Genomic DNA, 72,089 nt, shown 5'->3' on the forward strand with positions numbered 1-72,089 from the left:
TTGATTATTTGCCTGAGTTTGATTATTTGTCTGAGTTTCTGTGCATAGTTGAGTGTCTGAGCTTAATGATTAACATATGTCCAAGTTTATTGATTGTTATATGTCCGAGGTTATTGATCAACATATGACCGAGTTTAATGTATTATCTTTGGACCGAGTTTATTGATCATACTAACATGGACCGAACTTAATAAATGATAATCATGTCCGAGTTTCCTAAATGAAAATCAGGTCCGAGTTTAATGAATTTGATGTGGTCCGAGTTTAATGAATTTGATTTGGTCCGAGTTTAATGAATTTGATTTGGTCCGAGTGTAATGAATTTGATGTGGTCCGAGTTTAATGAATTTGATTGGTCCGAGTTTAATGAATTGGATTTGGTCCGAGTATCATGTGAATAATAATGGTCCGAGTTTGAGAAACTCATATGGTCCGAGCTTAACCCCCTCCCCTTGTCCGAGGTATGTAATCATGCCTTGTCCGAGTTTGTTCTATTGGACCAAAGAGAGTCCGAGTTTAAACAGGGGAAGCCCCCCACTTCCTTGTCCGACCTATGAGTGTTGATAACCTGAACCGAGTTTGCAAATGCTTGTTGTTGCCTAGTTGTTATGTGATTACCGTTATCAGTTTATTGTTTATGTGTAACCTGATAATAATACTGGGATGGATATTGTCTCTGTCGTGCATGTGATTGAGTTAACCTATAGGTGCAACCTTGTTGAAATGTAACTCAGTCACATGTGATGATCCAATTGAATTGATTAACTCGGTTAAGCATACTGGTGGATGAAAGTATTAGAATAAATTGTAAATGACACTTACATGAAACATGAACTGCACAACTTTGTTTGTCTGCTTACGTGATACATGGTAATGGTTTAAGTACTTGTCATGACTTAGATTGTATGCGTAGTAATTCGAACATGAACTAATTTATTACACGTGCACAATAGGACTTGATTGATTACTTGTGAGTGCAAAATCTAGCATACCGAGCAAACCAAGGTGAGTTCACACCCTTACTAAGGCATGGGATTCCCAGGGCACGGGAATTGGGATTGAAGGATCGAGATTGAATAGAACTGTACTTATACTGTTACTAGACTACCATACCCCTGTCCTCGGTTGTGCAGGACACATACCTATGCTATTCACTGTCCTCGATTGTGCAGGACACATACTTACCCTCTACGTAGACTTATACATATTACTATCCTCGGTTGTGAAGGATACCTACACCCATTACTATCCTCGGATGTGAAGGATACTTATACTTACTACTATCCTCGGATGTGAAGGATACTTATGCTTATTACTATCCTCGGATGTGAAGGATACTTATGTTTACGAGTAGTCTAGTGGTTATACAACGTGGGAAGCCCCCACCTTTAGAACGTACTAACGGCCCAGTAGTGCCACCTGTTACAAACGAACTTACCATTACGCATTTACTTTCTGTGAACTCGCTCAACTAGTTGTTGATCCTCTGTTACATGCCTTGCAGGTCGTTAGGTATATGGAGCTTGCACATGGAGGAGCGGGTCGTTGTGGGCTTGGATCGTGATTATCTTATTTAAACACTTATGACATTTCGTACTTAATTATGTTGGGTTTCGATTATACGCTTCCGCTAAACACTGATAACTTACTTATGTTTTGGAAACACCTTTCATATGGATTTGGTTTGGATTATATTGCATTTACTTTTGCTTATTACAATGTTCTATATGATTGGTGGCTTGATCCTGGTCAGTCACGCTCCCAAGCGGTGATACTCCGCAGGTGGATTTTGGGGGTGTGACAGATCGGTATCAGAGCCATTGGTTATAGAGAACTTGGTTTTAATATGGGAAAACGTTTTTATTAAAACCAGACTATAACCAGAACAGTGCTCTCAACGATCCACAACGACGCTTCGCTCCACGTGCAAGACTCGACATCCTAGGTAATAAGGTTTATGTTTATTACCCGCTTGCTAGAATTGCATAGAACTTTGCTCGTAGTATGCTTACATTACTTTGCTCACAACCTGTTATTGCTTAAGAACATCTATGTGCTTACACTCTTCTGTCATCGCACTATTCGCGAACTTTTCTCACTTATGATGCCTTTGATGTGAAGATCAATGGCCGGACGTATCAACATGACTCAAGCCCAGCTAGAGGCTCTTGTTCAGGCTCAAGTTGCTGCGGCAGTTGCAGCTGCTCAAGCAGGTAGCATACCCTGCAGTATAGACACTAGGATCTTTAGATCCTACATAAATTCTCGTATTTAACTTTGTCCTATTCGTACACAATAGGTCAACACGCGCAGCAGCATGTCTGCACTTTCAAGAATTTCATGGATTGTCGCCCTAACACGTTCAGTGGCACTGAAGGAGCGGTTGGACTCCTCCACTGGTTTGAAAAGCTCGAGTCTGTGTTCGAGATGTGTGAATGCCCTGAGGCACGCAGGGTTAAGTTTGCTACTGGTACTTTGGAAGGGATCGCGTTGACTTGGTGGAACGCGCAAGTGCAGATCCTAGGGTTGGCAGCTGCTAACGCCACCCCTTGGAATGACTTCAAGGAATTGATTAAGCGTGAATACTGCACTCGGGAAGACATCCATAAGCTGGAGGATGAGTTTTATCATTTGAAGATGACTGGGTCAGAAATCGAGGCTTACACTAAGAGGTCGAACGAGTTGGCTGTGCTCTGTCCAACCATGGTAGACCCTCCATACAAGCGAATTGAGTTGTATCTTAAGGGTTTGGCGCCAGAAATCCAGAGCCACGTAACATCGGCTAATCTCGACAACATTCAGGCTATTCAGCGCCTCGCTCACCGCATCACAGATCAGGCAGTGGATCAAAACAGACTGCCAAAGCGTATCAGCGCTACTGCTACCGCTACTGCTTCTACCACACTTGCTACTCCCAGTGAAAGTAAGAGAAAATGGGATGGGGATTCTAGCAAGGGATCAGCTTCAGTGCAGTCACAGGCTCAGCAACGAAAGACAGACAGTTACCAGAGTCCCAGTCAGCACTCCTCAGGCAGCCACAGACAGGGGGGATATCGAGGAAACCTCCCGAAGTGTAACACCTGCAACAAGCACCACAGTGGCCAGTGTAATAAGGGTCGCTGTCAAAGATGCCTCAAGATGGGTCACGAGGCCAAAGATTGTAGAAGCCCTCGACCTGCTAACCAGAATCAGCAGCAGCCTCAAGCACAGCAGAATCAGCAGCAAGGCAACAAAGGGTGTTTTCATTGCGGTGCCGAGGGTCACTTCAAACGGCACTGCCCTCAGCTGAACAGGAACCAGAACAACAACAACAACCATAACAACAATCAGGGAAACGGGAACAACAACAACAACAACGGGGGAAACAACAACAATGGCAATGATGCAAGGGGCCGTGTGTTTGTGTTGGGGCAGGGTGATGCCAGAAATGATCCCAACGTCGTTATGGGTAAGTTTCTTCTCGATGATATTTATGTTACTGTTTTGTTTGATTCGGGTGCGGATACGAGTTATATGTCCTTGAAAATGAGCAAATTGTTAAAACGTACACCAACACCCCTAAACACCAAGCATGTCGTAGAACTAGCAAACGGTAAAAGTGTAGAAGCCACACAGATAGTTAAGGGTTGTAACATTGTTTTAGCTGGTCAGACCTTCTCCATCGATCTTATTCCAATAGTTCTGGGTAGTTTCGACATCGTCATCGGCATGGATTGGTTATCCAAGCAGCAGGCAGAGATTTTATGTAAGGAGAAGATCATTCGTATTCCTCGTGCGGGTAAGGAACCTCTCGAAATTCAAGGCGACAAGAGTGGTGCAGTGGTTGGCATCATCTCTTTCCTGAAGGCTCAGAAATGTTTGCGAAAGGGTCATACTGCTATCTTGGCACTAGTTACTGATGCAGCGACGAAAGAGAAAAGAATAGAGGATATTCCAGTTGTACGAGAATTTCCTCAAGTGTTTCCAGAAGATTTACCTGGCCTACCGCCTCATCGTCAGGTCGAATTTCAAGTCGAGCTAGCTCCAGGAGCAGCACCTATAGCTCGCGCACCGTATCGATTAGCTCCGACGGAATTGGAAGAACTGTCAAAGCAACTGCAAGAGCTCTTGGATAAAGGCTTCATTCGTCCAAGCTCTTCACCTTGGGGAGCTCCAGTACTATTCGTGAAAAAGAAGGATGGCACTTTCAGAATGTGCATCGATTATCGCGAACTGAACAAGGTCACAGTGAAGAACCGCTATCCTCTTCCTCGTATTGACGACTTATTCGACCAGTTGCAAGGGTCGAGTTACTATTCCAAGATTGACCTAAGGTCCGGTTATCATCAGCTGAGAGTCCGGGATGAGGACGTCTCCAAAACAGCATTCAGAACTCGCTATGGCCATTACGAGTTTCTGGTCATGCCATTCGGGCTTACGAACGCGCCTGCAGTCTTCATGGATCTTATGAACAGGGTGTGCAAACCGTATCTTGACAAGTTCGTTATCGTTTTCATCGACGACATTTTGATTTACTCCAAGAGTCAGGAGGAGCATGAGCAGCACTTACGTCTTATCTTGGAACTTCTTCGAAAGGAGCAACTGTACGCAAAGTTTTCAAAATGCGACTTCTGGCTTCGTGAAGTCCACTTCTTAGGCCATGTGGTGAACAGGGATGGGATTCATGTCGATCCATCCAAGGTAGATTCGATCAGGAATTGGCCAGCACCGCGTACACCGACATAAATACGCCAATTTTTGGGTTTGGCGGGATACTACAGGCGGTTTATCAAAGACTTCTCCAAGATCGCGCAGCCGCTTACTATGCTAACACAGAAAGGTGTCGTTTACAGATGGGGTAATACGCAGGAAACTGCTTTTCAGTACCTGAAGGATAGACTATGCAGCGCACCTATCCTCTCACTGCCTGAGGGCACAGATGACTTCGTGGTTTACTGTGACGCATCGATACAGGGGCTTGGTTGTGTATTGATGCAGTGGGATAAAGTTATTGCCTACGCCTCTCGTCAACTCAAGGTTCATGAACGGAACTACACGACGCACGATTTAGAGCTGGGAGCTGTTGTTTTTGCGCTTAAGATATGGCGACACTACCTGTACGGTACCAAGTGCACAATTTACACCGATCACAGGAGTCTCGAGCATATCTTCAAGCAGAAGGAATTGAATATGCGTCAACGACGATGGGTCGAACTGCTTAATGATTACGAATGCGCTATCAAGTATCATCCAGGCAAGGCCAATGTTGTGGCTGACGCCCTCAGTCGGAAAGACACTCTACCTAAGCGCGTGCGAGCGCTACAGCTTACTATTCAGTCCAGTCTTCCTGCACAGATACGAGCTGCTCAGATAGAAGCTTTGAAACCCGAAAACGTCATGACTGAAGCCTTACGCGGTTCAAGGCATCGAATGGAACAAAAGGAAGACGGCGCCTACTATGTAACGGGGCGTATTTGGGTCCCACTATATGGCGGTCTACGAGAGCTTGTGATGGACGAAGCGCACAAGTCTCGCTACTCGGTACACCCAGGGGCAGATAAAATGTACCACGATATCAAAACAACATATTGGTGGCCCAGTATGAAAGCCCACATTGCCACCTATGTTGGCAAGTGCTTGACCTGTGCGAGGGTCAAGGTTGAATATCAGAAACCCGCAGGCCTACTTCAACAGCCTAAGATACCTCAGTGGAAATGGGAAGAAATTTCCATGGATTTCCTTACAGGCCTACCTAGATCTCAGCGTGGGAACGATACAATATGGGTAATCGTGGATCGACTCACAAAGTCTGCACACTTCCTAGCTATAAAGGAAACGGATAAGTTCTCCACTCTCGCAGACATCTATCTTAAAGAAGTTGTTTCAAGGCACGGGGTGCCCACCTCCATCATTTCGGATCGGGATGCACGATTCACGTCAGAACTATGGCAAGCGATGCACAAATCCTTCGGCTCACGATTAGACATGAGCACAGCATATCACCCTCAGACGGATGGGCAGTCGGAGTGCACGATTCAGACTCTAGAAGACATGCTTCGAGCGTGTGTTATCGATTTCGGCAACGGCTGGGAAAAGCACCTCCCTTTAGTGGAGTTTTCATACAATAACAGCTATCACACCAGCATTCAAGCCGCTCCATTCGAGGCATTGTACGGACGTAAATGCCGGTCACCTCTCTGTTGGGCAGAGGTGGGGGATAGTCAGATTACGGGTCCAGAGATTGTAGTGGACGCCACAGAAAAGATTGCGTAGATACGACAACGCATGGCGGCAGCTCGCGACCGTCAGAAAGCCTACGCGGATAAGCGTAAGAGGCCATTGGAATTTCAGGTCGGGGACCGGGTTTTACTCAAAGTTTCACCCTGGAAGGGTGTGGTTCGATTTGGTAAACGAGCCAAACTCAATCCGCGGTATGTTAGACCATTCGAAATCACTGAAAGAATAGGCAAAGTAGCCTACAGATTAAACCTACCAGCTGAACTCGGTGCAGTTCACAATATATTTCACGTGTCGAATCTGAAGAAATGCCTATCAGATGAGATCCTCATAGTTCCTTTTAAGGAACTCACTATCGACGAGCGGTTGCAGTTCGTCGAGGAGCCAGTTGAAATTACGGACCGGGATGTTAAGGTCCTCAAACACAAGAGAATCCCTCTTGTTCGAGTTCGTTGGAACTCCCGACGTGGCCCAGAGTACACCTGGGAACGCGAAGACCAAATGAAAGAAAAGTACCCCAAGTTATTCGAAACCAATGCAACCACTACTGAGGCTGAAGCTACTACTACTGAATTTCGGGACGAAATTCCAAATCAACGGGGGATGATGTGACACCCCAGGAAAACCAGTGAACAATACAACTTATCTAGCTTCCTCAGTGAGTGCGTACCAAATTTCGGGACGAAATTTCTTGTAAGTTGGGGATAATGTGACAACTCGAATTTCCAAGATTCTATTTCGTATTTATTGCACGTTCATGTATTTGCACAATTGATTTCCATGGGATTATATATGTTTTGATTATTGGATTGTGCATAGTTGTTTGTTATTTGTGAAATTGGTAAATATATGAATTTGGTGGTGAAATTAGGAAATGGTTATGAGATGGTGTGCATGTGTAAAATATAATACTTAGGGGTGTAGATGGTAATTAGTGAAATCCTAGATACTTAACCCTAATCTCAACTTCACTAATCACTTTCACAAAAACCAAAGCACGTACATTCATTTTCTCTAGCAATCATCATCACCAAATCATTGGCAAGTCATCACAAGATTTATTTCTCTTCTTCCCTAGGATCAAACCAAGGTAATTGTTAATGATTGTTTATTGATTGATGGATTGTTATCAATGTATGGTTCTTTTAATTCTTGAAAAACCCTAGTTTATAATATGAGGGTTCTGTGTTTTTAATTGATGTTGATAATTGTGATTATGATGATGATTAGTGCATACTCGGTAGATTATTCTTGTGACAATGGTTGTTGTTGATTAGCAATTGGTGATTTGTTATGCTTCTGCCGTCAACACATATGAATTAGGGTTTTGAGATAACTTGAACAATAGAAACGTAACTGATTCGATCCTTTTGACTCTGTGCAATAATTGAAATTCACGCATGATTGATTAGTCTGAGTTTGATTATTTGCCTGAGTTTGATTATTTGTCTGAGTTTCTGTGCATAGTTGAGTGTCTGAGCTTAATGATTAACATATGTCCAAGTTTATTGATTGTTATATGTCCGAGGTTATTGATCAACATATGACCGAGTTTAATGTATTATCTTTGGACCGAGTTTATTGATCATACTAACATGGACCGAACTTAATAAATGAAAATCATGTCCGAGTTTCCTAAATGAAAATCAGGTCCGAGTTTAATGAATTTGATGTGGTCCGAGTTTAATGAATTTGATTTGGTCCGAGTTTAATGAATTTGATTTTGTCCGAGTGTAATGAATTTGATGTGGTCCGAGTTTAATGAATTTGATTGGTCCGAGTTTAATGAATTGGATTTGGTCCGAGTATCATGTGAATAATAATGGTCCGAGTTTGAGAAACTCATATGGTCCGAGCTTAACCCCCTCTCCCTTGTCCGAGGTATGTAATCATGCCTTGTCCGAGTTTGTTCTATTGGACCAAAGAGAGTCCGAGTTTAAACAGGGGAAGCCCCCCACTTTCTTGTCCGACCTATGAGTGTTGATAACCTGAACCGAGTTTGCAAATGCTTGTTGTTGCCTAGTTGTTATGTGATTACCGTTATCAGTTTATTGTTTATGTGTAACCTGATAATAATACTGGGATGGATATTGTCTCTGTCGTGCATGTGATTGAGTTAACCTATAGGTGCAACCTTGTTGAAATGTAACTCAGTCACATGTGATGATCCAATTGAATTGATTAACTCGGTTAAGCATACTGGTGGATGAAAGTATTAGAATAAATTGTAATTGACACTTACATGAAACATGAACTGCACAACTTTGTTTGTCTGCTTACGTGATACATGGTAATGGTTTAAGTACTTGTCATGACTTAGATTGTATGCGTAGTAATTCGAACATGAACTAATTTATTACACGTGCACAATAGGACTTGATTGATTACTTGTGAGTGCAAAATTTAGCATACCGAGCAAACCAAGGTGAGTTCACACCCTTACTAAGGCATGGGATTCCCAGGGCACGGGAATTGGGATTGAAGGATCGAGATTGAATAGAACTGTACTTATACTGTTACTAGACTACCATACCCCTGTCCTCGGTTGTGCAGGACACATACCTATGCTATTCACTGTCCTCGGTTGTGCAGGACACATACTTACCCTCTACGTAGACTTATACATATTACTATCCTCGGTTGTGAAGGATACCTACACCCATTACTATCCTCGGATGTGAAGGATACTTATACTTACTACTATCCTCGGATGTGAAGGATACTTATGCTTATTACTATCCTCGGATGTGAAGGATACTTATGTTTACGAGTAGTCTAGTGGTTATACAACGTGGGAAGCCCCCACCTTTAGAACGTACTAACGGCCCAGTAGTGCCACCTGTTACAAACGAACTTACCATTACGCATTTACTTTCTGTGAACTCGCTCAACTAGTTGTTGATCCTCTGTTACATGCCTTGCAGGTCGTTAGGTATATGGAGCTTGCACATGGAGGAGCGGGTCGTTGTGGGCTTGGATCGTGATTATCTTATTTAAACACTTATGACATTTCGTACTTAATTATGTTGGGTTTCGATTATACGCTTCCGCTAAACACTGATAACTTACTTATGTTTTGGAAACACCTTTCATATGGATTTGGTTTGGATTATATTGCATTTACTTTTGCTTATTACAATGTTCTATATGATTGGTGGCTTGATCCTGGTCAGTCACGCTCCCAAGCGGTGATACTCCGCAGGTGGATTTTGGGGGTGTGACAAACGTACCTTAAATAACCTTTACATAACTTAGAAATAAGTTTTGAAGGCTTTTGTATAGCAAAAACAAGTTAATTCGCTTACAGGGACTAAACTTGACAAACTGCGAAAGTATGCCAATTTGAACTGTAACGAACATTCCAGAACATGTCCATAAGTTAAACATACCATAAATATCCTTTACGTAGCTTAGAAATAGGCTTTGAGGGGTTTGGTATGCTAAAACAAACTTTTGGATCATTCAGGGACTAAAAGTGTCAAAAAGTGCATAAGTTTGCACTTTCGCGCATAACTTACGTTCTGAATACATCCGGACATCCAAAACTTTATGTAAACATCCTTATATTATGCCTTAGTGTTTGGCATGAGAAAAATCCATTCGTCGCGTCATTTGGATCGTCTTTCGCGCTTATGCGCATTCCGTCGTAATTAAGCGAACATCGCGATCGTACGGCCAAACGAACCGACATCCGGAATATTTTTGAGCATATTTCAAGTCCCCTACACTTTAACTTCATCTTAGAGCCTTGAAATGATGTTAACGGGGCTTAAAAGTGCCAAAAAAGGGCCAAATTACGTGTTTCTGAAGTGCAGGGACCAAAATTGTAAATCCTGATATGTGAACCTTAGGCGGGGCGCGTAAGGATTGTCCAAATCCTTACGCGGGGCGCGTGAGACTGTCAGACCAGATTCAATGTTTCTAATCAATGCAGTTGGCCTTTCGTTTCGATCAAGGGGCAATGCCCTTTCACCCAATCAAAGGCCAAAGGCCATTTTCAGTAACCACCACATTTTTGACAAGTGTACGCTCCCGATCGTGGCACGATATTCGATAAACAATCCTAACGGTTATGCTTTTCCTATAAATACCCCCCCCTTTGTTCCAAAAACCCACACAATCTGATCTTAAGGCTCTAAGTTGGAACCATTGTTTCATACCTGAGCTATTTGATCTAGATTAGCACTCGGGGACCCTCCGTAAGTCTTCTTTCGCTCTTTTATTCGCTTTTCGAGTCCTAAAGTCAACGTTTTGTTGACTTTCTGCATTGACCAGCTTATGGTCGATGCGAAGTTCGTTGGAACTTCATAACGTGAGCGTGATCACGATGGTTATGGTCCATAGTGACCATACCTACTGATTTCCACGTTACCTAGGCTCAGTGACGAGTCGTAGTTTCGGCCAAAATGCGCATTCTTGCGTATTTTGTAACCAAACTACTCGTGAGCATCAAAGCCGTTTGTTTTGATGCCAAACCTGTTTTCTAAACTTAGTTAAGCATGTTCTAACATGCTTAGCTCGTCACTTTTAGTGTAGTGCTTATATAGGGTCGTAAGGTAAGCGATCTAAACCATCGCTTATACTTTCGAACCCAACCCATTTGGTCGATCGTTAGGATCCGACCAAACACATTAGGTGACCATAGCTATAACCTTCAGAGGTTATACCCTGTGGTCACGATGTTAAGCGTTCCACACGCGTTCTACGCGAACGACGCGTTAAGGTAGCATAAGCTATCTAAACGGGTCGTGATGGGTCGCAAGCACTTAGGTTAGGTTTCATTTTAGTATGTAGGCTTTGTTAAACCATATTACACGAGTCTCCATACTCGTTTGGTTTACGAACCCGCGTACTGTCCGATCCTTCGGATTTAGTCCGGTATATTAACATAGCTACCTATTAGGTGCCGTTTGATATCCCGTGATCTTTAGCATTATCTGATTATTATACAAGAACTCCAAAGCAACCTCAGGTGAGTACATAGACCCCTCTTTTACTGTTTTCCAAACTGTTTTGGGGTGAAACACATGTGCCTATCTGTTACATTCATGCTTTCCATGTTTTCACATCATATACCTGCTATGTTGTTAGTACATTATAGTACACGATTTCATTACATTTTATGCTATGTATGCCCATTGTGTGCGTACTTAGTACATTGATTTACATTACATTCCTGTTGCATATGTTTACTCAACATATGGACACAATTGATTTACATGAACATTCCTGTTGCATATGTTTACTCAGCATATGGACACAATTGATTTACATGAACATTTCTGTTGCATATGTTTACTCAGCATATGGACACATTGATTTACACGAACATTTCTGTTGCATATGTTTACTCAGCATATGGACACATTGATTTACATGAACATTTCTGTTGCATATGTTTACTCAGCATATGGACACATTGATTTACATGAACATTTCTGCTGCATATGTTTACTCAGCATATGGGCACATTGATCTACATAACATTTCTGCTTCGTATGTTTACTTAGCATACTTAGTACAATTGTTTACATCACATGCCTTCATTTTGTTATGACATTTGGTTTGTTTAACATGGGACAATACATTCATTAACATTAGCTACGCCGTTCGTTAGTAGGTAGTGGTACCATAGGAATTGACAACTCCCATTTCTGAAATCCTGGGTTTGATAGGATTGGAAGGAATGACCGAATTCGATATACATAACTTAGATAAACCTTTAATTTGTTTAAGGGTTTATCGCAGCAGTCTCAAGGCTTGGATGTATGCATAGTTTACAATACCGCATAAATGTTAATATCAATAGAGCATGCATTTTCCGCAGAACATAACGTTGATTTAAAGCACGTTTTACTTCAATGACTTGTTTTGTGCATATGGGTTAAGTTGATACATTTCGCTTACCATACATGATACATTTTGGGATACACATTACATGATTTACATTGAACATAAACAAGTTGACATTGACATACACATTTAGTGGTTTACATTGAACATAGACATTTGACATGGTTTACACAATAACACTTGACCTTTGGGTTATACATGAACAATTTGCATGGTGGATTGGTTTGGGTAAATGGTTTGAGTAACGTGGAGTATGTAATATGATGCAAACATGGTGGATACGCCGCTGGTACTTCCTATATATAAATGTTTGTATAATATTACGTATCTTAGCGTTATCTGAATCATTTCAGTTTAAACATATAACATTTTATACAAATAACATACTTTTCATAAAACATAATCTTACAAAACAACTTATCATATTCAACTCATTTTACTTGGTTACTCGTTTAACCTTGCACTTATCTATATATATATATCATCTGATGTTATCATTTTTCAAATGATTTACAAAGCAAGACAAAGTACAAGGTTCATGACTGACTGTTATTAAACATTCTTTAAACTCAAGTCATGAATCACATTTTCACAAAACCTATGTATCTCACAGGCATTTTTATGCTGACGTACCTACTTTCACATGTGTTTTCAGGAGTTGTTCCATAAGACGTTGATCACAATACTAGGGCGGACCTGTGCCTTAGAGCCTAACAAGGAAGATAGGCTAGTATAAATATGTTATGAACTTGGTATTTCTTTCTTTGAAACAATGTACTACCCTTGTTTATAAATAAAATACAACTTGTATGCCATGGTTATGAAACAATTAATTATGTTCACAACACTCCCCGACGTATTCCGCCGCGGTTGCATGTTATACGCGGTCGGGGTGTGACAGAAGAGTTGGTATCAGAGCCATTGGTTATAGGGAATTAGGTTATTAGTAATGCTTTGACCTAGACTATAACTTTAGGACCCTAACACAAGTAATCTTGTGTTTAGATTTTAAAACATGCACATCACCTATCCTTGGGTGATAACCACAACGAGAACTTCGGTTCCGAATCCGCTTTGAAAATTAATCATCTGTTCTAGGATGATTGATTACTAGGTTTTGAACCCTCTGTTGTAAGGTTTTGAACCCTCTGTTATAAGGTTTTGAACCCCTTTGGATTTTCAAAAATCCTGTCAAAGTTTTGGGTTAATAGTGTGAACTCGTGCGAACTGGAAGAGTGAATGCCTGTACCCTGGGTTTTCTGTCTAAGGCTAGAGTGTTCGTACAAATCGACATAATCGGACCAGTTACTCTTACCTGGGAACTCTTGGGGTGAGTGTTGACTTATAGGCGAGCATGTCTTCGCGATACACTAATTCTGACCCATTTACTTTGACTAGACATTTCATATCGCTTGTTTGCGTTGCGATGCATAACCACAATCTTTGCTTTTGTTGATTTTGTTTCATCTCATTCTCTACATCCAATCATCTCACTCATTTCCTTTCATGTTTTCCTCTTCCAGAATGCCTCCTCGACGTGAACACCAAATAGCGACTGCTGAACTGGCAGAAATCATTACGCAGCAGATGGCTGCTCAATTCCCAAATCTCTTTACTCAATGGAACCAGGCCAACAACAACAACAATGGTACATGCAAATACAAGGATTTTAACTCGGCTAAGCCACTCAAGTTTAGTGGTTCTGAGGGAGCAACTGGGCTTCTTCAGTGGTTCGAGAGCATCAAGAACACTTTCCGTCATGTTCAGTGTCCTGACAATCGCAAGGTCGAGTTTTCTTCGAGTGTGTTTCAGAAGAGGGCTCTTACGTGGTGGAAGGGGGTAATGAGAGACCGTGGTGCAGATGTCGCTCTAGCACAGACATGGGCTGAACTAAGAGCTCTTATGATGAGGGAGTTTTGTCCTCGTCATGAGCAACGAGCGTTAGAGAAAGAGTTTGATGATTTGAAGCAAGATAGTGGCGAGCACAGGGCTTATACTGACAGGTTTGAGGAGTTGAGTCTGCTCTGCCCGACTATGGTCGCCCCACTCGATAAGGCCATCGAAAGGTATATCGACGGCCTACATGACTCAGTACAAGACATCCTTACTGGTAGTAACCCTACCACACTCCGTCAGGCGATCGAGTTATCAGCGACGTTGACTGAGTCGCAGATTCGAAAGAATAAATTGCACAGGAAGGGTGACAAGGGCAAGAAGCAGTCGGCTGACAAGGAAGATAGCAAGAAAGGTCAAAGCAAGAATGGAAAGGATTCTGGTTCGTCAAAGAGGTCAAGGAAGCGTAAGGCTTCCCAAAACTATGTTGTCACTGCCCAAGCTAACCAGGCAGCTCCCAACCAGCCTCCAGCAAAGAAACCCTACTCAGGAAGTGCACCTTTGTGCAATCAATGCAACAGTCACCATCAGCCGCAATATCAGTGCCGTTTCTGTACAAATTGTGGGAAGTCAGGTCATCTTGCCAATGTTTGTCAGTTTGCTCAGAACCGCGCAGTTCAGAACCCTGCTCCAAAAGTTGCTCAGCAACAGGGTCAGGCTGCACGACCAAACTACCCACCAGGTGCTTGTTATAACTGTGGGGATCTGACCCACTACAGAAATCAGTGTCCAAGGCTAGCCAACCAGAACAAGAATGCAAACCAGAATCAGGCACAGGCTCGAGGTCGAGTCTTTAACATGAATGCACAAGAAGCACAAGCAGACAACGAGGTGGTGAACGGTACGTTCTTTATTAATAATCAACCAGCATCTGTTCTTTTTGATTCGGGTGCCGACAAGAGCTTTGTATCATTGTCTTTTGAGGCAACGCTTCGCGTGTATAGAACGAAACTAGGTAAACCTTTGACAGTGGAGGTTTCCAGTGGTGAACCCATTATTCTTAATTCTGTTCTACGCAACTGCCAGTTGAACCTTAACGACCATATTTTTCCTATTGACCTCACGCCAATGCAACTTGGAAGTTTCGACGTTATTGTGGGAATGGATTGGTTATCTAAGCATCGCGCAGAGATAGTTTGTTCTGAGAAGATTGGTCGTGTGCCGCTGTCGACAGGCGAGATCCTACTGGTTCGCGGTAAGAAGCCTGTCGGTGGTCTCAAACTTATTTCTTGTTTTAAAGCACGGAATTATCTACGAAAGCACTATGTGGCTTTCTTAGCACATGTTACAGCAGATAAAGGCAAGGGTAAGTCTATTTCAGATATTCCTGTCGTTCGGGATTATTATGAAGTTTTCCCTGAAGAGTTACCTGGACTACCTCCAGCACGCCAAGTCGAGTTCCGTATTGATCTCGTACCTGGTGCAAATCCCGTTTCCAGAGCTCCATATCGTCTTGCACCGTCCGAGATGCAAGAATTATCTAAACAGCTTCAGGAGCTCTCCGACCAAGGTTTTATCCGTCCTAGCTTTTCACCTTGGGGTGCTCCCGTTCTCTTTGTAAAGAAGAAGGATGGATCTTTTAGGATGTGTATCGATTATCGTGAGCTTAACAAGCTTACCATCAAGAATCGATATCCCCTACCTCGCATTGATGATCTCTTTGATCAATTGCAAGGTGCTTCATACTTTTCGAAGATTGATCTACGATCTGGATATCATCAGCTTCGTGTGCATGAAGAAGATATTCCAAAGACAGCGTTCCGTACTCGTTATGGGCATTATGAGTTCACAGTCATGCCATTCGGTTTGACTAATGCTCCTGCTGTTTTCATGGACTTAATGAATAGGGTCTGCAAACCTTACTTGGATAAGTTCATCATCGTTTTTATTGATGACATCTTGATATATTCTAAGACGCGAGCCCACCATGAGCAACATCTCCGTCTTACTTTGGAACTCCTAAAGAAAGAGCAACTTTTCGCCAAGTTCTCCAAGTGTGAATTCTGGCTTAAAGAAGTTCAATTTTTAGGACATATTGTCAACGAACAAGGTATTCATGTAGATCCCTCCAAGATCAGTGCGATTAAGGATTGGGATACACCTACTACTCCTACTGAAGTTCGTTCTTTTCTTGGTCTAGCGGGTTATTACCGCCGCTTCATCGAGAACTTCTCAAAGATTGCAGTTCCTCTAACTGCTCTAACTCAGAAGAACCCGCCATTTGATTGGGGAGTCAAACAAGAGGAAGCGTTTCAGACTTTGAAACAAAAGTTTTGCGACGCGCCTGTCCTAACTTTGCCTGAGGGCAATGATGATTTCGTCGTTTATTGCGACACATCTAAATTAGGTCTTGGCTGCGTCCTAATGCAAAGAAACAAAGTCATAGCATACGCATCGAGGCAGTTAAAGATACATGAGAAGAACTACACCACTCATGATCTTGAGTTGGGTGCGGTTGTCTTCGCTCTCAAAATCTGGAGACACTATTTGTACGGTACAAAATGTGTGGTTTTCACGGACCACAAAAGTCTTCAACATATTTTCAATCAAAAAGAACTCAACATGAGACAACGACGTTGGGTTGAACTACTAAACGACTACGACTGCGAGATTCGCTACCATCCTGGTAAGGCGAATGTCGTAGCCGATGCATTAAGTCGCAAGGAACGTACTAAGCTTCATTATGTTCGTGTCCAATCTGTTATTCAAGCCCAATCCGATATCCAAGCACGCATTTCTCAGGCTCAACAAGCTTGTGTTTCGCAAGGTTTGATGGATAAGGAGTTTCCTTATCACATAACACCTGCTCTTGAACTGAAGGACAATGGATCGTACTATTTCATGGACCGTTTGTGGGTCCCAAGCCAAGATAATCTCCGTACCTTGCTTATGGATGAAGCCCATAAGTCTCGTTATTCTATTCATCCTGGCTCAGATAAAATGTATAAGGATCTTCGTATTCAGTATTGGTGGCGTGGTATGAAGAAAGACATTGCCTTATACGTATCCAAATGCCTTACTTGTCTTAAGGTAAAGGCTGAACACCAACGTCCTTCTGGTTTATTGGAGCAACCAGAGATCCCAGTTTGGAAATGGGAAAACATTACTATGGATTTCATTACTAAACACCCGCGCACAAAGAAAGGTCACGATGCCATCTGGGTAGTCGTTGATCGTCTTACCAAGTCAGCGCATTTCTTGCCAATCCGTGAGGATTATTCGGCTGACAAACTTGCTCAAATCTACGTGGATGAAATTGTAGCTCGACATGGTGTTCCTTTGAACATCATTTCTGACAGAGATGCTCGTTTCACTTCTCATTTCTGGAGAACCATGCAATCTGCTATGGGGTCCCAACCTAATTTGAGCACAGCCTATCATCTGCAAACGGATGGTCAATCTGAAAGAACAATCAAGACACTGGAGGATATGCTTAGAGCTTGTGTGATCGACTTTGGTGGTAGTTGGGATTCACATCTTCTGTTGATTGAATTCTCCTACAACAACAGTTATCACTCCAGCATCAACATGGCTCCTTTCGAGGCTCTCTATGGTCGAAAATGTCGTTCACCAGTCTGCTGGAATGAGATCGGTGAGGCTCAGCTTACTGGACCAGCCCTCATTTTAGAGACAACAGAAAAGGTAAAGAAAGTTCGTGATAACCTTCAGACAGCTAGAAACCGTCAAAAGAGTTACGCGGACCTAAAACGCAAACCCTTGGATTTTCAAGTCGGTGATCGGGTATTACTTAAGGTCTCACCTTGGAAAGGTGTGATCAGATTTGGAAAGAAAGGAAAACTTGCACCTAGATACGTTGGACCATTTAGGATCGTCGAAAGAATCGGTAAGGTAGCCTACAGACTTGAGTTACCTCCTGAACTTGGAAATGTTCATCCAACCTTTCACGTGTCCAATCTCAAGAGGTGTTTAGCCGATGAGAACCTCCACATACCGCTTGATGAGATTCGTGTTGATGAAACACTGAAATTTGTTGAGAAACCAGTGGAGATCATGAAACGTGAAGTCAAGTGGCTCAAACGCAAGCGCATTCCTGTGGTCAAGGTTCGCTGGGAATCTAAACGTGGACCCGAGTTTACTTGGGAACGCGAAGATCAAATGAAGGCAAAATATCCGCATCTTTTTCCACAAGTTTCCTCTAAATAAATTTCGGGACGAAATTTCCACAAGTAGGGGAGACTGTAACATCTGTGCCTGTAATCGTTGTGAACAGTTCAATTATCAATAAAACAATGTTATTTGATCCCAATGTTTGTTTGGTTGTGTTTTACATTTTTCATGTTTTGACTTTTGTTCAATTTCAAACTCTACATCGCTTTCTGGAGAGTTATACGCTAACTAGTGCGTAAACGTACTTAGTTTAAAGCAACAAACACTCCGGAACATCAACATATACTCAACGTACCTTAAATAACCTTTACATAACTTAGAAATAAGTTTTAAAGGCTTTGGTATAGCAAAAACAAGTTAATTCGCTTACAGGGACTAAACTTGATAAACTGCGAAAGTATGCCAATTTGAACTGTAACGAACATTCCGGAACATGTCCATAAGTTAAACATACCATAAATATCCTTTACGTAGCTTAGAAATATGCTTTGAGGGGTTTGGTATGCTAAAACAAACTTTTGGATCATTCAGGGACTAAAAGTGTCAAAAAGTGCATAAGTTTGCACTTTCGCGCATAACTTACGTTCTGAATACATCCGGACATCCAAAACTTTATGTAAACATCCTTATATTATGCCTTAGTGTTTGGCATGAGAAAAATCCATTCTTCGCGTCATTTGGATCGTCTTTCGCGCTTATGCGCATTCCGTCGTAATTAAGCGAACATCGCGATCGTACGGCCAAATGAACTGACATCCGGAATATTTTTGAGCATATTTCAAGCCCCCTACACTTTAACTTCATCTTAGAGCCTTGAAATGATGTTAACGGGGCTTAAAAGTGCCAAAAAATGGGCCAAATTACGTGTTTCTGAAGTGCAGGGACCAAAATTGTAAATTCTGATCTGTGAACCTTTGGCGGGGCGCGTAAGGATTGTCCAAATCCTTACGCGGGGCGCGTGAGACTGTCAGACCAGATTCAATGTTTCTAATCAATGCAGTTGGCCTTTCGTTTCGATCAAGGGGCAATGCCCTTTCACCCAATCAAAGGCCAAAGGCCATTTTCAGTAACCACCACATTTTTGACTAGTGTACGCTCCCGATCGTGGCACGATATTCGATAAACAATCCTAACGGTTATGATTTTCCTATAAATACCCCCCCCCCTTTGTTCCAAAAACCCACACAATCTGATCTTAAGGCTCTAAGTTGGAACCATTGTTTCATACCTGAGCTATTTGATCTAGATTAGCACTCGGGGACCCTCCGTAAGTCTTCTTTCGCTCTTTTATTCGCTTTTCGAGTCCTAAGGTCAACGTTTTGTTGACTTTCTGCATTGACCAGCTTATGGTCGATGCGAAGTTCGTTGGAACTTCATAACGTGAGCGTGATCACGATGGTTATGGTCCATAGTGACCATACCTACTGATTTCCACGTTACCTAGGCTCAGTGACGAGTCGTAGTTTCGGCCAAAATGCGCATTCTTGCGTATTTTGTAACCAAACTACTCGTGAGCATCAAAGCCGTTTGTTTTGATGCCAAACCTGTTTTCTAAACTTAGTTAAGCGTGTTCTAACATGCTTAGCTCGTCACTTTTAGTGTAGTGCTTATATAGGGTCGTAAGGTAAGCGATCTAAACCATCGCTTATACTTTCGAACCCAACCCATTTGGTCGATCGTTAGGATCCGACCAAACACATTAGGTGACCATAGCTATAACCTTCAGAGGTTATACCTTGTGGTCACGATGTTAAGCGTTCCATACGCGTTCTACGCGAACGACGCGTTAAGGTAGCATAAGCTATCTAAACGGGTCGTGATGGGTCGCAAGCACTTAGGTTAGGTTTCATTTTAGTATGTAGGCTTTGTTAAACCATATTACACGAGTCTCCATACTCGTTTGGTTACGAACCCGCGTACTGTCCGATCCTTCCGATTTGGTCCGGTATATTAACATAGCTACCTATTAGGTGCCGTTTGATATCCCGTGATCTTTAGCATTATCTGATTATTATACAAGAACTCCAAAGCAACCTCAGGTGAGTACATAGACCCCTCTTTTACTGTTTTCCAAACTGTTTTGGGGTGAAACACATGTGCCTATCTGTTACATTCATGCTTTCCATGTTTTCACATCATATACCTGCTATGTTGTTAGTACATTATAATACACGATTTCATTACATTTTATGCTATGTATGCCCATTGTGTGCGTACTTAGTACATTGATTTACATTACATTCCTGTTGCATATGTTTACTCAGCATATGGACACAATTGATTTACATGAACATTCCTGTTGCATATGTTTACTCAGCATATGGACACAATTGATTTACATGAACATTTCTGTTGCATATGTTTACTCAGCATATGGACACATTGATTTACACGAACATTTCTGTTGCATATGTTTACTCAGCATATGGACACATTGATTTACATGAACATTTCTGTTGCATATGTTTACTCAGCATATGGACACATTGATTTACATGAACATTTCTGCTGCATATGTTTACTCAGCATATGGGCACATTGATCTACATAACATTTCTGCTTCGTATGTTTACTTAGCATACTTAGTACAATTGTTTACATCACATGCCTTCATTTTGTTATGACATTTGGTTTGTTTAACATGGGACAATACATTCATTAACATTAGCTACGCCGTTCGTTAGTAGGTAGTGGTACCATAGGAATTGACAACTCCCATTTCTGAAATCCTGGGTTTGATAGGATTGGAAGGAATGACCGAATTCAATATACATAACTTAGATAAACCTTTAATTTGTTTAAGGGTTTATCGCCGCAGTCTCAAGGCTTGGATGTATGCATAGTTTACAATACCGCATAAATGTTAATATCAATAGAGCATGCATTTTCCGCAGAACATAACGTTGATTTAAACCACGTTTTACTTCAACGACTTTTTTTGTGCATATGGGTTAAGTTGATATATTTCGCTTACCATACATGATACATTTTGGGATACACATTACATGATTTACATTGAACATAAACAAGTTGACATTGACATACACATTTAGTGGTTTACATTGAACATAGACATTTGACATGGTTTACACAATAACACTTGACCTTTGGGTTATACATGAACAATTTACATGGTGGATTGGTTTGGGTAAATGGTTTGAGTAACGTGGAGTATGTAATATGATGCAAACATGGTGGATACGCCGCTGGTACTTCCTATATATAAATGTTTGTATAATATTACGTATCTTAGCGTTATCTAAATCATTTCAGTTTAAACATATAACATTTTATACAAATAACATACTTTTCATAAAACATCATCTTACAAAACAACTTATCATATTCAACTCATTTTACTTGGTTACTCGTTTAACCTTGCACTTATCTATATATATATCATCTGATGTTATCATTTTTCAAATGATTTACAAAGCAAGACAAAGTACAAGGTTCATGACTGACTGTTATTAAACATTCTTTAAACTCAAGTCATGAATCACATTTTCACAAAACCTATGTATCTCACAGGCATTTTTATGCTGACGTACCTACTTTCACATGTGTTTTCAGGAGTTGTTCCATAAGACGTTGATCACAATACTAGGGCGGACCTGTGCCTTAGAGCCTAACAAGGAAGATAGGCAAGTATAAAGATGTTATGAACTTGGTATTTCTTGCTTTGAAACAATGTACTACCCTTGTTTATAAATAAAATACAACTTGTATGCCATGGTTATGAAACAATTAATTCTGTTCACAACACTCCCCGACGTTTTCCGCCGCGGTTGCATGTTATACGCGGTCGGGGTGTGACCGTGGTGAACAGGGATGGGATTCATGTTGATCCATCCAAGGTAGATTCGATCAGGAACTGGCCTGCACCGCGTACACCAACGGAAATATGCCAATTCTTGGGTTTGGCGGGGTATTAAAGATGATTCATCAAGGACTTTTCGAAGATCGCACAACCGCTCACTATGTTGACACAGAAAGGTGTTACCTATCGTTGGGGTAATACACAAGAAACTGCTTTTCAGTACCTAAAGGATAGGCTTTGCAGCGCACCTATTCTCTCATTGCTAGAGGGCACGGATGACTTCGTGGTTTATTGTGACGCATCGATACAGGGGCTTGGTTGTGTATTGATGCAGCGGGATAAAGTTATTGCCTACGCTTCTCGTCAACTAAAGGTTCATGAACGGAACTACACGACGCACGATTTAGAGCTGGGAGCTGTTGTTTTTGTGCTTAAGATATGGCGACACTACCTGTACGGTACCAAGTGCACAATTTACACCGACCACAGGAGTCTCGAGCATATCTTCAAGCAGAAGGAATTGAACATGCGTTAACGACGATGGGTCGAGTTACTTAACGATTATGAATGCACCATTAAATACCATCCAGGCAAAGCCAATGTTGTGGCTGACGCTCTCAGTCGAAAAGACACCTTACCTAGGCATGTACGAGCTTTACAGCTCACCATACAGTCTGATCTTCCTGCACAAATACGAGATGGTCATGTGGAAGCATTGAAACCAGAAAACGTAAAGGCTGAAGCTTTGCGTGGCTCAATGGCAACGATTAGAACAGAAGGAAGACGGCGCCTACTATGTATCAGGACGTATTTGGGTACCACTATACGGCGGTTTACGAGAACTTGTGATGGATGAAGCTCATAAGTCTCGCTACTCGGTACATCCAGGCTCGGATAAAATGTACCACGATCTTAGAACTACATACTGGTGGCCTAGCATGAAAGCTCTCATCGCAACTTACGTCGGCAAATGTTTGACTTGTGCGAGAGTCAAGACAGAGTACCAGAAACCCTCAGGCCTACTGCAACAACCCAGAATACCACAGTGGAAATGGGAAGAAATTTCCATGGTTTTTGTTACTAGCCTGCCTAGATCTCAGCGTGGGAATGATACTATATGGGTGATCGTGGACCAACTCACCAAGTCTGCACACTTCCTGGCTATTAAGGAAACGGATAAGTTCTCCACCCTCGCATACGTTTATCTTAAAGAAGTTGTTTCGAGGCACGGGGTGCCCACCTCCATCATTTCGGATCGGGATGCACGATTCACCCCAGAACTATGGCAAGCGATGCATAAAGCTTTTGGCCCTCGATTAGACATGAGCACAGCTTATCACCCTCAGACGGATGGGCAGTCTGAGCGCACGATTCAAACCCTAGAAGACATGCTTCAGGCATGTGTTATCGATTTCGGCAACAGCTGGGAAAAAACACCTCCCTTTAGTGGAGTTTTCGTACAATAACAGTTATCACACCAGCATACAAGCCGCTCCATTCGAGGCATTGTACGGACGTAAATGCCGGTCACTTCTCTGTTGGACAGAGGTGGGAGATAGTCAGATTACAGGTCCAGAAATGGTAATTGACGCTACCGAACGAATAGCACAGATACGACAACGCATGGCGGCGGCTCGTGATCCCCAGAAAAGCTACGCTGATCTACGCAGAAAACCGCTCGAGTTCCAAGTTGGGGATCGAGTGCTACTCAAAGTCTCACCCTGGAAGGGTGTGGTTCGTTTTGGTAAACGAGGCAAGCTCAATCCACGGTATGTTGGACCATTCGAAATCATTGAGAAGATAGGCAAAGTGGCCTACAGACTAAACCTACCAGCTGAACTCGGTGCAGTTCACAATGTATTCCACGTGTCGAATCTGAAGAAGTGCCTGTCAGATGAGACCCTGATAGTTCCTTTTAAGGAACTTACTATCGACGAGCGGTTGCAGTTCGTCGAGGAGCCAGTTGAAATCACGGACCGGGATGTTAAGGTCCTCAAAAGCAAGAGAATCCCTCTTGTTCGAGTTCGTTCGAACTCCAAACGTGGCCCAGAGTACACCTGGGAACGCGAAGACCAAATGAAAGAAAAGTACCCCCAGTTATTCGGAACCAATGCAACCACTACTGAGACTGAAGCTACTACTGCGTAATTTCAGGACGAAATTCCAAATCAACGGGTGGATGATGTGACAACCCAGGAAAAACCAGTAAACGACATAACTTACCTAGCTTCCTCAGTAACCGCATGCTAAATTTCGGGACGAAATTTCTTTCAAGTTGGGGATAATGTGACAACTCGAATTTCGAAGATTCCTATTTCGCATTTATTGCATGTTCATGTATTGTTTAGTTGTTTAATTGCACAAGTAATTGGCTATAGAACTGTAACGTTTTGATACAATGAAGTGTATTGTGTGATTATGCATGGTTATGTGTTAATTGTGAAAGACTTGTCAAATATGTGAACTTGGTGGTGGAATTGTGAAATTGTTATGAGATGGTGTACTTGTGTAAAATATAGTAATTCAGGGTGTATAGAGTAATTAGTGAAAATTAAACCATACTTAACCCTAATCTCTTTCACTAATCATTCACTAATCATCTCAAGAATCAAAACACGTACACCCACATTCCCTAATCCTTTCAACAACCACCTTCTCATCATTCTTGGATTCACAAGTTCTTTTGCATCAAGTTTGATTGCTAATCCAACTAGAATCGAATCAAGGTAATGGTTTAATCATCGTTTGATGTTAATTGTTGATTGATTGATTGATGTTAAAACCCTAGTTCTTTGTCACACCCCCAAAATCCACCTGCGGAGTATCCCCGCTTGGGAGCGTGACTGACCAGGATCAAACCATCAATCATATCAAACATAGCATTTAATAATAGTAAAAGTAGTTAACACGATTCATCATGACATGATTGATGTTCAAAAACCAAATACTGTTTAAGTAGCGGAAGCAATATAAAGTAAACCCAATTTAAGTTATAAGTTCAATAACGTTCATGATCCATCTGCCCACAACGACCTGCTCCTTCCTTGTGCAAGCTCCATAATGTACCTAAGGTCCTGCAAGGCATGCAGCAAATAATCAACAAACTAGTTGAGCGAGTTCACAGAAAGTAAGTTCATAACATAGTGCGTGAGTTAACTAGTGGGGGCTTCCAATACTAGTGTGTACAAAAGGTGGGGGGCTTCCCATACTAGTGTGTACTAAAGGTGGGGGGCTTCCCATGTTTATCCTGGCTAATGAGGGCTTCTCATTAACGGTACTTACTAGACTAACTTCCGACCATGTGTTCTTCCTTACCGAGAACAGGAAAACGTACAGGGTCACGTAGGCTTTACGTGACGTGCCCTTCCCCGAGGACAGTGGTACGCGTGGGGGCCACGTAGGCTTTACGCAGCGTGGCCTTCCGACCTGGAAGCCAGTGGATGGTATTGGGTTACGTAGGCTTTACGTAACGTGTCCTCCCGACCCGGGAGACAAATGGCAAATAATCTGGGTTACGTAGGCTTTACGTAACGTGTCCTGACTAACCTGAGGACGATGGTCTATAGTCTAGAGAATGCGTAAGTACGAGTAAACATTCCATATTCAACATATCCAACCCAATTCCCAACCCGGGAATCCCATGCCTTGGCTGTGTGAACTCACCTTGGTTTGCTCGGCAGATACACAAAGAATACAGGTAGCAAGTAAATGGTCAACCACGTCCTATCATGATTATTATACGAGTCAGGTTCGTATATAGCACGTATATAGTATCACGTATAGTCATGGTAAACATGTACACGTATCAGCAAATCCAACAAACAATCTAAGTGTTCGGCCCAATCATAACCCGGCCCAAATAACATATCAGCCCATTAGATAAGCAGTCCAATAACATAACAGTCATAAGATTGGGCCCGTGACAGTGCAGGCCCAATACAGTGTACGCGTAGCTAGTCTCGAGTCGCAACCGACGGTCTCGGTTCGTCATGGCCCGGATACGAGTCACAGCCGGAGATTACGAGTCGCAACAGGAGGTTGCGGGTCGCAATGGTGATCTCGGCTCATCATGGTCTGGTTACGAGTCGCAACGGGACTCGCAACCCTGGTTTCGGCTTGTGCTGTTTGTGGTCTCGAGTGGGGTTCCGACTCGAAATGAGTGATACCGAGTGGCAACCGTGTGTGTAACGACTTTCCTGATTTCATGCAATTCATTTAGGCAATTCAATTATCGTTGACAGTTTCCAAAAATCAATTAACAACTAACAGTTTAACATACAAACAATTATCGATCAAGCAGGATTTTTAACACTAAATCCGTATGAACCCTAACTCACAACCACATGAACAACATATCAAAACCTTGAATAATTATCCCGATTTAACAACATGGAGCCGGTTTAAAACATCACCATAATCAAACATCATATCTAATTCACGTGACAGAAGCATATCAGCCGATTAACATCTATTCGGTACAAATCATCTAGTCTAAATCATTCCAGCCGAGAACATATACATTCGGTTCTAGTTAGAATCATAACATCATCACCTACAATCACTAACACATACCACACGGATCATACATACAATCAAGCATACCAACATCATACAAACAATCCGATAATCCAAAATCAAAGCATCATTTAACAAGCAATTCGATAACAAACACTAACCGGGTTACGAGTAAAGAAAGGTGATCCGAACAAGAGAATGATCGGATGGTCTTGTGCCGTCGGGTCCTAAGCAAGCCGAGAGAGAGAGGTAGAGCACATAGGGTTTGTGTGTGTTATGAAAATTGTAACAATGAGAGAAATCAAATCCTTACCAAAGGATTTGTGTTTGCGAGTGGGGAGTGGGCCGAGCCCAACTCGGTTACCAAATGGAGTCCGATTTCAAAGTGTAGTGTGGCCTTGTGCGATCGGGTTTTAGTGCGTGGTTTGGGCTCGTGCACACATAACATACATACACATAATGCACATAAACATAACATACCAAGTATTCATTCAATTAATAACGTTCTCGTAAACACGTATCGTTACACAAGGCAAGTCTAAAGTTCGAGTTGTCACATTATCCCCAACTAATTGGAAATTTCGCCCCGAAATTTGGTGTGCACTCACTGAGGAAGCTAGGTAAGTTAAATCGTTCACTGGTTTTCCTGGGGTGTCACATCCTCCCCCCGTTGATCTGGAATTTCGTCCCGAAATTCCGAAGTAGTAGCTTCAGCCTCAGCAGTGGTTGTACTGTTCGCGAACAATTGGGGGTACTTTTCTGTCATCCTGTCTTCGCGTTCCCAGGTGTACTCTGGGCCACGTCGGGAGTTCCAACGAACTCGAACAAGAGGGATTCTGTTGTGTTTGAGGACCTTCATATCCCGGTCCGTGATTTCAACTGGTTCCTCGACGAACTGCAACCGCTCGTCGATAGTGAGTTCCTTAAAAGGAATGATGAGGGTTTCATCTGATAGGCACTTCTTCAAGTTCGACACATGAAAGACATTGTGAACTGCCCCGAGTTCAGCTGGTAAGTTCAATCTGTAGGCTACTTTGCCGATCTTTTCTATGATTTCGAATGGTCCGACGTATCGCGGATTCAGTTTGCCCCGTTTGCCAAAACGAACCACACCCTTCCAGGGTGAGACTTTCAATAAAACCCGGTCCCCGACCTGAAATTCCAACGGCTTTCTACGCTTGTCCGCGTAGGCTTTCTGACGGTCGCGTGCTGCCGCCATACGTTGTCGTATTTGTGCAATCTTTTCCGTGGCGTCCACTACAATTTCTGGACCCGTAATCTGACTATCCCCCACCTCTGCCCAACAGAGGGGTGACCGGCATTTACGCCCGTACAATGCCTCGAATGGAGCGGCTTGAATGCTGGTGTGATAACTGTTATTGTATGAGAACTCCACCAAAGGGAGGTGCTTTTCCCAGCCGTTGCCGAAATCAATGACGCATGCTTTAAGCATGTCTTCGAGGGTTTGGATTGTTCGCTCAGACTGTCCATCCGTCTGAGGGTGATAGGCTGTGCTCATGTCTAACTTTGAGCCGAAAGATTTGTGCATTGCTTGCCATAGCTCTGACGTGAATCGTGCATCGCGATCCGAAATGATGGAGATGGGCACCCCGTGCCTTGAAACAACTTCTTTGAGATAAATGTCTGCGAGGGTGGAGAACTTATCCGTTTCCTTTATCGCTAGGAAGTGCGCAGACTTGGTGAGTCGATCTACAATTACCCATATGGTATCGTTCCCACGTTGAGATCTTGGTAAGCCCGTAACGAAATCCATGGAAATTTCTTCCCATTTCCACTGTGGTATCCTGGGCTGCTGGAGTAGACCCGCTGGTTTCTGATATTCAACCTTGACCCTTGCACAGGTCAAACATTTTCCGACATAGGTGGCGATGTGAGCTTTCATACTTGGCCACCAGTATGTTGTTTTGATATCGTGGTACATTTTATCCGACCCTGGATGTACCGAATAGCGAGACTTGTGAGCTTCGTCCATTACAAGTTCGCGTAGACCGCCATAAAGTGGGACCCAAATACGCCCCGTCACATAGTAGGCGCCGTCTTCCTTTAGTTCCATTCGTTGCCGTGAGCCGCGTAAGGCTTCAGCCTTGACGTTTTCGGGCTTTAGTGCTTCTATCTGAGCAGTTCGTATCTGAGTAGGAAGACTGGACTGAATCGTAAGCTGTAGCGCTCGCACGCGCTTCGGTAAAGTGTCCTTTCGACTGAGGGCGTCAGCCACAACATTGGCTTTGCCCGGATGATACTTGATAGCGCATTCGTAATCGTTAAGCAATTCTACCCATCGTCGTTGACGCATATTCAATTCCTTCTGCTTGAAAATATGCTCGAGACTCCTGTGATCGGTGTAAATCGTGCACTTGGTACCGTACAGGTAGTGTCGCCATATCTTAAGCGCGAAAACAACAGCTCCCAGCTCTAAATCGTGCGTCGTGTAGTTACGTTCATGAATCTTAAGTTGACGAGAGGCGTAGGCAATCACTTTATCCCGCTGCATCAATACGCAACCCAGACCCTGTATTGATGCGTCACAATATACCACGAAATCATCTGTGCCCTCTGGCAATGAGAGAATAGGTGCGCTGCAAAGTCTATCCTTTAGGTACTGGAAAGCAGTCTCCTGGGGCTCTCCCCAGCGATAAACAACACCCTTCTGTGTCAGTAACGTGAGCGGCTGAGCAATCTTTGAGAAGTCTTTGATGAATCGCCGATAATAACCTGCCAAACCCAAGAATTGGCGTATTTCTGTCGGTGTACGCGGTGCAGGCCAGTTTCTGATCGAATCTATCTTGGATGGATCGACATGGATCCCATCCCTGTTTACCACATGGCCTAAGAAATGGACTTCACGAAGCCAGAAGTCGCATTTAGAAAGCTTGGCGTACAGCTGTTCCTTCCGAAGAAGTTCCAAAATAAGGCGGAGATGCTGCTCGTGTTCTTCCTGACTCTTAGAGTAAATCAGAATGTCGTCGATAAATACTATGACGAACTTGTTAAGATAGGGCTTACACACCCTGTTCATAAGGTCCATAAATACAGCAGGCGCGTTCGTTAACCCAAATGGCATGACGAGAAACTCGTAGTGACCGTAACGAGTTCTGAAAGCTGTCTTAGAGACGTCCTCATCCCGGACTCTCAGCTGATGGTATCCTGACCTCAAGTCTATCTTGGAATAGTAACTCGACCCTTGCAACTGGTCGAATAAGTCGTCAATGCGCGGGAGAGGATAACGGTTCTTCACCGTCACCTTGTTCAGTTCACGGTAGTCGATGCACATTCTGAACGTACCGTCTTTCTTTCTCACGAAAAGTACTGGAGCTCCCCAAGGCGAAGAGCTTGGACGAATGAAGCCCTTTTCGAAGAGCTCTTGCAGCTGTTTCGACAGTTCTTCCAATTCCGATGGAGCTAGACGATATGGTGCGCGGGCTATGGGTGCTGCTCCTGGAGCGAGCTCGATCTGAAATTCAACCTGACGATGAGGCGGTAATCCAGGTAAGTCTTCAGGAAATACCTGAGGAAAGTCACGAACAACTGGTATATCCTCCAGTCTCTTTTCTTTCGTCGATGCATCCGAAACAAGAGCCAAAATGGCTGTGTGACCCTTACGTAAACATTTCTGAGCTTTCAAGAAAGAGATGATGCCAACCACTGCACCACTCTTGTCGCCTTGCACTTCGAGAGGTTCTTGACCCAAACGAGGAATGCGAATTACTTTCTCACTGCATAAGATTTCTGCCTGGTGTTGGGATAACCAATCCATCCCAATCACAACGTCGAAACTACCCAAAACTATGGGAATGAGATCGATAGAGAAAACTTGACCAGCTAGGATAACATTACAACCCTGAACTACGTGCGTGGCTTCTAGACTTTTACCATTTGCTAACTCTACTACATGCTTGGTGGGTAAAAGTGTTGGTGCACGTTTTAACAGTTGACTCATTTTCACAGCCATATAGCTTGTATCCGCACCCGAATCAAATAAAACAGTAACATAAATATTGTCGAGGAGAAACTTACCCATAACGACGTTGGGATCGTTCCTTGCGTCACCCTGACCCAGCACGAACATACGACCGCGAGCTTCGTTGCCGTTGTTGTTGTTCCCCCCGTTGTTGTTATTCCCGTTGCCCTGATTGTTGTTGCGGTTCTGATTCTGGTTCAACTGAGGGCAATCGCGCTTGAAGTGACCTTCAGCCCCACACTGAAAACATCCCCAGTTTCCACGCTGTGGCTGCTGTTGCTGATTCTGGTTCTGGTTCTGCGGAGCTGGTAGTTGAGGTTGCTGGTTCTGATTTGCAGGACGAGGGCTCCTACAGTCTTTGGACTCGTGTCCCATCTTAAGACACCTTTGACAACGACCCTTGTTACACGGGCCGTGGTGATGCCTGTGGCAGTTGTAACACTTAGGTTGACTTCCCTGATATCTCTTCTGCCTGTGACCACCAGAGGATTGCTGACTGGGGCTTTGGTAGTGATCAGTCTTCTGTTGCTGAGCTTGAGACTGAACGGATGCTGAACCTTTACTAGAATCTCCATCCCACTTTCGTTTACTGTCACCAGATGTAGCAGGAGTAACTGAGGTGGTGACGTTAGTAGTAGCACTAACACGCTTGGGCAGTTTATTCTGATCCACTGCCTGATCGGTGATACGGTGAGCGAGATGCTGGATTTCCTGGATGTTGTCAAGATTAGCCGAAGTCACGTGGCTCTGAATTTCTGGCGCCAATCCCTTGAGATACATCTCAATGCGCTTGTACGGAGGGTCCACCATAGTTGGACATAACACGGCCAGCTCATTCGACCGTTTAGTATACGCTTCGATTTCCGATCCGACCATTTTCAAGTTATACAACTCGTCTTCCAGCTTATGAATGTCTTCACGCGTGCAATACTCACGCTTGATGAGTTCCTTAAAATCATTCCAGGGTGTGGCGTTAGCAGCTGCCAACCCTAAGATCTGAACTTGGGCGTTCCACCAAGTCAGTGCTATCCCTTCCAAAGTACCGGTTGCATACTTAACCTTGTGAGCCTCAGGGCACTCGCACATTTCGAATACTGACTCTAGCTTCTCAAACCAATGGAGGAGTCCCACTGCCCCCTCGGTGCCGCTGAAAGAATTTGGACGACAGTCCATGAAGTTCTTGAACGTGCAGACAGGCTGCTGCGCGTGTTGACCTATTGTGTACGAATAGGACGAAGTTAAATACGAGAGTTAATGTAGGATCTAAAGATCCTAGTGTGTGCCTATACTGCAGGATATACTACCTGCTTGAGCTGCTGCAACTGCCGCATCAACTTGAGCTTGAACGAGAGCCTCTAGCTGGGCTTGAGTTATGTTAAGTCGTCCAGACATGATCTTCATTGCAAAAGTAGCATACGTAAGAATGGTTCGCGAATAGGGCGATGACAGAAAAGAGTAAGCACGTAGGGGTTCTCATGCTATAATATCATGTGTATCTAAGCGTAATATGAGCAAAGTTCTAAACAATTCTAGCAAACAGGCAATAAACATAAACCTTATTACCTAGGATGTCGAGTCTTGCACGTGGAGCGAAGCATCGTTGTGGATCGTTGAGAGCACTGTTCTGGTTATAGTCCGGTTTTAATAAAAACATTTTCCCATATTAAAACCAAGTTCTCTATAACCAATGGCTCTGATACCAATCTGTCACACCCCCAAAATCCACCTGCGGAGTATCCCCGCTTGGGAGCGTGACTGACCAGGATCAAACCATCAATCATATCAAACATAGCATTTAATAATAGTAAAAGTAGTTAACACGATTCATCATGACATGATTGATGTTCAAAAACCAAATACTGTTTAAGTAGCGGAAGCAATATAAAGTAAACCCAATTTAAGTTATAAGTTCAATAACGTTCATGATCCATCTGCCCACAACGACCTGCTCCTTCCTTGTGCAAGCTCCATAATGTACCTAAGGTCCTGCAAGGCATGCAGCAAATAATCAACAAACTAGTTGAGCGAGTTCACAGAAAGTAAGTTCATAACATAGTGCGTGAGTTAACTAGTGGGGGCTTCCCATACTAGTGTGTACTAAAGGTGGGGGGCTTCCCATACTAGTGTGTACTAAAGGTGGGGGGCTTCCCATGTTTATCCTGGCTAATGAGGGCTTCTCATTAACGGTACTTACTAGACTAACTTCCGACCATGTGTTCTTCTTACCGAGAACAGGAAAACGTACAGGGTCACGTAGGCTTTACGTGACGTGCCCTTCCCCGAGGACAGTGGTACGCGTGGGGGCCACGTAGGCTTTACGCAGCGTGGCCTTCCGACCTGGAAGCCAGTGGATGGTATTGGGTTACGTAGGCTTTACGTAACGTGTCCTCCCGACCCGGGAGACAAATGGCAAATAATCTGGGTTACGTAGGCTTTACGTAATGTGTCCTGACTAACCTGAGGACGATGGTCTATAGTCTAGAGAATGCGTAAGTACGAGTAAACATTCCATATTCAACATATCCAACCCAATTCCCAACCCGGGAATCCCATGCCTTGGCTGTGTGAACTCACCTTGGTTTGCTCGGCAGATACACAAAGAATACAGGTAGCAAGTAAATGGTCAACCACGTCCTATCATGGTTATTATACGAGTCAGGTTCGTATATAGCACGTATATAGTATCACGTATAGTCATGGTAAACATGTACACGTATCAGCAAATCCAACAAACAATCTAAGTGTTCGGCCCAATCATAACCCGGCCCAAATAACATATCAGCCCATTAGATAAGCAGTCCAATAACATAACAGTCATAAGATTGGGCCCGTGACAGTGCAGGCCCAATACAGTGTACGCGTAGCTAGTCTCGAGTCGCAACCGACGGTCTCGGTTCGTCATGGCCCGGTTACGAGTCACAGCCGGAGATTACGAGTCACAACAGGAGGTTGCGGGTCGCAATGGTGATCTCGGCTCATCATGGTCTGGTTACGAGTCGCAACGGGACTCGCAACCCTGGTTTCGGCTTGTGCTGTTTGTGGTCTCGAGTGGGGTTCCGACTCGAAATGAGTGTTACCGAGTCGCAACCCTGTGTGTAACGACTTTCCTGATTTCATGCAATTCATTTAGGCAATTCAATTATCGTTGACAGTTTCCAAAAATCAATTAACAACTAACAGTTTACCATACAAACAATTATCGATCAAGCAGGATTTTTAACACTAAATCCGTATGAACCCTAACTCACAACCACATGAACAACATATCAAAACCTTGAATAATTATCCCGATTTAACAACATGGAGCCGGTTTAAAACATCACCATAATCAAACATCATATCTAATTCACGTGACAGAAGCATATCAGCCGATTAACATCTATTCGGTACAAATCATCTAGTCTAAATCATTCCAGCCGAGAACATATACATTCGGTTCTAGTTAGAATCATAACATCATCACCTACAATCACTAACACATACCACACGGATCATACATACAATCAAGCATACCAACATCATACAAACAATCCGATAATCCAAAATCAAAGCATCATTTAACAAGCAATTCGATAACAAACACTAACCGGGTTACGAGTAAAGAAAGGTGATCCGAACAAGAGAATAATCGGATGGTCTTGTGCCGTTGGGTCCTAAGCAAGCCGAGAGAGAGAGGTAGAGCAAATAGGGTTTGTGTGTGTTATGAAAATTGTAACAATGTCACACCCCGACCACGTTAAAACAACAAACCGTGGCGGAAACGTCGGGGAGTGTTGCAACAGAATTATTGTTTCACAACCATGGTAACCAAATGTTATGTTTTATTGAATTATTTCGTAATGTACATTGTCTTTAAATCAAAACAAACTCACTACATATTGTTATGACTGTTTTTAAGTCACTAAGGCCTCGTCCAGGTCCTATGTGACACAAACTTCCTAGCAAGCAACATCAAGCAATATCACCTGAAACATATGTAAAAAGTAAAGTCAGCAAAGAAATTGCTGAGCGAGTACATAGGTTTTGTGGGAGTATCGGGTTCATGGCTTGTTTATATGTTGCAATACAACGTTAGACTACAAGAGTCAAAATACAAACCTCGTTTTGAAAAGTGTATTGCAACATAGTTTAACCAACTCAAATCAAGATGGTTATAATTTATAAAATCTCATAGCCATGACTCCTAACCCAAAAACATTTGTTTTAGTAAAATAATTTGGAAACATCTCGTAAAAGCTCGTTTAATAAAACTCGTATGGTTTATATCGTTTTGAAAACCTCGTTGTGTGATATCGTTTCAAATCGTTTTCCCAAGTGAACTAAATAATGACACGCAATGTAATATGATAGAATCACTTATATATAAGAAGTACCAGCGGCGTATCTACCATGATTCTATCATACTACACCTGTCCCATTATTTAATCACTACCTAAAACCAATCGTTTAATTCGTTTATCTCGTTTCAAATCGTGTATCTCGTTTCAAATCGTGTATCTCGTTTCAAATCGTTATCTCATTTCAAATCGTATATCTCGTTTCAAATCGTTATCTCGTTTCAAATCGTTTAACTCGTCCCAAAATCGTATTCGTTTTAATAGTGAAAAAGATACTTTTGGTCGTCTCGTTAACAACATTCAAACCTTTGTGACTCGTTTAACTCGTTCCTCGTTTCGCATTAACAAACCACCAAAGGGTAAGTTAACAATCATCAGGTTCGGTCGTTACCTACATAACCCCCCACACATAACCATGGGTGTCGTCTGATAACGGGATTTGTCAGATCCTATGGTACCATAACCTAATACTGGTCGGCTTGATCAGAGCTAATGAATGTCATTTGTTATGTAATAACAACCAACAAGTCTTGTTCACCTTATTGAAATCGTTATTAGTTTTGTATAAACCATCTTAATTGTTTTTGAAATCATCGTTTAAACCTTGAAAATCGTTTTGCACATATGTTTCACCCCAAAACAATTGAAAACAATAAAATAGGGGAACTATGTACTCACTTGAGATTGTAGGGTATCCTTGATTTTGTGAACTATCGATGCACGGGCAATCAAGGAATCAAGTGGTACCTAGTATCGGATTGCTAGATAAATAAATCGACACCTAAATCGGGAGATAGGATAGAATGAGGTTCTATAAATCAAATGAGTAACTAAACTCATATGGTATGATTTAATAGTCCCAACATTCTGATTGGAAAGCCTACCTAAGTGCTTTTGACCCGTTTCGACCCATTATGGTAACATAAGCCACTATAATGCGTCGTTAGCGTAAAACTATGTTCGGACGGTAATCTATGTGCTATGCCAAGTCTTACATGCCCAATTATCCCTAAACATGTTACTAAATCAGATTATAAGTCAAAAATATGTTCACATAGTCAAATTACGGATTTTAGCTTCAAAAGGGCATTTTGGTCATTTCCTATGGGCATACAAGCTAACTAGCAAATGACTAACCGATCCTACGTGATTATAAGGTATAACCTCAGTGGTTATTCCCTATGGAATTATGATCACTAACTAAGCTTGGTCGGATCCAAAGATCGACCAAACGGGTCGGGTTCGGAAGTATAAGCGGTTGTTTAGACCGCTTATCTTACGACCCTAAACAAGCACAAACTAATAGTGTCGAGTTAGACATGTCAAAACATGTCTAACCTACTGATTTGGTATCAAAACAAAGCGTTTTGATACCCTAAAGTAGTTCCGTTGCAAAATGCGTGCTAAAACGCATTTTGACCGAAACTTTGACTCGACACTACAACTAGATAACGTGGTAATCAGCGGTTATAATCACGAAGGATTATAACTATCGTGATTACAATCACGTGTCAAAGTTCAATTGAACTTTGACTTGACCAATTGATGGTCAAAACCGAAAGTCAAACTGTTGGTCAAACTGTTTGACTTTCTGCATAATCATAAAGAACAAGCATGAAAGAAGACTCACAAAGGGTCCTTGCTATCTTTTCTACAAGAATAATCAGATTAGAAAGCTCCAAACACTTGGGAGAGCTCTCAATTCAGATTGTAGAAGAGAAGAGAAGGAAATGAGCAATGGATGAATGAAATTGTTGGGCTATTTATACTTGTAGCAAGATCATAGGATCATTACACATGTATTGTGTAGCCTCCAAGCAATAATCTCATCCATACACTTTTTTGATGCAGGTGCAAAGCCTTGGAGAGGTGGTAACTTGGTTACCACACAAAGAAATTGCAAGATTGGCCCCTGAATTTGCAAACAGATGCTGAAAATGAACTTTCTGCCCAGATGAGGCACTCGCGTAGCGCGACGGCATAGGCCTTAGGGCTCGCGCTACGCTACGGTGTGCCTGATACAGCAAAGTTTCACAAAATGGCAGAAATGGTCCCTGCACGCGTTTAAAGCCTTTTTCGATGCGTTTAAACCCCGTTAACCTCATTTCAAGGCTCTAAAATGAAGTTAAAGCATAGGAGACTCAAAACATGCTAAAAAATATCTCGGATGTCGGTTCGTTTGGTCGTACGATCGCGTTGTTCGGTTAATTACGACGGAAGTCGTAACGAACGCAAAATCGATCCAAATTAAGCGACGGATGGAATTTTTGCATGGCGATCGCTAAAATAAAAATATTTTAGTGTGTACAAAAATTTTGGATGTCCAGATGTGTCCAGAACGTAAGATATGCGCGAAAATGCAAACTTACGCCGTTTTTGACACTTTTAGTCCCTGAAAGACCATAATAGCATGTTTTCGCACACCGAACCTATCAAAACTTATTTCTAAGCTATGTTTAGGTTATTTATGGTATGTTTAACTTATGATCAAGTTCCGGACTGTTCGACACCATACGAATCGGTATAGTTTCGCAGTTTGACGCAAATAGTCCCTGCGATCGAATAAACTTGATTTCGGCATACCAAACCATCCAAAACTTATTTCTAAGTTATGTAAAGGTTATTTAAGGTATGTTAAGCCTATTTCACTATTCCGGAGTGTTTGTCGCATTAAACTGACTGCGTTTACACACCAGTTTGTGTATAACTTTCCAGAAAGCGATTTAGAGCTTGAAATCGAACGAGAATTGATATGTGCAAACGATACACATATTTATACAATTTCCAAGTATGAAATACAATATTTCATTGTTTTGGTATTTGTTTGATGGTCTTGGAGGCACAGATGTCACAGTCTCCCCTACTTCAGGAAATTTCGTCCCGAAATTTAATCAGAGGAAACTTGTGAGAGCTCGAAACATGAGGTCGGAAAGATAAGACAACACTGGTTGGGTTCTGAACTTCTAGTAACTTTAATAACATTATGCTTGCAGTGTAAGAGGGACACTTATATACAAGTATATGAAGTGTCATTGGTGCGTCCACCGTACCTCCATTACATGGTTCACATTCCGTCATTGTTTGCCACTATCAGTTCTTACACATGATAAATCTTACTGTGGTTTCTGTGCACTGAATTTCATAATTATGTACGCGTCCATAATTACTTAGTTCCTTGCATAGTCCACACAGTGTATTTGATAATGTGTAGGGAAGAACCAAATGAATGAACCTGTGATGAGCGTGGCTAGACCATCATTGAGTCCTGTAGATCAATAAATGATCTTTTAAAACAGACTACCTGGAAGTCTTTCCAGCTATATCACATTTCATTCCTGACCAGATGTTGAATCGATCTTTAACTAGACCACTCAAGGGGCCTTTTTCGAAATATGAAACGGCACTTATATAATCCAAGGGTCTTAACTACCACGTAGAAGCCCGTTAAGGATTTAAGGTAGCACCTTTGAATATCCTACTATGAATTCCTCATATGAAGATATGGGAGATTCTATGAGGATTTCGAAAACAAATCGGATCGCACAAAACACAAAGGAGAACACATAAACACATAATCACAAAATTGCATAATTGATTAATTCAACCTTTAATTTGTTATCTTTGGACACGGGTATTTAAAGTATGCCAGGAATCCAATCCGTGGATTTCATTTGGCACTTTAAATATTTCCAAGAGTCTAACTATGAAGATAGAGAGATCTTGATAGGAATTCGGCTTGTCCTTATTGAATTGTAATGTATGTATTAAGGCGTACAAAGAATCCAATCAAGGGTTTCGATTTGAGCGATAATCATCCAAAAGGATCTAACTGCAAAGATAATAAGATCCTAAATGGATTTCGAAATTCGAATAGCAGCAGATGCTTCGAAACCTTGCACTAGACGTGCTTAAGTTAACACACGAGGTAGAATCCTCATGAAGTTGAGGTGCTAGCTATGCCAAGGCGACATAGAAAGCAGAATTTTGAGGTTGGGTATAACATCGAAAAAGTAATACCCTTAGTTATCTAACCAAGGATTTAAAGTGATTACTCAAAATGTCACTTGTATTCGGTACTTCGTTTCTTGAAACGAGTACTTAGAATTTTTTGAGGAAATCATGAGCGATCACATGAATGGAAGAACTACAAGAGTAGTTTGTAAAGAACATAGTTCTTTGGTGTAGGTATTATAGGGGTATACCATACACAAATGTAACTACACTTGTATATCAAAATTGTGAACAACGGTTTATTTATAAACCAAACACGTTGTTTTAGAGTTCAACAAAGAAACAAAAGTATAAGTTTCCAATTATTTCAAGTAGCAGCTTCTTCTAATCAGCCCAATGCTCATCCGTGGGTCAGATTTGCATTGACAAACTTTGGGTATTCGTCCCTGAAATGACTCGTCTCGTCATAGAAGTAGCAAGTTCCAGGAGGAAAACGAGCTTGTGCTGGATTTGCTTGAAGTTGAACAGGGTTCTGAATAGTTTGGTTTAACATAGCGACTGAACGACAGTCTCTTGCCAAATGACCAACAAGTCCATACTTGAAGCATATTTGGCATTTGACACTAGCATGGTGATGGAGGGTACATTGATGGCACAAAGGGGTTGTTCCTTTGTATGGTGCTCGAGCAACAGTAGGACCTACAACAACTTTGTTTTGGATGACAAAGAGGCACACGTTAACCAAATGTCCCCATCGTCCGCAGTGGGTACATTTGAAACAAGGTGCTTGATTCGGATGATGGCCATTGCGTTGATTGCAGAAAGGAGCAGTTCCCAAGTACCGCTTCCTTTAATGCTTCTCGGGTGGTTTCATCATAGAGACGGGACATGGCAACAGCTAATTCAGCAGTCTTCAAGATTACTTCGCCTATTCGTTGGGCAACTTTAGTAGCCTGTTCGGACATCTGAGCGTCGTTGCGATGAAGCGACATTCCAGAGGAAATGGAAGACATAGGAGGAAACGAATGAAAGGCTATCGGGTAATCAAAATAGAATGGTGATGCATAAAAATTGCGGTCATTTGTTTGTTACCTAAGGCAAACAAATGAGACGGTGACTAATCAAAGTAAACGGGTCATATTAATGTATCACCGAAGACATGCTCGCCTATAAGTGAACACTCACCCCAAGAGTTCCCAGGTAAGAGTGACTGGTCCGATACTGCGGATTTATATGAACACTCTAGCCTTAGACAGAAAACTCATGGTATAGGCATTCACTCTTCCAGTTTGCACGTGTTCACATTATTTAAACCCAAACTTTGATGAGATTTTGAAAACTCGAAAGGCACAAAGCCAAAGATGAATCGGACTGGAAGGGTTCAAAACCTTATAATAGAAGGTTCAAAACCTAGTAATCAATCATCTAAGGATAGATGATTAATTTTCGAAGCGGATTCGTTATTGTGTTCTTGTTGTGGTTATCACCTAAGGATAGGTGATGGTATTGTTTTAAAATTTCTAAACACAAGTAAACTTGTGTGAGGGTCCTAAAGTTATAGTCTAGGTCAAAGCAATGCTAATAACCTAATTCCCTATAACCATTGGCTCTGATACCAACTTTTCTGTCACACCCCGACCACGTTAAAACAACAAACCGTGGCGGAAACGTCGGGGAGTGTTGCAACAGAATTATTGTTTCACAACCATGGTAACCAAATGTTATGTTTTATTGAATTATTTCGTAATGTACATTGTCTTTAAATCAAAACAAACTCACTACATATTGTTATGACTGTTTTTAAGTCACTAAGGCCTCGTCCAGGTCCTATGTGACACAAACTTCCTGGCAAGCAACATCAAGCAATATCACCTGAAACATATGTAAAAAGTAAAGTCAGCAAAGAAATTGCTGAGCGAGTACATAGGTTTTGTGGGAGTATCGGGTTCATGGCTTGTTTATATGTTGCAATACATCGTTAGACTACAAGAGTCAAAATACAAACCTCGTTTTGAAAAGTGTATTGCAACATAGTTTAACCAACTCAAATCAAGATGGTTAATAAAATCTCATAGCCATGACTCCTAACCCAAAAACATTTGTTTTAGTAAAATAATTTGGAAACATCTCGTAAAAGCTCGTTTAATAAAACTCGTATGGTTTATATCGTTTAGAAAACCTCGTTGTGTGATATCGTTTCAAATCGTTTTCCCAAGTGAACTAAATAATGACACGCAATGTAATATGATAGAATCACTTATATATAAGAAGTACCAGCGGCGTATCTACCATGATTCTATCATACTACACCCGTCCCATTATTTAATCACTACCTAAAACCAATCGTTTAATTCGTTTATCTCGTTTCAAATCGTGTATCTCGTTTCAAATCGTGTATCTCGTTTCAAATCGTTATCTCGTTTCAAATCGTATATCTCGTTTCAAATCGTTATCTCGTTTCAAATCGTTTAACTCGTCCCAAAATCGTATTCGTTTTAATAGTGAAAAAGATACTTTTGGTCGTCTCGTTAACAACATTCAAACCTTTGTGACTCGTTTAACTCGTTCCTCGTTTCGCATTAACAAACCACCAAAGGGTAAGTTAACAATCATCAGGTTCGGTCGTTACCTACATAACCCCCCACACATAACCATGGGTGTCGTCTGATAACGGGATTTGTCAGATCCTATGGTACCATAACCTAATACTGGTCGGCTTGATCAGAGCTAATGAATGTCATTTGTTATGTAATAACAACCAACAAGTCTTGTTCACCTTATTAAAATCGTTATTAGTTTTGTATAAACCATCTTAATCGTTTTTGAAATCATCGTTTAAACCTTGAAAATCGTTTTGCACATATGTTTCACCCCAAAACAATTGAAAACAATAAAATAGGGGAACTATGTACTCACTTGAGATTGTAGGGTATCCTTGATTTTGTGAACTATCGATGCACGGGCAATCAAGGAATCAAGTGGTACCTAGTATCGGATTGCTAGATAAATAAATCGACACCTAAATCGGGAGATAGGAGAGAATGAGGTTCTATAAATCAAATGAGTAACTAAACTCATATGGTATGATTTAATAGTCCCAACATTCTGATTGGAAAGCCTACCTAAGTGCTTTTGACCCGTTTCGACCCATTATGGTAACATAAGCCACTATAATGCGTCGTTAGCGTAAAACTATGTTCGGACGGTAATCTATGTGCTATGCCAAGTCTTACATGCCCAATTATCCCTAAACATGTTACTAAATCAGATTATAAGTCAAAAATATGTTCACATAGTCAAATTACGGATTTTAGCTTCAAAAGGGCATTTTGGTCATTTCCTATGGGCATACAAGCTAACTAGCAAATGACTAATCGATCCTACGTGATTATAAGGTATAACCTCAGTGGTTATTCCCTATGGAATTATGATCACTAACTAAGCTTGGTCGGATCCAAAGATCGACCAAACGGGTCGGGTTCGGAAGTATAAGCGGTTGTTTAGACCGCTTATCTTACGACCCTAAACAAGCACAAACTAATAGTGTCGAGTTAGACATGTCAAAACATGTCTAACCTACTGATTTGGTATCAAAACAAAGCGTTTTGATACCCTAAAGTAGTTCCGTTGCAAAATGCGTGCTAAAACGCATTTTGACCGAAACTTTGACTCGACACTACAACTAGATAACGTGGTAATCAGCGGTTATAATCACGAAGGATTATAACTATCGTGATTACAATCACGTGTCAAAGTTCAATTGAACTTTGACTTGACCAATTGATGGTCAAAACCGAAAGTCAAACTGTTGGTCAAACTGTTTGACTTTCTGCATAAACATAAAGAACAAGCATGAAAGAAGACTCACAAAGGGTCCTTGCTATCTTTTCTACAAGAATAATCAGATTAGAAAGCTCCAAACACTTGGGAGAGCTCTCAATTCAGATTGTAGAAGAGAGGAGAAGGAAATGAGCAATGGATGAATGAAATTGTTGGGCTATTTATACTTGTAGCAAGATCATAGGATCATTACACATGTATTGTGTAGCCTCCAAGCAATAATCTCATCCATACACTTGTTTGATGCAGGTGCAAAGCCTTGGAGAGGTGGTAACTTGGTTACCACACAAAGAAATTGCAAGATTGGCCCCTGAATTTGCAAACAGATGCTGAAAATGAACTTTCTGCCCAGATGAGGCACTCGCGTAGCGCGACGGCATAGGCCTTAGGGCTCGCGCTACGCTACGGTGTGCCTGATACAGCAAAGTTTCACAAAATGGCAGAAATGGTCCCTGCACGCGTTTAAAGCCTTTTTCGATGCGTTTAAACCCCGTTAACCTCATTTCAAGGCTCTAAAATGAAGTTAAAGCATAGGAGACTCAAAACATGCTAAAAAATATCTCGGATGTCGGTTCGTTTGGTCGTACGATCGCGTTGTTCGGTTAATTACGACTGAAGTCGTAACGAACGCAAAATCGATCCAAATTAAGCGACGGATGGAATTTTTGCATGACGATCACTAAAATAAAAATATTTTAGTGTGTACAAAAATTTTGGATGTCCAGATGTGTCCAGAACGTAAGATATGCGCGAAAATGCAAACTTACGCCGTTTTTGACACTTTTAGTCCCTGAAAGACCATAATAGCATGTTTTCGCACACCGAACCTATCAAAGCTTATTTCTAAGCTATGTTTAGGTTATTTATGGTATGTTTAACTTATGATCAAGTTCCGGACTGTTCGACACCATACGAATCGGTATAGTTTCGCAGTTTGACGCAAATAGTCCCTGCGATCGAATAAACTTGATTTCGGCATACCAAACCATCCAAAACTTATTTCTAAGTTATGTAAAGGTTATTTAAGGTATGTTAAGCCTATTTCACTATTCCGGAGTGTTTGTCGCATTAAACTGACTGCGTTTACACACCAGTTTGCGTATAACTTTCTAGAAAGCGATTTAGAGCTTGAAATCGAACGAGAATTGATATGTGCAAACGATACACATATTTATACAATTTCCAAGTATGAAATACAATATTTCATTGTTTTGGTATTTGTTTGATGGTCTTGGAGGCACAGATGTCACAAACAATGAGAGAAATCAAATCCTTACCAAAGGATTTGTGTTTGCGAGTGGGGAGTGGGCCGAGCCCAACTCGGTTACCAAATGGAGTCCGATTTCAAAGTGTAGTGTGGCCTTGTGCGATCGGGTTTTAGTGCGTGGTTTGGGCTCGTGCACACATAACATACATACACATAATGCACATAAACATAACATACCAAGTATTCATTCAATTAATAACGTTCTCGTAAACACGTATCGTTACACAAGGCAAGTCTAAAGTTCAAGTTGTCACATTCTTCATATGATATTCTGTTATTATTGATTTGATTCTGAATTATTGTGATGATGATGATGATAGTTGTATGCTTGATAGATCGTTCATGTAATGATTGTTGTTGTTAATTCTCGGGTGATTGATTATGATTCTGCCGTCTATATGGATGAAATTAGGGTTTCTTAGTTGTGATGATGAGAAAATGTAATTGTTCTGCTCTATTGATTCTGTGCAACGATTCATGAAATTCACGCATGGTTGATGTCTGAGTTTTAGAACGATATACAAGGTCCGAAGATTGTTTAAATGTTTGTCTGAGTTTTTATAATGGAAACATTAAGTCCGAGCTCTAAGCATGAAACATATCGGTCCGACTTTTAAACATGTGATATGGTCCGAGTTTCATGTATTGTTTGCCATGGTCCGACCTTTAAGATAACAAGGGAGTCCGACCTTTAAATTGAAACTTGGGAGTCCGAGTTTTAGTGTAGTGGCCTCTTGTCCGACCATTCAAACAGGGAAACCCCCCCACCTGTCCGAGTTTCTTACATGATGGGGGTGTCCGAGTTTTGCTGCCTTGTGAGTCCGAATTTTTACATCACTTGTAGTCAGACCTTTAACATCAACTCATAGGTCCAAGTTTCACAAGGCCCCTTACCCTAGTCTGAACTTTAGACCCAACATTCACTTTGTCCGACCTCTAATCAAGATTAAGGAGTCCGAGTTCTTGCCTCATTGATTCTATCCGAGTTTGTTATACAAACATTAAGGAGCCCGAGTTCCTTTGCATGCTCTATGTGATGTCCGACCTTTTATAGTTGTAAGCTGGATGTGTTAGTCCGAACTCTTGTGATGCACATATGGGGTCTGAATTATATATATATGTGACACAAGGACCGAATTTTGTAATGTAATGTTGTTTGAGTTCTATGCTTTGAATACCCTGTCCGAATTTGTTATAAAAGTTTATGTGACCAACTGTTATATCTGTGAGACAGATAATGCCGTTAAACATGTCGACTGTGCTACGTATGTAAAGTATATGAATCCCTGCTAAGTCAAGTTGATTAACCCTGTTAACTGTTAAGTGTTAACTGTGTTCTATTCTGCATGATACGATACCGTATGTTACTGTAATTGTTGTGTATTACTGTATGTATGTGCAAACCATGTTAGGTCAGTATGTAATCAATGATCACACACAGTCGATTGAACACCAAGACTTGTAACCCTAATTGATCTCAAATACTTACGCTAAATCATGTGCAATGTACTTAGGTCGTGTGTAACGGACTTAAACACTAATTAACTCTAGAAGCAATAACATACCGAGCAAACCAAGGTGACTTCACACTCTTACTAAGGCATGGGATTCCCAAGGCACGGGAATTGGGATTGAAGGATTGAGATTGAATAGAACTGTACTTACACTGTTACTAGACTACCATACCACTGTCCTCGGTTGTGCAGGACATATACTTAAGCTATTCACTGTCCTCGGTTGTGCAGGACATACACTTACGCTACTCACTGTCCTCGGTTGTGCAGGACACATACTTATGCTATTCACTGTCCTCGGTTGTGCGGGACACATACTTACAATCTACGTAGACTTATACTTACCACTATCTTCGGTTGTGAAGGATACTCACGTAAAACCTACGTGTAATTATGCTTACTACTATCCTCGGTTGTGAAGGATACTTATGGTTACGAATAGTCTAGTGGTTATACAACATGGGAAGCCCCCACTAATAGAACGTACTTTCTGTGAACTCGCTCAACTAGTTGTTGATCCTCTGTTACATGCCTTGCAGGTCGTTAGTGTAGGACTCTGTATGCCCAAGACACATATTAAATTGATGTGGCTAGTACGTTATGATCCAAGTCGGGTCATACCCAATAACAAGCTAGACAAACACCTACAATATTTATTTATGATATGATCAAACAAATAAATATTAACACTTAGAATATTTAGAAATTGGTTTTCTAAATAATTGCACTTGAGAAACTAATAAATTATATGGATAATTTATTTTGAGAAAAATATTTTGTTTTGTTATTTAATGGGTTAAATAACACTTAAAAGGTTGCAAAATTTTATAAAGAGGTCATATTATAATTTTATAAAAGTTATGAATTAAAACCAATACTTAAAAATGCAAAAAAGGAAAATTTCTCATTGGCCTAAATGGGTGGCAAGGGGGGCCGGCCTTGGGGAGGCTTCCCAAGGTGTTTTCACCACTAAAATTGCATGCAACTTTTTAGAAAATTGAAATATGATTATTGCTTGTTTTAAAAGAACAACCTACCTTATCATTTTGAATATAATTTTTCTCAAAAAATTCAAGTGCAAAGAACTCTCTTCTCTTTAGTAATTTTCGGCCAAGGGTGGTCATTCAAGAGAGTTTACAAGTCAAAATCCTAGCAATCTTAAGGTGTTTGTTGAAGGCTTTGGGGTATACTAGCTTGAGGCTTTCTCGTTTGGAAGCTACCATTCAAGGATCATCATCATCTTCCATCTCCTTGCTCCAAAGAAAGGTTGAATTCTTAAACACCCTATGGTTGTATTTTGATAGCATGCATGTCATATATGGATCCGATTTTGGGTTTTTGCATATAAAATGGTTTTATATCTTGCAAAATAACATGTTTTAGATCCTCTTTCCGCTGCGTTTTAATTTTATTCGGATAAAATTACTTTGATAAACATGTGAAAAAACCCAACAATGGCATCTAGAGCCGCTTATATGAGTGCTTGCTTCATCGGATTTAAAGATTTTCGGGTTTCCGGGTTTGGAGAAACCCAATAGCCGAAATTTTATCCATGGTTTTCCTTTTGTTTTTCCAAGATTTTTTTCCTACATGCATAAAGGAATCTTGAAAAAATTATGTCATATGGATGATTTGTTTTGTTTGGACAAAACCCACATTTTTCGGTTTTTCATTCTTGGCCGAAAAATATAGGTTGTAAAAGGAAACCATTTTGCTCTTGAAATTTATATATATTCGGATATATATTTTGGTGTTCATAACCTAGCCATGACCTTGTGTGAATATATTTGTGTTTGTGATTTTATTATTCAATGGGTTGCAATAATTATTATTTTGTCTTCCATTTGTAAAAAAATATGTAATTTATTTATTTTCATTTGGTATGTAAGTAAATAGATTAGATGCATTTTATTTTACTAGAAAATGTATTAGGATACTTTTATGTAAAAGAAGATGCACACAAAAATGCGGTTTTGGGTTTTGCCATTTTCGGGCATAAAGGACTTCATAGTTCTTAACGGGATTTTAGCCCGATAACCAAAACACATTTTGAAGTCCAAAGGAGTTTGGAGCTGAATATTAAAGACATTTGGAAGCTCAAAGAATGTGAAGAAATCACAACACAAGATGAAGACTTGAAGCATTTGGATGCGGGATCAAGTGGGAGTTCAACGACACATTATTTGTGTCTATATTCACCCTTTAGGAAGGACCTTTTGGCACACTTGTTTCGGCTAACAAGTGTGGTCAAAATAGTTGGCTATGGTTATGCACCTATTGATATGTGTGTTGTGCTTGTGTGGTTGTTTATTTATGTTGTTTGGATGATATTTGGATATGCATGCTTAACAAACTAAAAATCAACAACAAAGCTTAAAATTGGTTCTTACAAAATCATTAAAACGATTAATAAAAGTTTTATTAAAAATTAATGATTTTATAATAAAATGGGTTTTATTAAAAGAACCTTGAAAATTGGTTTTCACTAAAGTACCATTGATTTGAATGCATGCAAATATATGGTACATAAAATTTTTTCTAAACTAGAATTTTGAAAAAGAAAAATCCCTTTTATAAAACAAGTCAAACACCATCCTTTTATACAACACTCGAATTACTTGGGAACTCTTTGTGGGATAAAGGTCACCTAACCACACTTGAGGAAACTTGTATATTTGAGGTGGGTTCACCATGTTTGTGGGATAAAGGTCACCTAACCACTTATGTGTGTAAACTCACATGTGTGTATAAGTTGGACGACTTGATTTGGAACCCATGAACTTAGGGTCACCGAAGCATGGGGAACAAAAGTGTTGATGGGATTAAACATGCCAACTAAACATAAAGATGTTTAACCGATCCCGTATAGCTAGAAGTTGCAAAGGGTTGCAATTGTCAAACATTGACTACCTTGTTAATTTAAATAATGGGATAAAGGTCACCTAACCAATATTTAAATGTAACGTTGGATTCTAGATTTTAATTATTAATCGTCTATGAGACACTAAAAAGGGTATTAATGATTAAAATTTTAATAATATCGAAAATACTAAAATTGAACTTTGTTAAAATTTGTAGATGGCCGCTAACAATGCAAACCCGATTACCCAAACCGTCCGTAACCTATCACTAAGAACCATCCTTGAAAAGGATCGTCTCAACCATAACAACTTCATGGATTGGTTTCGAAACTTGAGAATTGTTCTCAAGCAAGAAAAGATATCCTATGTGTTGGACGATCCTATTCCCGACCAACCTGACGAGGAAGATGTAGAAGCCTACAATGATTGGGTTAAGTATACCGAGGACTCCATGCAAGCCTCTTGCCTCATGTTGGGAACTATGATTCCCAAGATTCAAAAGGACTTTGAACATCATGGGGCATATGACATGATTACCCAATTGAAGGAAATGTTCCTACAACAAGCAAGGGTAGAACGCTTCGAAACGGTTCGAGCGCTTCATGCATGTCGAATGGAGGAAACCCAATCGGTCTCATCTTACGTCCTTAAGATGAAAAGCCACATTGATCGCCTCGAGAGGCTCAATTGTCCCGTCTCTAAAGAGTTGGCTACGGATTTGATCCTCAACTCTTTAACAAAGAAATTTGAGAGTTTTGTTATGAACTATAACATGAACGGATGGGACAAGAGCATTGGTGAGCTTCATGCAATGCTCAAAACGGCCGAAGCGGGAATGGGTAAAAAGGCTTTACCCGTTCTAACGATCAATGAGGGAGGCAAGAAAGAGCATCACCCCGACTCCAAGCCAAATGTTGCCAAGGGTAAGGGACACGTCAAAGGGAAAGGAAAAAGAAAGGCAAAAGCAGAACCACCAAAAACAAAAGAGAAGAAGGCAAAAGTTGCTACAACCGATCCATGCTTTGAGTGTGGAGAGATAGGACATTGGAAAAGGAATTGTCCAACCTATCTCAAAGAGTTGAAAAACAAGAGGGATGCAGGGCAAACCTCAGGTACAATCTTTATGATACATATTGATCTAAATGTTATTTCTTCTAACACATGGGTATTAGATACCGGATGTGGAACTCATATTTGTAATTCGTTGCAGGGGTTCAAAAGAAATAAGCATTACAAGAAGGGAGATACTAGTCTCTTCATGGGCAATGGAGCGAAAGTTCAAGTTGAAGCCCAAGGAGACTATATTTTAAAACTTCCAAGTGGTTTGGAAATATGTTTGAAAAATGTTTTGTATGCTCCTAGTTTAACTAGGAACATTATTTCAGTTTCCCTTTTAAGACAATATGGATTTGATTTGAAGTTTGTGAACAATGAAATTTATGCTATGATGAATGACATGTTCTACTTTAAAGCTACGCCTTCAAATGGTATTTATGAATTGGTTCATGATAATACATCATTTGATAATTCGATGTACCAAGCAAACACCAAGAAACTCAAAATGGACTTGAGTGAGACCTATCTTTGGCATTGTCGTCTTGGTCATATAAACAGAAATCGCATGCAAACACTTCAAAAGAATGGTCTTTTGGAAACAAATGAAATTGGTTCATTTGATACATGCGAATCGTGTTTACAAGGAAAAATGACCAAGAAACCCTTTGGTGGCACAAACCAAAGGGCAAAAGATTTATTAGGCATCATACATTCAGATGTATGTGGTCCTTTTAAGCCAATGACTAGGAATGGTGAAAGATACTTCGTAACTTTTACCGACGACTTTAGTCGTTATGGTTATGTGTACTTGCTAAGTCACAAAGATGAAGTTTTTGAAACGTTCAAAATCTTCCAAAACGAAGTAGAGAATCAACTCACCAAGACAATCAAAGTTCTTCGTTCCGATAGAGGAGGTGAATACCTTAGCGATGCCTTTCAAGATCATCTTAGGAGTTGTGGGATCATCTCACAACTTACTCCACCTGGAACACCACAACATAATGGTGTGTCTGAGAGGAGGAATCGAACTTTATTGGATATGGTTCGATCTATGATGGCTAGAAGCATATTGCCTCTATCATTTTGGGGTTACGCTTTGCTCTCCGCGGCTCGTATATTAAATATGGCCCCAACCAAGAAAGTGGATAAGACACCTTTTGAAATATGGCATGGAACAGTTCCATCATTATCATATTTGAAGGTATGGGGTTGTGATGCTTATGTGAAGCAATACACCCCAAACAAGTTAAAAGTACGATCCATTAAGTGTATCTTCGTAGGATATCCTAAAGATGATATAGGATATTATTTCTACGATCCAACAGAGAAAAAGGTAGTTGTTGCTCGAAAGGGTAAGTTCTTGGAGGATAAGTTCCTCATGGAAGGAACTAATAGAACAGTGGAACTTGATGAGGATCAAGAACCACAACCCGATACACGTTTGGTTGATACTAGCACTCAACAAGAGGTTGTTGAAAATGATCAAATGGTTGATCAACGTACACAAAACGTTCGCAGATCCTGTAGAATTAGTAATCCACTTGAAAGATATGGATTTTCCATGGATGGATGCTATGTGGTAGATTCAGATGAACCAACCACATACCATGATGCAATGTCAAAATCTGATTGCGACAAATGGCTTGAAGCCATGAACGTAGAGATGCAATCCATGTATGACAACCAAGTTTGGGAATTGGTTGTGCCACCTCTTAACTCCAAAGTAGTTGGAAGTAAGTGGGTTTTCAAGAAGAAAACTGATATGCATGGTAACTTGGATACTTATAAAGCGAGACTTGTAGCAAAAGGTTTCACTCAAACTCAAGGGGTTGATTATGATGAGACTTTCTCGCCAGTGGCAATGCTAAAGTCAATTAGGATATTATTTGCCATAGCTGCATATTATGACTATGAGATTTGGCAAATGGATGTCAAAACGGCTTTCCTCAATGGATATCTTGATGAAGATGTCTATATGGTCCAGCCTGAAGGTTTTGTCGATCCAAAACATCCTAACAAAGTATGCAAGTTAAAGAAATCAATCTATGGATTGAAACAAGCATCGAGAAGTTGGAATCACCGTTTTGATGAAGAGATTAGGAATTTTGGGTTCATCAAGAACGGCGATGAAGCTTGTGTGTATAAGAAAGCTAGTGGGAGCACCGTCACTTTCTTAGTATTGTATGTCGATGACATTCTACTATTTGGAAATGACATTCCAACCATGGAAGGTGTAAAAACCTGGCTTGGAAGATGTTTTTCCATTATAGATCTTGGGGAAGCTGCCTATATTTTGGGAATAAAGATCTATAGGGATAGATCAAGGCGCTTGATAGGTTTAAACCAAAGTGCATACATTGACAAAGTCTTGAAAAGGTTCAAGATGGAGAACTCTAAGAAAGGTTTGGTACCTATTCAAAAGGGGACAATATTGAATGTAACTCAATGTCCAAGCTCAAAGGATGAGCAAGAAAGAATGAAAGGAATCCCATATGCGTCTGCTATAGGATCCATAATGTATGCAATGATATGTACTAGACCGGACGTGTCATGCGCTTTAAGCATGACAAGCAGATACCAGCAAAATCCAGGTAACAGTCATTGGATGGCTGTTAAGAGCATATTGAAATACCTTAGAAGGACTAAGGATATGTTTCTAATATATGGATCTGGTGAAGAGGAACTCGTTGTAAAGGGTTACACGGATGCGAGTTATCAAACTGATCGATCACAATCTGGGTACGTCTTCATTTTGAATGGAGCTGCAGTCTCTAGGAAGAGCTCGAAGCAGGATGTTGTAGCATTGTCCACTACAGAATCAGAATACATCGCCGCCTCATTGGCAGCACAAGAAGCTGCGTGGTTAAAGAAGTTCATTGCCGACCTAGGGGTAGTCCCTACCATTCAAGACCCCTAGAGATCTTTTGTGATAACGAGGGTGCGATTGCTCAAATCAAGGAACCTCGTGCACACCAAAAGACTAGGCACATTGAGCGGAGATTCAACTACATAAGGGATGAAGTTGAAAAAGGAAAGATATGTATTCGCAAAGTTCACACCGATCAAAACATTGCGGATCCACTCACAAAGCTCCTTGAACGGCCAAAACATGAGGGTCATACTTGTGCCTTAGGACTTCGATATTCTAGTGATTGGATTTGATCTATTTTGTATTTGGATATTGGAACAATTGTTATTTTAACTCTTTATGGTATTTTGAGTTATGTTGCATTTTAGCATGTTTAAATCCTTGAATAAATTAATTATTCTAAATGTCCGTAGTCGATCATACTTGTGGGAACAAATATGAATGTAAGACTATTATGAACTTGGATTGGTGGATATTCATTAGGTATGAATATAGAGCAAAGTGTTGCTGCAAAAGTTCATAGATATTTGTGGGATACAAATATTGGACTGACCCGCTCTCAAATGTTACTGCATGGAATCATTTGTGATTGATCATAAGTAAATTTGATCAAAGGCGAATATCATAGTATCCTCTGACCTGAGATACATATTGGGTCTTGATATTCACTAAATATTGTACCTTGCCTTAGTTCTTCGCTGTCTGTAATAAGACAGTACACAAGGCTAAGCTCAGGTGTGGTACGAGGTGATTGTGAGAGACGTATGTAGTCAAGAAGGGATTTGTTCCTCTTATTCGTTGAGAGTAAGATGTCTAAGGCCTGCTTAAGTTAAATCAACAGAGAATGATCACACTGTGTCTCTGGATTTGACATGACATCTGTAACGAAAGGATAAATGATAGATTCACCTAAATCATTCTCAAGTAAGGGACTTGAAGGGGATGATGTTATTGAATGGCACTTCGTCACACGTATTAGGGGTAGTGAACCGTTGTTAGGCGTTATTTACTACTTGCATCAATCTTCTATGTATCTTGTGCAAGTGGGAGATTGTTGGACTCTGTATGCCCAAGACACATATTAAATTGATGTGGCTAGTACGTTATGATCCAAGTCGGGTCATACCCAATAACAAGCTAGACAAACACCTACAATATTTATTTATGATATGATCAAACAAATAAATATTAACACTTAGAATATTTAGAAATTGGTTTTCTAAATAATTGCACCTGAGAAACTAATAAATTATATAGATAATTTATTTTGAGAAAAATATTTTGTTTTGTTATTTAATGGGTTAAATAACACTTAAAAGGTTGCAAAATTTTATAAAGAGGTCATATTATAATTTTATAAAAGTTATGAATTAAAACCAATACTTAAAAATGCAAAAAAGGAAAATTTCTCATTGGCCTAAATGGGTGGCAAGGGGGGTCCGCCTTGGGGAGGCTTCCCAAGGTGTTTTCACCACTAAAATTGCATGCAACTTTTTAGAAAATTGAAATATGATTATTGCTTGTTTTAAAAGAACAACCTACCTTATCATTTTGAATATACTTTTTCTCAAAAAATTCAAGTGCAAAGAACTCTCTTCTCTTTAGTAATTTTCGGCCAAGGGTGGTCATTCAAGAGAGTTTACAAGTCAAAATCCTAGCAATCTTAAGGTGTTTGTTGAAGGCTTTGGGGTATACTAGCTTGAGGCTTTCTCGTTTGGAAGCTACCATTCAAGGATCATCATCATCTTCCATCTCCTTGCTCCAAAGAAAGGTTGAATTCTTAAACACCCTATGGTTGTATTTTGATAGCATGCATGTCATATATGGATCCGATTTTGGGTTTTTGCATATAAAATGGTTTTATATCTTGCAAAATAACATGTTTTAAATCCTCTTTCCGCTGCGTTTTAATTTTATTCGGATAAAATTACTTTGATAAACATGTGAAAAAACCCAACAGTTAGATACATGGAGCTTGCACAGGGAGGAGCTGGTCGTTGTGGGCTTGGATCGTGATAGTTTTGTTAAACACTTATGACATTTGATACTTCATTATGATGGGTTTTATTTATACGCTTCCGCTAAACAATGATAACTTACTTATGATTTGGAACATCTTTCATATGGATTTGGTTTGGTTTAAATGACAATTACTTTTACTATATGTATCGTTCTATATGATTGGTGGCTTGATCCTGGTCAGTCACGCTCCCAAGCGGTGATACTCCGCAGGTGGATTTTGGGGGTGTGACATCTCGCCTAAAAAATGGAGCCATTCAGGAATCACTAAGGAAAGTAGAAGTCAAGCCTGCAACAAAATCAAGGAAGCGTAAGGCTTCAAAGAAACCCGTAGCAGTTGCACCTATTCCAGCAGGAACTAGCCAAAAGGCAACACCACCTGCTAAGAAGCAATACAAGGGAACGACACCACTATGCGACAAACGTAACGGGCATCACCAAGCTCACCTGCAGTGTCGTCTGTGTGTATCATGTGGGCGAATTAGTCACCTAGCAAGTACTTGTCAAATCAACCCAAGCCAAGGTGGTCCAAGTCAACCACAAGCCAACCCTATCCGAGCTCGTTTTCCACGTGGATCGTGCTACAACTGTGGCGAAACGAGCCATTTCAGAAACAAATGCCCAAAGATTCTCAATGCAAATCCAACCCTTGGATGAGTATTTGGCGAGCAAATGATGTTCCTGTCTTATGCCTTTGTTTCTTCTGTTTTCTTGTATTGTGAAACAATCTGTCTTGTTCGTAAATAAAAGTTTTTCGTAATTCTGATATACAAGTGTAGTTACATGTGTGTATGGCATTTCTATATAATACCCGCATTAAGGAACTATGTTCCTTACAAAACTACTCTTATGATTCTCTCTTTCAAGTGATCGCTCATAATTTCCTCGAAAGTTCTAAGTACTTGTTTCGTTCTAAGAAACGAAGTACATGAAATGAAGTAACATTATGAGTAATCGTGCTATTCGCACATTTGTGCCTTTGAATCCCTGGTTAAATAACTGAGGATATTCTCAAATCAGAATCCTTAATTGGCTTCCTTGTGTACCTTAATTCGAACATTTCGGTTCCTTACAATCGCAATCGAATTTCCTCTTTAAGATCTTTCTATCCTCAAAGCTAGATTCTTGATAATGTTAAAGTACTAAATGAAATTCACGGATTGGATTCCTGGTGTGCTTTAAATATCTGTGTCCAAGATAACAAATTAATGATCAAGTAAAACAATTATGTGACTATGCGTTTATGAATTTCGTGTTTTCTCTTATGCATTTTGTGTTTTTGTATACTTTGGATATTCGTTATTCCAATCCTCGTAGAACCTTTCATATCTTCATATGAGGGATTCGTAGTAGGATATTTCAAAAAGGTACTACCTTAAATCCTTATTGGGCTTCTACGTGATAGTTAAGCCCCATGGATTTTATAGTACCATTCCATAATTCAAAAGAGACCCTTTGAGTGGTCTAGTTAAAGGATTGATTTAGAATCTGGTTAAGAATGACATGTGATGATATAAGCTGAAAAGACTCCTTGGTGGTCTAGAGATCATTTATTGGCTCAATTAAAAAGGACCCGAGGTTAGTCTGGTCACAATCATTACAGGCTCATTCGTTGTTTTCTTCCCCTACACATGTTAAGTTGCACTGTGCGGACTATGCAAGGAATTACATAATTATGGACGCGTACATAATTATGAAATTCAGTGCACGGAAACCCAGTGTGATTTATCATGTGTAAGAACCTATAGTGGCAACAATAACGAAACGTGAACAATGTAATGAAGGTATGGTGGACGCACCAATAACGCTTTACATACTTGTATATAAGTGTCCCTATTACATTGAAAGCATGATGTTATTTAAAGTTACTAGAAGTTCAGAACTCTGACTAGTGTTGATTGATCTTTTGAACTTCATGTTTCAAGCTCTCACAAGTTTCCTCTAAATAAATTTCGGGACGAAATTCCTGAAGTAGGGGAGACTGTGACACCTGTGTCACTCCAACCATCAAACAAATACCAAACCAATGAAATATTTTACTTCATACTTTGGATTTGTAAAAATATGTGTATCGTTTGCACATATCAACTCTTGTTCGATTTCGGGCTTTAAATCGCTTTCTGGAAGGTTATACGCGCACCGATGCGTAAATATAACCAGTTTAATGCAACAAACACACCGGAACAATTACATAGGCTTAAAATACCTTAAATAACCCTTACATAACTTAGAAATAAGTTTTGGATGGTTTGGTATGCCGAAATCAAGTTTAATCGCTTACAGGGACTAAATTCGACAAACTGCGAAAGTATGTCAATTTGAACTGTAACGAACATTCCGGAGCATGACCATAAGTTAAACACACCCTAAATATCCTTTACATAGCTTAGGAATAGGCTTTGAGGTGTTCGGTGTGCTAAAATAAACTTTATGCTCATTCAGGGACTAAAAGTGTCAAAAAGTGCATAAGTTTGCATTTTTCGCGCATATCTTACGTTCTGAATACATCCGGACATCCAAAAATTTATGTAAGCATTAAAATATTATGTTTTAGTGCTTAGCTTGCCAAAAATCCATTCGTCGCGCAATTTGGATCGTTTTTGCCTTCGTTACGACTTCCGTCGTAATTTACCGAACAACACAACTGTACGACCAAACGAACTGACATCCGTCATATTTTTGAGCATATTTTAAGTTCCCTATACTTTAACTTCATTTTAGAGCTTTCAAATGGGGTTAACGGGACTTAAACGGGTCAAAAACGCATTAAAATCCAAGTTTGGAGCTACAGGGGCCTGTTCTGCCAAATTTCAAACTTGCTGACCTGCAGAGTCCTTACGGACCGTATGGACTTCCTCTTACGGTCCGTAAGCAGGTCCCAGATCAGCAGAATTGCATTCCAGCCATTTCCAGCTGTTACACACTTATGCACATTGTAACACCCCCAAAATTCCACCTGCGGAAACCCCGTGAGGCGTGTTACGCATCAGAGTTCGAGCCACCAATCACATTGAACCAATGGTAAATACTTAAATTAAACATGTCATTAATTACTGAATTAAATGTCAACATGATGTCAATTCCCAAAATGTTGTGTAGCGGAAGCAGGTAAATAATCGTTTAGCAAATGTTTCATAATAATACTTAAAACCAGTGTATCAAATGTAAGATAATCCGAAAGCCTCGATCCATGATCACTCCAGCACTCCCAGATAGCAAGTCCATGCTCCAAACGTTAACGACCTACAAGCATGCAAACAAGTGTGTCAGACTACGCTGGTGAGTTCAAGTTTTAGTTAACAGGTTGTGTTACCATATGTATGTTAATGCGATTCAACGTTGCAACACGAAGTTGCTCATGCTAGATACCCTAGGGAGTGTGCCCATATGTATCCGGGGAGTGTGCCCCTTAACAACCCCAATGCTCCTAACCGAGCATTGGTAATGATCGATCCCATGTACAATATCCAATATCCAAGCTAATCGTTTACCCAGAGTTTCCCTTCCAAATGTCTACCAGTTTTCCCAAACCACCGGGACGCATGCTTAGAGAAATACAATGAACTCACCTTGATTTGCTCGGTATGTTATAGTAAGTGCTCACAAACAATCAGTCAAGTCCTACGGTACGTATATGTATAGGATCAGTTGGTATTCACAAAGTTGACACGTATGTGTAATCACAAAGGACAATGCATCGATGATCACCAAGTAGCACATTGTACGCATTCGAATTCATATAAGTCATGCATGTCACTTAACGGCAGTTAAATATCTCAGTTAACATCTAACAACGTTAAATCAGGTTACTGTGCAAGTATTCAAGTTGGCGAAATACACTTTTGGCGAATCACACCTTTGGCGAATCACATCATTGGCGAAACACAACCCGTTTCGTCAATTCTGCTTTTGGCGAAACAGAGTTCTGTTTCGTCAATCATCCCTTGGCGAAACACATCTGTTTTGCCGAGATTTCGGTTTCGTCAAACCAGTCCAGTTCGTCAACATCAGTTACATCCATGATCAGTTACGGTTTCAAAACCCTAGTTGCCGTCACAACGTCATCAATCATACAGTCATCACATAACACAGAAATCACGGGAATCCTAATCATGGCTTCAGCCCTTATCGACATCAACATCAACATCAGTCATCAAACAGTAATCACATGATCATCAATCAAAGATACGGACCCATACAGGAATCGTTATACTGACTGCAATAAAACTGCGTGCCAATCGTAGGTAATCTAGCATATATGTTAATCATTAGAACACATCCAGTTAAATGCTACACAACCCTAACAATCATGTTTCGTATAATGTTATGAAACCGATTCATATAAACAATCGTGCATACCAATTCGAAACCAAAATACTCATATAAACACATTTATTTTAGAGATCGAACCAGCACATACACACGCAAAGGTTGAGAGATCAAAGTATCATAAAAACCGATTATACTAACCGAGATACAAGTAAGGATGATGCGGGTCGATCGAGAGAGCTTGGGAATACAATCTGCCGTCGCACCGAGTGTTCTAGGGTTTTTGTTTTCCCAAGAGTGTAAAATAGGAGCTGGTTCACGTTATTATACACGTTTTCACGTAATGGGCCCTTACTGGGCTTGGCGAAACTGATGGGCCGGCGAAACAGATTTCCTGTTTCGTCGAGATGTTCTTGGCGAATCAACTTCTGTTTCGTCGAGCTCATTCATGTGTTAACAGTTTAACAGTTTAAGTTTCTCAACAGGTTTCAAGTTATACAATTAAACATATAATCATGCAAACACAATACGTTTCATCATAACATAACGTGTACAGTTACAAGTCAATAAATCAAATACTAACAGTCAAAGTCAACGTGCATTTAATGTGAAAGTGAAGGTCGAAAACTCGAGTTGTCACATCATCCCCAACTTGAAAGAAATTTCGTCCCGAAATTTGATAGGCCATCCGGCCATCCGGAACACGATGCGATGCTAATCAAGATGACTGTGCATTTTCCGCGGGTGTCACATCATCCCCAACTTGAATGGGAATTTCGTCCCGAAATTCACTAGTTACATGAGATGCAGAATTGCTAGGCTTGGTCTTGTCTTTGGGAAATAAGTGTGGATACTTGCGTTCCATCTGGTCCTCGCGTTCCCACGTGAACTCCGGACCACGTCTTGAGTTCCAACGAACTCTCACAATGGGTATACGACTATGCTTACGCACTTTAACTTCCCGATCCATAATCTCAATAGGTTCTTCGACAAACTGTAACTTGTCATCTATTTTCAGCTCTTGAAATGGTACAACTTGTATTTCGTCAACCAAACACTTCTTTAACTGCGATATGTGAAATACATCGTGAACATTACCCAACACAGCAGGTAATTCCAACCTGTAAGCTACCTTTCCAATTCGTTCCAGAATTTTGAATGGTCCTACATAGCGAGGGTTTAGTTTGCCGCGTTTCCCAAAACGCACCACACCCTTCCAGGGTGAAACCTTTAACATAACGCGATCGTTAACTTCAAATTCCAACGGTTTACTACGGTTGTCAGCGTAGCTTTTCTCGCGGTCACGAGCTGCGGCCATACGTTTTCTGATCTGCACAATGCTTTCTGACGCCTCAAGCACAAACTCAGGGCCTGTAATCTGACTATCACCCACCTGATGCCAACAAAGAGGTGAACGACATTTACGTCCGTACAGTGCTTCGAACGGAGCTGCCTTAATACTTGTATGGTAGCTGTTGTTGTAGGAGAACTCTATCAATGGCAAGTGTTTCTCCCACCCTTTCCCAAAGTCAATCACACATGCCCGCAACATGTCTTCAAGTGTTTGGATGGTGCGCTCACTCTGACCATCCGTCTGCGGGTGATAAGCAGTACTCATGTCGAGTCGTGAACCGAACGACTTGTGCATTGCTTGCCAAAGATCAGATGTGAAACGTGGATCTCGATCTGAGATGATAGAAGTTGGTACCCCATGTCTAGAGACAACTTCTTTAAGATAAACAGCTGATAGATGCGAGAACTTGTCTGTCTCCTTGATTGCTAAGAAGTGTGCTGATTTCGTGAGACGATCAACAATCACCCAGATGGTATCGTTTCCAGCCTGAGTTCTTGGTAGTCCTGTCACGAAATCCATGGCGATTTGTTCCCACTTCCATGAGGGTATCTCCGGTTGCTGAAGTAGACCCGAGGGATTTCGATGTTCTGCTTTGACTTTAGCACAAGTCAGACATTTGTTGACGTAGGTCGCTATGTGAGCCTTCATGCCGGGCCACCAGTACGTAGTTTTTAAGTCATGGTACATCTTATCGGATCCCGGATGTACGGAGTAACGTGACTTATGTGCCTCTTCCATTACAAGTTCTCGTAAGTTGCCATAGAGTGGGACCAAGATGCGTCCGGTTACGTAGTAAGCACCGTCTCCCTTTTGTTCTAGTCGTTGCCTTGAGCCGCGTAAAGCTTCAGCTTGAACGTTCTCTAGTTTCAACGCTTCTAACTGAGAGTTCCGTATCTGGGAAGGAAGATTGGACTGGATCGTGAGTTGCAACGCTCGTACACGCCTAGGTGCATTATCCTTTCTGCTGAGGGCGTCAGCTACAACGTTCGCCTTGCCCAGATGATACTTGATGGCACATTCATAATCGTTCAATAATTCAACCCATCACCGTTGCCGCATATTCAATTCTTTCTGGTCGAAGATATGCTGAAGACTCCTATGGTCGGTGTAGATGGTGCATTTGGTATCGTACAGATAGTGCCTCCAGATCTTCAACGCAAATATCACTGCTCCTAATTCCAAGTCATGTGTTGTGTAGTTTTTCTCGTGGATCTTCAACTGTCGCGAGGCATAGGCAATCACCTTCTCGCGTTGCATTAATACATAGCTGAGACCTTGAATCGACGCATCACAGTAGACCACAAAATCTTCGGTACCTTCTGGTAGAGACAAAATCGGTGCACTGCAAAGCTTCTGTTTCAATAGCTGGAAGGCCTCTTCCTGTCTCGAACCCCAAGAATATACAACTTTCTTTTGAGTCAGGGCGGTGAGGGGTTGAGCAATCTTAGAAAAATCCCGGATAAACCGACGATAATATCCCGTAAGACCAAGGAATTGTCGCACCTCAGAGGGAGTCTTTGGTGCCGCCTGTCACACCCCGGCCGCGTGTAACATGCAACCGCGGCGGAAACGCCGGGGAGTGTCGTGGACAGAATTAAATTGTTTCATAACCATGGCGTACAAGTTGTATTTTATTTATAAACAAAGGTGTTACATTGTCTTAGAAAGAGAGTACAGAAATCAAAACATAATTAAGCTAGTTCAAACTTCATTTTTAGGCTCTAAGGCACAGGTCCGCCCTAGAATCATGACCATCGTCCTATGGAATAGCTCCTGAAAACACATGTGAAAGTAGGTACGTCAGCATAAAAATGCCTGTGAGATACATAGGTTTTGTGAAAATGGGGTTCATGACTTGAGTTTTAAAGAATGTTTAATAACAGTCAGTCATGAACCTTGTAATTTGTTTTGCTTTGTAAATCATTTGAAAAACGATAACATCAAACGATATGTATAGATAAGTGCAAGGTTAAACGAATAACCAAGTAAAATGAGTTGAATAAGATAAGTTGTTTGTGAAAATAATGTCTTGTGGAGAATATGTTACTTATGTAAAGTGTAATGTGTCTAAACTGAAATGACTTAGATAACGCCACAATATGTAACATTATACAAACATTTATATATAGGAAGTACCAGCGGCGTATCCACCATGTTTGTATCATATTACATATGCCACGTTACTTAAATCATTTACCCAAACCAATCCACCATGTAAGTTGTTCATGTGTAAACCAAATGTCAAGTGTTATTGTAAACCATGTCAAATGTTTATGTTCAAATGTAAACCACCAAATGTGTATGTCAATGTCGACGTGTTTATGTTCAATGTAAATCATGTAATGTGCATCCCAAAATGTATCATGTATGGCAAGCGAAATGTATCAACTTAAACCATATGCACAAAACAAGTCGTTGAAGTAAAACGTGGTTTAAATCAACGTTATGTTCGGCGGAAAATGCATGCTCTATTGATATTAACATTTATGCGGTATTGTAAACTATGCATACATCCAAGCCTTGAGACTGCGGCGATAAACCCTTAAACAAATTAAAGGTTTATCTAAGTTATGTATATCGAATTCGGTCATTCCTTCCAGTCCTATCAAACCCAGGACTTCAGGAATGGGAGTTGTCAATTCCTATGGTACCACTACCTACTAACGAACGGCGTAGCTAGTGTTAATGAATGTATTGTCCCATGTTAAACAAACCAAATGTCATAACAAAATGAAGGCATGTGCCCATATGCTGAGTAAACATATGCAGCAGAAATGTTCATGTAAATCAATGTGTCCATATGCTGAGTAAACATATGCAACAGAAATGTTTATGTAAATCAATGTGTCCATATGCTGAGTAAACATATGCAACAGAAATGTTCATGTAAATCAATGTGTCCATATGCTGAGTAAACATATGCAACAGAAATGTTTATGTAAATCAATGTACTAAGTACGCACACAATGGGCATACATAGCATAAAATGTAATGAAATCGTGTACTATAATGTACTAACAACATAGCAGGCATATGATGTGAAAACATGGAAAGCATGAATGTAACAGGTAGGCACATGTGTTTCACCCCAAAACAGTTGGAAAACAGTAAACGAGGGGTTCTATGTACTCACATTGACTCCTCGAAAACATGTAAAAGATGGGGTTCAATGTACTCACCTGAGATTGCTTTGAGTTCTTTGTATAATAACCGGATAATGCTAAAGATCACGGAATATCAACGGCACCTAATAGGTAGCTTATGTTAATATACCGGACCAAATCGGAAGGATCGGATAGTACGCGGGTTCGTAAACCAAACGAGTATGGAGACTCGTGTAATATGGTTTAACAAAGCCTACATACTAAAATGAAACTTAACCTAAGTGCTTACGGTCCATCACGACCCGTTTAGGTAGCTTATGCCACCTTACGCGTCGTTCGCGTAGAACGCGTTCGGAACGCCTAACATTGCGACCACACGGTATAACCTCGGAAGGTTATAGCTATGGTCACCTAATGTGTTTTGGTCGGGTCCTAATGACCGACCAAATGGGTCGGGTTCGAAAGTATAAGCGATGGTTTAAATCGCTTACCTTACGACCCTATATAAGCACTAAACTAAAAGTGACGAGCTAAGCATGTTAGAACATGCTTAACTAAGTTTAGAAACAGGTTTGGCATTAAAACAAACGGCTTTGATGCCCTCGAGTAGTTTGGTTACAAAATACGCAAGAATGCGCATTTTGGCCGAAACTACGACTCGTCACTGAGCCTAGATAACGTGGTAATCAGTAGGTATGGTCACTATGGACCATAACCATCGTGATCACGCTCACGTTATGAAGTTCCATGAACTTCACATTGACCAAAAGCTGGTCAATGCAGAAAGTCAACAAAACGTTGACTTTTGGACTCGAAAAGCGAATAAAAGAGCGAAAGAATACTTACGGAGGGTCCCCCAATGCTAATCTAGATCACAATAGCTCAGGTATGAAACAAAGGTTCCAACTTAGAGCTTAGATCAGATTTTTGTGGGTTTTTGCAATCAAGGGGGGGGGGTATTTATAGGAAAAGCATAACCGTTAGGATCGTTTATCGAATAACGTGATCGAATCTCGTGCGTACACTTGTCGTAAAGTTGTGGTTACTGGAAACACCCTTTAGAGAGCTGAAAGGGCAAGTTTAAACATGTGGTTGTGGTTGAATCTGCTGAATAATCGCTGACTAATCGTTCTTATCTGTTCTGCAAGTCTGACGCGCCCCGCGTAAGGATTTGGTAAATCCTTACGCGCCCCGCCTAAGGTTCCCAGATCAGAATTTTCAATTTTAGTCCCTGCACTTCAGAAACACGTAATTTGGCCCATTTTTGGCACTTTTAAGCCCCGTTAACCTCATTTCAAGGCTCTAGGATGAAGTTAAAGTGTAGGGGACTTGAAATATGCTCAAAAATATTCCGGATGTCGGTTCGTTTGGCCGTACGATTGCGATGTTCGCTTAATTACGACGGAATGCGCATAAGCGCGAAAGACGATCCAAATGACGCGACGAATGGATTTTTCTCATGCCAAACACTAAGGCATAATATAAGGATGCTTATATAAATTTTTGGATGTCCGGATGTATTCAGAACGTAAGTTATGCGCGAAAGTGCAAACTTATGCACTTTTTGACACTTTTAGTCCCTGAATGATCCAAAAGTTTATTTTAGCATACCAAACCTCTCAAAGCCTATTTCTAAGCTATGTAAAGGATATTTATGGTATGTTTAACTTATGGACATGTTCCGGAATGTTCGTTACAGTTCAAATTGGCATACTTTCGCAGTTTGTCAAGTTTAGTCCCTGTAAGCGAATTAACTTGTTTTTGCTATACCAAAGCCTTCAAAACTTATTTCTAAGTTATGTAAAGGTTATCTAAGGTATGTTGAGTATATGTTGATGTTCCGGAGTATTTGTCGCACTAAACTGAGTACGTTTACGCACCAGTTAGCGTATAACTCTCCAGAAAGCGATGTAGAGTTTGGAATTGAATAAAAGTCAAACACGAAAAATGTAAAACACAATGAAACAAACATTGGGATCAAATAACATTATTTTATTGATAATTGAACTGTTCATGATGATTACAGGCACAAATGTTACAGTCTCCCCTACTTGTGGAAATTTCGTCCCGAAATTTATTTAGAGGAAACTGATTGAAAAAGATGCGGATATTTTGCTTTCATTTGGTCTTCACGTTCCCAAGTAAACTCGGGTCCACGCTTAGATTCCCAACGAACCTTGACCAAAGGAATGCGCTTGCGTTTAAGCCACTTGACTTCACGTTCCATGATTTCCACTGGTTTCTCGACAAATTTCAGTGTTTTATCAACACGAATCTCGTCAAGCGGTATGTGGAGGTTCTCATCAGCTAAACACCTCTTGAGATTGGACACGTGAAAAGTTGGATGAACATTTCCAAGTTCAGGAGGTAACTCAAGTCTGTAGGCTACCTTGCCGATTCTTTCGACGATCTTAAATGGTCCAACGTATCTAGGTGCAAGTTTTCCTTTCTTTCCAAATCTGATCACACCTTTCCAAGGTGAGACCTTAAGTAATACATGATCACCGACTTGAAAATCCAAGGGTTTGCGTTTTAGGTCCGCGTAACTCTTCTGACGGCTTCTAGCTGTCTGAAGGTTATCACGTACTTTCTTTACCTTTTCTGTTGTCTCTAGAATGATGGCAGGTCCAGTAAGTTGAGCCCCGCCAATCTCATTCCAGCAGACTGGTGAACGACATTTTCGACCATAGAGAGCCTCGAAAGGAGCCATGTTGATGCTGGAGTGATAACTGTTGTTGTAGGAGAATTCAATCAACGGAAGATGTGAATCCCAACTACCACCAAAGTCTATCACACAAGCTCTAAGCATATCCTCCAGTGTCTGGATTGTTCTTTCAGATTGACCATCCGTTTGCGGATGATAAGCTGTGCTCAGATTAAGTTGGGACCCCATAGCGGATTGCATGGTTCTCCAAAAATGAGAAGTGAAACGAGCATCTCTGTCAGAAATGATGCTCAAAGGAACACCATGTCTAGCTACAATTTCATCTACGTAGATTTGAGCAAGTCTGTCAGCTGAATAATCCTCACGGATTGGCAAGAAATGTGCTGACTTGGTAAGACGATCAACGACTACCCAGATGGCATCGTGACCTTTCTTTGTGCGCGGGAGTTTAGTAATGAGATCCATAGTAATGTTTTCCCATTTCCAAACTGGGATCTCTGGTTGTTCCAATAAGCCAGAAGGACGCTGATGTTCAGCCTTAACCTTAAGACAAGTAAGGCATTTTGATACGTATAAGGCAATGTCTTTCTTCATACCAGGCCACCAATACTGAATACGAAGATCCTTATACATCTTATCTGAGCCAGGATGAATGGAATAACGAGACTTATGGGCTTCATCCATAAGCAAGGTACGAAGATCATCTTGGCTTGGGACCCACAAACGGTCCATGAAATAGTACGATCCATTGTCTTTCAATTCAAGAGCAGGTGTTATGTGATAAGGGAATTCCTTATCCATTAAACCTTGTGAAACACAAGCTTGTTGAGCCTGAGAAATACGTGCTTGGATGTCGGTTTGAATAACAGATTGGACACGTACACAATGAAGCTTAATACGTTCCTTGCGACTCAATGCATCGGCCACGACATTCGCCTTACCAGGATGGTAGCGAATCTCGCAGTCGTAGTCGTTTAGAAGTTCAACCCAACGTCTTTGCCTCATGTTGAGTTCCTTTTGATTGAAGATATGTTGAAGACTTTTGTGGTCAGTGAAAACCACACATTTTGTACCATACAAGTAGTGTCTCCAGATTTTGAGAGCGAAGACAACTGCACCCAACTCAAGATCATGAGTGGTGTAGTTCCTCTCATGTATCTTTAACTGCCTTGATGCGTATGCTATGACTTTGTTTCTTTGCATTAGGACGCAGCCGAGACCTAATTTAGATGCGTCACAATAAACGACGAAATCATCATTGCCCTCAGGCAATGTTAGGACAGGTGCGTCGCAAAGCTTTTGTTTCAAAGTCTGAAACGCTTCCTCTTGTTTGACTCCCCAATCAAATGGCTTGTTCTTCTGAGTTAGAGCAGTTAGAGGAACTGCAATCTTTGAGAAGTTTTCAATGAAGCGGCGGTAATAACCCGCTAGACCAAGAAAAGAACGAACTTCAGTAGGGGTAGTAGGTGTATTCCAATCCTTAATCGCACTGATCTTGGAGGGATCTACATGAATACCTTGTTCATTGACAATATGTCCCAAGAATTGAACCTCTTTAAGCCAGAATTCACACTTGGAGAATTTGGCGAAAAGTTGTTCTTTCTTTAGGAGTTCCAAAGTAAGACGGAGATGTTGCTCATGATCAGGTCGCGTCTTAGAATATATCAAGATGTCATCAATAAAAACAATGATGAACTTATCCAAGTAAGGTTTGCAGACCCTATTCATTAAGTCCATGAAAACAGCAGGAGCATTAGTCAAACCGAATGGCATGACTGTGAACTCGTAATGTCCATAACGAGTACGGAACGCTGTCTTTGGAATATCTTCTTCATGCACACGGAGCTGATGATATCCAGATCGAAGATCAATCTTTGAAAAGTATGAAGCACCTTGCAATTGATCAAAGAGATCATCAATGCGAGGTAGGGGATATCGATTCTTGATGGTAAGCTTGTTAAGCTCACGATAATCGATACACATCCTGAAAGATCCATCCTTCTTCTTTACAAAAAGAACGGGAGCACCCCAAGGTGAAAAGCTAGGACGGATAAAACCTTTGTCGGAGAGCTCCTGAAGCTGTTTAGATAATTCTTGCATCTCAGACGGTGCAAGACGGTATGGAGCTCTGGCAACGGGATTTGCACCAGGTACGAGATCAATACGGAACTCGACTTGGCGTGCTGGAGGTAGACCAGGTAAGTCTTCAGGGAATACTTCGGAATAATCCCGAACGACAGGAATATCTGAAATAGACTTACCCTTGCCTTCATCTGCTGTAACATGTGCTAAGAAAGCCACATAGTGCTTTCGTAGGTACTTCCGTGCTTTAAAACAAGACATGAGTTTGAGACCACCGGTAGGCTTCTCACCACGAACCTGTAGGATCTCGCCTGTAGACAGCGGCACACGAACAATCTTCTCAGAACAAACTATCTCTGCGCGATGCTTGGATAACCAATCCATTCCCACTATAACGTCGAAGCTTCCAAGTTGCATTGGCGTGAGGTCAATAGGAAAAATATGGTCGTTAAGATTCAACTGGCAGTTGCGTAGAACGGAATTAAGAACAATGGGTTCACCACTGGCAACCTCTACTGTCAAAGGTTTACCTAGTTTCGTTCTAGACACGCGAAGCATTGTCTCGAAAGACAATGACACAAAGCTCTTGTCGGCACCCGAATCAAAAAGAACAGATGCTGGCTGATTATTAATAAAGAACGTACCGTTCACCACCTCGTTGTCTGCTTGTGCTTCTTGTGCATTCATGTTAAAGACTCGACCTCGAGCCGGTGCCGGATTCTGGTTTGCATTCTGGTTCTGGTTGGCTAGCCTTGGACACCGGTTTCTGTAGTGGGTCAGATCCCCACAGTTATAACAAGCACCTGGTGGGTAGTTTGGTCGTGCAGCCTGACCTTGTTGCTGGGCAACTTGTTGAGCAGGGTTCTGGACTGCGTGATTCTGAGCAAACCGACAAACATCGGCAAGATGACCCGATTTCCCACAGTTAGTACAGAAACGGCACTGATATTGTGGCTGGTGGTGACTGTTGCATCGATTGCACAAAGGTGCATTTCCTGAATAGTGGTTTCTTGGCTGGAGGCTGTGCGGCTTGGTTGGGAGCTGCCTGGTTAGCTTGGGCAGTCACAGCAAAATTTTGGGAAGCCTTACGCTTCCTTGACCCCCTTGAGGAACCAGAGTCCTTCCCCTTCTTGTTTTGACCTTTCTTGCTATCTTCCTTGTCAGCCGACTGTTTCTTGCCCTTGTCACCCTTCCTGTGTAGCTTATTCTTCCGAATCTGCGACTCAGTCAGTGTCGCTGATAACTCGATTGCCTGACGGAGTGTGGTAGGGTTGCTACCAGTGAGAATGTCTTGTACTGAGTCAGGCAAGCCGTCGATGTACCTTTCGATGGCTTTATCGAGTGGGGTAACCATAGTTGGGCAAAGAAGACTCAACTCCTCAAACCTATCCGTATAAGCCCTGTGCTCGCCACTATCTTGCTTCAAAACATCAAACTCTTTCTCCAACGCTCGTTGCACATGACGAGGACAAAACTCCCCCATCATAAGAGCTCTCAGTTGAGCCCATGTCTGAGCTAGAGCAACTTCTGCACCTTGATCTCTCATAACCCCATTCCACCATGTAAGAGCCCTCTTCTGAAACACGCTCGAAGAAAACTCGACCTTGCGATTATCCGGACACTGCACATGGCGAAAAGTGTTCTCGATGCTCTCGAACCACTGAAGAAGCCCAGTTGCTCCTTCAGAACCACTAAACTTGAGTGGCTTAGCCTGGTTAAAATCCTTGTATTTGCATGTACCATTGTTGTTGTTGGCCTGGTTCCATTGAGCAAAGAGATTCGGAAATTGAGCAGCCATCTGCTGCGCAATAATCTCCGCCAGCTCGGCAGTAGCTATCTGGTTGTCGCGTCGAGGAGGCATTCTAGAAGAGAAAAACATGAAAGGAAACGAGTGAGATGATTGGGTGTAGAGAATGAGATGAAACAGAATCAATAAAAGCAAAGATGGTGGTTATGCATCGCAATGCAAACAAGCGATGTGAAATGTCTAGTCAAAGTAAATGGGTCAGAATTAGTGTATCGCGAAGACATGCTCGCCTATAAGTGAACACTCACCCCAAGAGTTCCCAGGTAAGAGTGACTGGTCCGATTATGTGGATTTGTACGAACACTCTAGCCTTAGACAGAAAACTCAGGGTACAGGCATTCACCCTTCCAGTTCGCACATGTTCACACTATTAACCCAAAACTTTGACAGGATTTTTGAAAATCCAAAGGGGTTCAAAACCTTATAACAGAGGGTTCAAAACCTAGTAATCAATCATCCTAGAACAGATGATTAATTTTCAAAGCGGATTCGGAACCGAAGTTCCCGTTGTGGTTATCACCTAAGGATAGGTGATGTGCATGTTATAAACTCTAAACACAAGATAACTTGTGTTAGGGTCCTAAAGTTATAGTCTAGGTCAAAGCATTACTAATAACCTAGTTCCCTATAACCATTGGCTCTGATACCAACTCTTCTGTCACACCCCGGCCGCGTGTAACATGCAACCGCGGCGGAAACGCCGGGGAGTGTCGTGGACAGAATTAAATTGTTTCATAACCATGGCGTACAAGTTGTATTTTATTTATAAACAAAGGTGTTACATTGTCTTAGAAAGAGAGTACAGAAATCAAAACATAATTAAGCTAGTTCAAACTTCATTTTTAGGCTCTAAGGCACAGGTCCGCCCTAGAATCATGACCATCGTCCTATGGAATAGCTCCTGAAAACACATGTGAAAGTAGGTACGTCAGCATAAAAATGCCTGTGAGATACATAGGTTTTGTGAAAATGGGGTTCATGACTTGAGTTTTAAAGAATGTTTAATAACAGTCAGTCATGAACCTTGTAATTTGTTTTGCTTTGTAAATCATTTGAAAAACGATAACATCAAACGATATGTATAGATAAGTGCAAGGTTAAACGAATAACCAAGTAAAATGAGTTGAATAAGATAAGTTGTTTGTGAAAATAATGTCTTGTGGAGAATATGTTACTTATGTAAAGTGTAATGTGTCTAAACTGAAATGACTTAGATAACGCCACAATATGTAACATTATACAAACATTTATATATAGGAAGTACCAGCGGCGTATCCACCATGTTTGTATCATATTACATATGCCACGTTACTTAAATCATTTACCCAAACCAATCCACCATGTAAGTTGTTCATGTGTAAACCAAATGTCAAGTGTTATTGTAAACCATGTCAAATGTTTATGTTCAAATGTAAACCACCAAATGTGTATGTCAATGTCGACGTGTTTATGTTCAATGTAAATCATGTAATGTGCATCCCAAAATGTATCATGTATGGTAAGCGAAATGTATCAACTTAAACCATATGCACAAAACAAGTCGTTGAAGTAAAACGTGGTTTAAATCAACGTTATGTTCGGCGGAAAATGCATGCTCTATTGATATTAACATTTATGCGGTATTGTAAACTATGCATACATCCAAGCCTTGAGACTGCGGCGATAAACCCTTAAACAAATTAAAGGTTTATCTAAGTTATGTATATCGAATTCGGTCATTCCTTCCAGTCCTATCAAACCCAGGACTTCAGGAATGGGAGTTGTCAATTCCTATGGTACCACTACCTACTAACGAACGGCGTAGCTAGTGTTAATGAATGTATTGTCCCATGTTAAACAAACCAAATGTCATAACAAAATGAAGGCATGTGCCCATATGCTGAGTAAACATATGCAGCAGAAATGTTCATGTAAATCAATGTGTCCATATGCTGAGTAAACATATGCAACAGAAATGTTTATGTAAATCAATGTGTCCATATGCTGAGTAAACATATGCAACAGAAATGTTCATGTAAATCAATGTGTCCATATGCTGAGTAAACATATGCAACAGAAATGTTTATGTAAATCAATGTACTAAGTACGCACACAATGGGCATACATAGCATAAAATGTAATGAAATCGTGTACTATAATGTACTAACAACATAGCAGGCATATGATGTGAAAACATGGAAAGCATGAATGTAACAGGTAGGCACATGTGTTTCACCCCAAAACAGTTGGAAAACAGTAAACGAGGGGTTCTATGTACTCACATTGACTCCTCGAAAACATGTAAAAGATGGGGTTCAATGTACTCACCTGAGATTGCTTTGAGTTCTTTGTATAATAACCGGATAATGCTAAAGATCACGGAATATCAACGGCACCTAATAGGTAGCTTATGTTAATATACCGGACCAAATCGGAAGGATCGGATAGTACGCGGGTTCGTAAACCAAACGAGTATGGAGACTCGTGTAATATGGTTTAACAAAGCCTACATACTAAAATGAAACTTAACCTAAGTGCTTACGGTCCATCACGACCCGTTTAGGTAGCTTATGCCACCTTACGCGTCGTTCGCGTAGAACGCGTTCGGAACGCCTAACATTGCGACCACACGGTATAACCTCGGAAGGTTATAGCTATGGTCACCTAATGTGTTTTGGTCGGGTCCTAATGACCGACCAAATGGGTCGGGT

The sequence above is a fragment of the Helianthus annuus genome, chromosome 9 (assembly GCF_002127325.2).
Source record: "Helianthus annuus cultivar XRQ/B chromosome 9, HanXRQr2.0-SUNRISE, whole genome shotgun sequence".
In the NCBI taxonomy this organism is placed as follows: Eukaryota; Viridiplantae; Streptophyta; class Magnoliopsida; order Asterales; family Asteraceae; genus Helianthus; species Helianthus annuus.